The 72,089-nt window shown below is 42.1% G+C and overlaps 1 protein-coding gene across 1 annotated transcript; it reads right to left on the reverse strand.

The window, feature by feature from the left end:
- Positions 1-21,544: 21,544 nt before the first annotated feature.
- On the reverse strand, positions 21,545-49,026 carry LOC126235295 (uncharacterized). Its single transcript, XM_049944020.1, has 3 exons — positions 48,982-49,026; positions 32,193-32,574; positions 21,545-21,624 (listed from the first exon to the last, which is right to left on the reverse strand). The coding sequence occupies exons 1-3, from the start codon at positions 49,000-49,002 to the stop codon at positions 21,545-21,547; spliced, it is 483 nt and encodes a 160-aa protein (XP_049799977.1). The 5' UTR covers positions 49,003-49,026.
- Positions 49,027-72,089: the final 23,063 nt, after the last annotated feature.

Genomic DNA, 72,089 nt, shown 5'->3' on the forward strand with positions numbered 1-72,089 from the left:
TCTCAAGGGATCACCATTCGACTACTTGAGGGAAGTTTGTGGTGGAAGCCGGGGAGGGGGAGGGGGGGTAAAAATCGTAGAGGGAATAGATGAAAGCAACCGGATATAGAAGGATGTAGGTTGCAGTAGTTAGTCGTAGATAAAGAGGCTTGCACAGAATAGAAGAGCATAGAGAGCTGCATCAAACCAGTCTTCGGACTGAAGATCACAACAACAATACGTTTCATACTATTAATCTTTAGTTGCTACCTGCTGCTTCCTAGTAACAATGAGTAATGTGACACGTAACACTGTGTGAATCAACATTCTCGCTATGAATTAGTGAAATTGCATGTTTCGTAGGATCTGTGTTGGTATCCATTGGCTTCACCGTTCTGAATGAGTCAAACGACGAGCAACAATTTACAGCATATTGTTGATTAGTGTGTTTAGTGTAGTGACATTGCGAGTTATTTAATAGTGAAAGAGAAAAGACAAGCAACTTTGCTATTTTTTGTCTGCGAACAAAGGAATTGTTTGAATTCGCTATAAAATACAGGTATAGTGAATATCAATTCAGAACCTGACGAAAACGTCCAGCGATATTCAGGAACAACACAACTATATGGAAGCCAGCTTTACCAAATTACTGAGTCACAAACGGGTAGGTCTACATCTAACATTCAAAGTAATCATCAAAACCCTAAACAAAACTATAACCATCATTACATAGGTAACTTTCCTTCACGGAACTGCCGACGTGGGGATTAGGAAATATTGCAAAAACTTGGGTTCCACCCAAAAATTAAATTACAACATCAATGGTTGCCAGAGTTTCAATGGTTAGCTTATTCAGAAACAAAAGAGGGCGCCTTCGGTAAGCTTTGTGTTATTTTTGCAGCTGAATACCACTCGGGGAAAGGTACACATTTTCGACTGAGCTCGTTATAAAAAACAAAAACAAACAAAACAAATGGAAAAACGCAGAATAAGAATTAACATATCTTCAAAAAGAGAGAGTATCAAGCGCTAGCCTGCATTTCATCGCAGAATTTTATATTAGTGTTCGAAAAGAAAACAGATAATGTTAACATTCAACATTCAACATTTAAAAAAAAAGTGAAAACTGAGCAAAGCTTTTCCTGGTTTTTAATACTGTTTTGTTTTGCAGACGAAAGAGATTACCATTGAGAGGACAGATGGATTACGTATGGCTGTCATTAGATGAAAGTGGAAGTGGAATGATGGTAAATTTAGGGCACTATTAAGATTAAGAGTTGAGACAGTAGATGCAAATCCACGAAACCGTAGTGATTGTGCAGGTGCTAATGCGACGTCTCTGAGCAAAGGCATTCAGAATGTAATTATTGCCACGGCCGTTGGTTTAGTGAGCAAATAAGTTGTTGAGAAAGTTATCAAATCTAAGTTTTTCAGTAAGCTGGCAGATGATACTGTTGATATTTGTGGGACAGATGATATTTGTGGGACAGAATTTGCTGATAAAGACAAAAATGTTTTCATAATTCGTGAATATTTTCTCAGATTTGTTCCCGTATATGATCTTTGTGGACTGGCTTTGGCTGATGCTTTCAAAGAAAAAAATTCGTGATCTGAGATTAAATTTGATGTTCGTTGACTGGGTTTCTATGAGGTAGAAAATATGAAAGGTGTGTTAAGTGGAAGTGCTGTAAAATTTCTACAGTTCTATCCACAGGCAATTTACGTTCAACGTACTAACCATTCATTAAATTTAGCACTTAGTCATTCATGTATTTTTTCTCCAATCAAGAACTCTTTAGACAGCATAAAAAATCATCAAGTTCTTCAGAAATCTTCTAAGAGGAAAAAAATGCATAAGGATAAAGTATCAGAGGTGCATGCCAAAGCAAGAGGAGCAAGAATTATGAAACTCCGCGACACCCGCTGAGTAAAAAGGCTAGATGCAGTTCTCTTGTTTGTTGAATTTCCTCTTGTCATTGAATCTTTATGTAAAATACAAGAATTCCCAGATAAAGAAACTTCAGGCCAAGCATTTTCATTTTTAGCAGCAATACAGAAACCTGTATTCTTGATCTCAATGGTTGTAGCTGCCACGTTTTTATCCTGCCAGGCAGTTTAGCCAGTTTATTACACTCCAAGCAGATTGAAACGTCCCCTTTTTAACAATTATACACGAGACTGTGCTTAACCTGACACACAATATTTTTATCGCAACGCAATCTGACTTTCAATAATCTCTACAAGAGAATGGCCCTGACTAACATTAACCTGTACCTTTCACAAATCACTTACCTCACAAAAATCTTGGTTACTCCCACTACTGCAATGAGCAAGCGCCACTACTGCCAACTAAATAAAAGATTCAAACTATGGAAGGCACTAACTACTGATAGGGATAGTTAGCAAATGAAAGATATTAATAGAGAACAAACAATGTATTTACCTTGATATCATATATATATATATATATATATATATATATATATATATATATATATATATATATATATATATATATATATATATAGAACAGTTCATGACAAATTTCAAAACTCCGCCATCTCTCTCCCCACATCCACCACTGCTGGCGGCTCACCTCCAACTGCGCAACGCTACGCGCTGTTCACAGCCAGCTGCCTAACACTACAATGGCGAGTATTACAACAATGCAAAGCAGCCACAGACTGCACACAGCACAGCCAGTGATTTTCATACAGAGGTGGCGTTACCAAAAAAAACCTAAACAGCCTACTTACATAGCCCCCATGCTCCCCACAAAAAAATTTTACAAATTGGTTTGGGCAGTGGCCAATACAGATTTGAAAATTTTTTTCATAATTACAATAACAAAGAAATCAAATGCACACACTTATTGATACAATGTTGGTCAAAAGTTAAACTTTCTCACAGTCCATAAAGACAGTCCTAATCGTTCATCACAGTAAAATATCAGTGTTTTTCTCAAAGTCTGAGCAGTAAAAGAAAATGCACACGGAAGTAGTGGATTTCCATGCAGTCTTGAAGAAGTAGCGTTGTCCTTCCAACGGAAAGACAGTGCTGACTCTTGACATGCTGACAGGTAATGGGCCACAACAGAGCAAACCCACAGCAGAGTCATTCGACGTTTTGAAGAATATTGGTAGGTAGGTCATCACAGAGCAGACCCACTGTAGTCGTAGAGATTACGGTATTGGTGAGCCACCAGAGGTGCAGACCCACTGTAGTCCTTGTAGAGATGGCCAGCAGCCATCAGTTGTGACTGTGCAGGTGCACAATCACCATCGAAGAGTCTTGCGGAGAATATAGCAAGTCCATAAACCACCACTTGTCCACTCACAAAAAAATTTGTTTGAAATGTCCTTAGAACCAGCAATGCTGTTATCCAGTCCCTTGCTGAATTATTAACACACACACAAACACTAACAGTCCCTACTTCTCACATATTGTCCATATACTATGACCAACAGAAATGTGTGCAGTGAAATGTAACTTACAAGTTACTTAATTTGATGAACTGGTGTCAATTACAATTTTATAACATAAGAATACAATTACAAAGGTAGAAAATACATCATTAAAGAGCATAACAATACAGATAACATTTGTAGTACAGGCTTTACAAAAGAATCAAAATAACATATACAACAGTGTTACAGGAATTATGACATAAGTAGATACATAAAAGATCAGAATAAATTTTGATACATCAACTTTACACATGAGCATTAAAACAGAACAGAATAAATAATGTCTAAACATCTTTACAAAGAAAATAACATATTATTAATGCCAATTATATTTGAGGATAACAGTATTCCTCATCATAGTGAATGTAGCTTAGTATTAGAAGAAGAAAAAATTCTATGAAACTACACAGAGACAGGAAGAAAACAAATACACAAGGTTACACAAACACATAGCGGAAGAATACAAGGAAAGGACAGGGTTTGTTTTACTGCAGTATTTTGCAAACAAAACTTTCTTTACTTCTTGGAGATCTCCCTTCATTCATCATCATTGCCAAAAAGTCCTATCTAAACCTCCTTCCTGTATTCTATTCATATTTCTTTCAAAATAATTATTTCTCATTGTACAATACTCATTTTGGCCCAAATCTTTTTTTATATACCTTGACAATGCATTGCTTCCAATTCATCATAGTTAGTTTCTTAATTAGTCTACCCACTCATAAGCTAACTTAAATCTACTGATCTCAGATTCTAAACTAAGGGACGAGGCAATGCAGCAGCACAAAACAATTAACACAAACAGCAATGACAAAAAAATGGAAATTTGCAAAGCAACCTACAGTAAATCTAAATTAGCAAGCAATTCAACATTACAACTAATATGAGCCAATGTGCAGCAACAAGAAAAATAAATCAGTAGTAAAACTGGCTTAAAAGAATAATACAAAGTGAAATTTAGTAGCACTATGCATGGCAAACAGCAGCAGCAAAAAAAAAAAAAAAACTTATCTCTAAACATGACATAGCTCAAGCAGAAAAAACATTACACTAAAAATGGCCATGTCTAATACCTATGTCACATCTTAACACTAGAGTGATGCATCACGATAACTTACTCTACCAAAAAAATTACCAGGTAGTTGAAAAGAAAATTATGTATGCAGTTCCTGTTACTAGTCCCTTCTTATTGTTCTTTCCATTCCAAGAGCTCCTTTTTCGAAGAATGTGGATCATAAAGTAATTATTTAATAGATCTGTTGACAGAAAGTGTTCACATTCGCAAATGCATTTAATTTTATTTTATGAAACCAATGCTGCAAGACAGCTGGAAACCAGATATCAAATGAAATAAGCAATTATGCAAACCAAAGCATAAAAATATCATTCAATAGTCATGTGACATTTCATAAGTTAGTAGAAATTCTCTCAACTCTCGTAGAAAGACGCTTGTCAGAATCAGGTGTGCAGATGTAAAAATATTTCTCGTCATTTCATTAGGCATTTCTGTAAATATCATAAATTAAGAGCTCCACAGTGTCAACATATGTTTTCAATTTCGACCGTGTCGTTTTTGCGATGCTCTCTACAAAGAAACGTCAATAGCGAGGATAATGGCCTCCCTTTTTTTTACCTGTGCCGCTGAAAAGGGCTCGCAACAATGGCTTTTTCTCCAGGCGTCTGACACACCTGGCCGCTCAGCTGGGTGCCCACGATGCATTACGAGCAGGTGGTCACTGAACTTTCTTACCGAAATATTTATGACACCAGTTTCCGCTACAGTGGCAGTCTTATATAAAAAAAATTCACAGGTTGAGAATTTGGTTGCAAATGTGTTGAAACAAAATCCTATTGATATAACAGTGTCCAAAAAAATTTTCGTCGGCATTGTGATACATTCACCCATTTATACACATTTCATAACCATAAAGTACGATTTCTCGGTTTCCAACATCCTTTTTCACAAACCACAGTCCCTAAACACTATTCATTACTCCTTACCTTATTATACATATACATATTCGTCGACACTTCAATATTTCATCGTAACATACGTAGCATAATCAGATTCCTCATATAGCATCATCTCATTGATAATAAACATACCTCAACAACATAATACACATCATCGCCGTAATAATAACATCATAAAACCTCAGTCAAATCTCAAAAACGTCGTAGCTTTCTGCAATAATTTCAAACCCTAAAAAATTCTCTGCTCATGTCAAAAGTGTCATCTGCCTCAAACGTACTTTAAAATCATGATCTCATACCAAATACATCATTCAAAGCTCTCATAGTACCACAATGGCTCCGAAAAAATATGAACAGTTCACAAAGTACTGACAAAATGCAATTTCATAAGTGTGAAGTTATTCAACTGTGTAATTACGTAAACATCTGTCACTAATGTAGTAAAAAAAATGTTTCTTTCTCTGCTAAATGATCAGGTAGCTGTGTAATTTATGTGTTAGAGAAATATGGTACCGATGTGTAAAGTTGTATAAGCAAATACCATATTAGCTAGGGCTCCTTGTGCTTGCTAAACACATGGTACACAAAGTAAGCGTGTACCCCCCTGAGGATTAATGTAATTATAACCTCAGCTGTTACAGATTACAGCAATGGAATGAAATGTATCACGGAAAACCTTCTTTGCAATTCAAAAATCTTGAAAAATAAATGGCTTAAGTACAAAATTGATCACTCAAATGCGTGTCCTGTAGCGCTAAATGTGCGTCTTGTTGTAAGATAATTCTGTGGAAGTGACATAGTTATCGTCCTCTGTAAGCAAAGTTCTGCTGAAGTCAATATACTTACCTCATCATAAACGAAAGTGAAATGCTTTGCGAATAGATATCGTAGTTATTATGTTTATAGCCGTGATGAAGAAAGTACTGTGCTGTAACGTATTGTTGTGCTATGAAAAGGCTGTCTCTTTGTAGCTAGCGTCTTAGTTACTACTAAAACATGTTTTTCTTTCCAGAAGAATTCAGAAAACTGTGCAGATATAAAACAGATACACCGCAAAAGCAACATTGTAAATTGTCACTCATTAGTAGCGTCGTGATAAAAATCGTGTAGCTGTCACATAAACTAACCTCTGTGTCATCTAGTATCTCTCAGAAAGCACTTTAAATTCAGAATATATTTTCAAATAAACCAAAATGTTGCATTAAAATCTCATTAGCAGTATTGGTAAATGTTCTAAGTATGTGAGCCTTATAGTCGTTACGTAAACGTGCAACTAACAAGCAAGAATGTACACACACAATAACACTGTGTCGTCTGTTCACAATAACAATGCATTCGTAATTTCTGTTTAAAAATGTTCCCTAGGTTCTAGACTGGATATTTAACTTCAAACATTGTTGCATGTTAACAGTTTCTTAAGTCTGACAAAGCATACTAGAAATGTGAAGTGAAAAGTTTTATGGCAAAGACAAAGTTAAAAAGCAGATTATCTTTCAATAAGCAGTTTTACATGTGAAGTGTGGTGCAATCCTTTACTCTTCATAGTACGCAGACTTTCAACTGAAGAGCAATTGTCATGTTTTATACGTCGGTAAAGAATGCTGGAATTTTTCTCAAGGCTAGCGTCTTATGTTATTTTTCTCGGAGCCAGCGGGCGCACGCGGCTGCCTGCTGTGCGAGTCATTGTCTGTCTGTTTGTTGGCGCGCGCCGTTATTGGGATTAGGAGACCTAACTTCTACAAATTCACTCTGACGAGAAGGCCCTGCCCTGTTTAAATCCCGCCAGTTCTGATGTAATTCAGGTCTGTCGTTATGTATATCTCGTCTGTAGTCATGTCGGTAGTTCCTGTAGTTTCTTTCTTGTCGGTTAAGTGGTGGAGAATTTCTCCCTGAATCGTAACTGCGCGCTAGACCGTTGCGTCTAAAGTTATTCTGTCTCCCGTAATAATAATTATTTTGGTTCCCATATTGTCTGTTTCTAAGGTAATCTCTGTCACATTCATTACTACGGAAATGCGATCTTTCTCTGTAACTATTATTACTCTGCCAGTGGTTGTCATATGGGTGGTGTCTGTTTTGGTCACGATTTGCATTGTAAGAATAGCCTTGTCGTGTCCAGTTATTGTTTCTGTCGTCACGGAATTGTGACGTATGTGACCTGTAGTGATTGTTTTCCTGTTTTCGCATCCGGCGACTGTCTGTGTCAATTTCTAATTCTTGTAGGAGTCCCTGAAAAGCTTCAATGTCGTCTTTGCAACGTCCTGCTAAAATAATATGTCGTAAATGTTCAGGCAATTTGAGTAAGCAAATGCGGATGAGTTCTGAGGGGCTGTATGGGTTTGAAAGATACTGATTCTTATGCAACATGTCTTCAAAATATTTGACAAGACTGGAAAATTCAGATTGTTCAAAGTGTTTCATCATTATGATGCTATGTTTTACTCGGTCTTGTGTAGCTTGAGACCAATATGCTGAGAGGAAGGCATGATAAAAATCTCCTTCACTGTGACAATCGTGAATGACCGATCGCATTCTTACAGTTGGTTCATTCTCCAAGTAGCCACACATAAATTCTAACCTGTGCTCCAATGACCAGTTGGGAGGAAAACAATGAGAGAATTGATGGAGCCACGCTTGTGGATGAATGTCGTTGGCAGAATTCTTAAATGTTTTGAATTTACGTGTAGTAATGAACAGCTTATAGTCAAAATCATCATGTCGGCGAGTCGCATGTCGGTCATTGTTACGTCGTTTCGGCGGTTCCATCTCATAATTCGGTGTACCTTGCCAATTTCTTTCATAATTTCCGAAGTGTCCTGTGTTATTATTTTGTGGGTGTTCCGTATTTCTAAGTCCCTCTTCCCGTGTTGGAGCGCGAGTGTCCTCTGAAATATGAAATTTTTGTATTACTTGCGCCAACTGATCTTGTACTTCCCGGATTTCTCTTTTGTATTGCGTATTAATTTGATTCTGATTTTGTTTGAATTTCTTAATTTGTTCATACTCTTCTGTGTCAGTGATGGCTACAGGTCTTGTGTCATTCAGATCCTCATCTACCTTTGTAGATAAGTTAGTGAACTGATCCGAAAGTTCGGCTACTTTCTCCGATAGTGTACTTATTTCCTCAGTGTGTTTTTCTGAACCAAGTTTCAGAGTATCTACTGTGTCCTTTAAGTTTTCCTGAGTTTTTGCAAGTTGCGTAACCGAATCGGTTGATGCAACTGAGTCAATTTTAGCTTGCAAGGTGTCGTGATTTTCATGAACAATGGTTTGCAGTTCTTTTATGGCTGCTTCGTGATTCTGTAATGCATTTTCATGCCGCGAAAAAATGGGTTGAAAATGCTCAAAAATTTGTGTTTTTACGTCATTACAGACTTTTTGACATTTCGCTTCAATGTTATGTAACTCACTAGTTAAATCTCCACGTGTTTGTTCAAGTGTGGTGTCTAACTTCTGAAGCTTTTGCTGTGTTTGTCTCTGATTTTGTTCCATTGTGTCTAACTGTTGCTGTGTTTGTCTCTGGTGTTGTTCCATTGTGTCTAACTGTTGCTGTGTTTGTCTCTGGTGTTGTTCCATTGTGTCTAACTTTTGAAGATTTTGTTCCATTGTGTCTAACTTTTCAAGCTTTTGTCCCATTTGTTGCATTAATTGTAATAACAATGCACTGGTGTCTGAAACATGTTCCTCAGTGCTTTTCGGCAGTGAATTTGCACCGGCAACATTCACATTTTGATAAGCGGAAAATGTGTCTTGACTCATTTGAGAAAACGGTGAGGACGCAAAACCTGAATCTACAGTATTTGCAAAATTGTGTCCTGTCATTTCGGATTCCTGAGGCGAGCTGTTACCGACCGATCGATCGATAACGCTTCCCTCTTCACTAATTGTTTCACTGTGCACGCCATTGTTTGCCGCCCGCTCCATTTCCCTATGCACAATTACCAAATTACTACTTTGAACATCAGTTAATTCATTACTCGGTGGCGCTAACACACTGCTTTCGTTTTCACTGTCATTTCTCAGTTTACTTTGGAGCCTAGTATTACGTTTTTCACACGCCATTATTGTCACAGTATTTCACACAACAACACAGAAAAACACAATTTGAAGAGCAAAAATAGGGGAACACATTAACATAGCACTGAAAATAATATCTAGTTAATTGCAGCTGCGAAATACTTGGTGCAAATCTACAGGCGTGCCACACCTGTTTTACTGTACAACAATGAAAGACTGCAACTACAAAGGAGATTCTCTCTACAATTACGCGCTAGCAATAAACAAAATCTACACTAATTACACAAACTACAAGAAAAAATCAGAAGATTCCAGTGAGGTGTCCTAGGCTAAGGGTCGACATATGAAACGTCCCCTTTTTAACAATTATACACGAGACTGTGCTTAACCTGACACACAATATTTTTATCGCAACGCAATCTGACTTTCAATAATCTCTACAAGAGAATGGCCCTCACAAAAATCTTGGTTACTCCCACTACTGCAATGAGCAAGCGCCACTACTGCCAACTAAATAAAAGATTCAAACTATGGAAGGCACTAACTACTGATAGGGATAGTTAGCAAATGAAAGATATTAATAGAGAACAAACAATGTATTTACCTTGATATCATATATATATATATATATATATATATATATATATATATATATATATATATATAGAACAGTTCATGACAAATTTCAAAACTCCGCCATCTCTCTCCCCACATCCACCACTGCTGGCGGCTCACCTCCAACTGCGCAACGCTACGCGCTGTTCCCAGCCAGCTGCCTAACACTACAATGGCGAGTATTACAACAATGCAAAGCAGCCACAGACTGCACACAGCACAGCCAGTGATTTTCATACAGAGGTGGCGTTACCAATAAAAACCTAAACAGCCTACTTACAAGATGGACTTTGATATCTGAGAATCTGCAAAAGGAAATGGAAGATTGTCGACCTCATTTCCATTCAGTGTATAAGGAGGCAGAAAGTGTGGCTGAAATTACTAGAATTAAGCTGGAAATTCCAAAAACCCTTAGGGGAGAAGCAAGGCGGCCATCACATCAAGACAAAGAGTCCTCAAGAGTACCCTAGGCTTTCAATTTTTCTTCCTTTCGTAGACTACTTCGTCAGCCAGCTCAGGGAAAGGTTTTTAAATCATATGGGGTTACTGAAAAACATACCAACTTTGTTACAAAAATACATAGTGTGAGTATCAGATGAAAACTTACAAACTGCTGTTGATGCTACAGTAAATCAGTGGCCTAATGATGCTGATGCGTCTTCAGAGTCTTTCTGCAATGAATTGGAGATGTGGAAATGAAATTCCCTTAACTAGAAAGATCTTCACTTACTGCCCACCGATTCTATCACATCTTTAAATATGTGGAATGAAATCATTTTTCTCTGCTCTCATGAGGTGCTGAAACTTTTCTGCACATTGCAGGTAACTACAGCAACATCAGAACGTCCGTTTTCAACGTTTCAGTATTTGAAGACTTGCTTAAGGATCACAAAGGGAGTAGACACATTTAATGGACTAGTCTTGGGTATATTCATAAAAATATAGAAATAAAAGCTGATTAAGTCTAGGATGAAATGCTTGAGAAACCTCGTCGTCTACTGTAAGTGCCTCTTTGTCATTGCTTGTGTATTAAAGTCAGTAGAATGCTTGTGACTATATGACTTTCATTCTGATTAACACGTTCTACCGATCAGATAGATTATATAATGGTAAGACAGAGATTTAGGAAACAGGTTTTAAATTGTAAGACATTTCCAGGGGCAGATGTGGACTCTGACCACAATCTATTGGTTATGACCTGTAGATTAAAACTGAAGAAACTGCAAAAAGGTGGGAATTTAAGGAGATGGGACCTGGATAAACTGAAAGAACCAGAGGTTGTACAGAGTTTCAGGGAGAGCATAAGGGAACAATTGACAGGAATGGGGGAAAGAAATACAGTAGAAGAAGAATGGGTAGCTTTGAGGGATGAAGTAGTGAAGGCAGCAGAGGATCAAGTAGGTAAAAAGACGAGGGCTTGTAGAAATCCTTGGGTAACAGAAGATATATTGAATTTAATTGATGAAAGGAGAAAATATAAAAATGCAGTAAATGAAGCAGGCAAAAAGGAATACAAACGTCTCAAAAATGAGATCGACAGGAAGTGCAAAATGGCTAAGCAGGGATGGCTAGAGGACAAATGTAAGGATGTAGAGGCTTATCTCACTAGGGGTAAGATAGATACTGCCTACAGGAAAATTAAAGAGACCTTTGGAGATAAGAGAACCACTTGTATGAACATCAAGAGCTCAGATGGAAACCCAGTTCTAAGCAAAGAAGGGAAAGCAGAAAGGTGGAAGGAGTATATAGAGGGTCTATACAAGGGCGATGTACTTGAGGACAATATTATGGAAATGGAAGAGGATGTAGATGAAGATGAAATGGGAGATACGATACTGCGTGAAGAGTTTGACAGAGCACTGAAAGACCTGAGTCGAAACAAGGCCCCCGGAGTAGACAACATTCCATTGGAACTACTGACGGCCTTGGGAGAGCCAGTCCTGACAAAACTCTACCATCTGGTGAGCAAGATGTATGAAACAGGCGAAATACCCTCAGACTTCAAGAAGAATATAATAATTCCAATCCCAAAGAAAGCAGGTGTTGACAGATGTGAGAATTACCGAACAATCAGTTTAATAAGCCACAGCTGCAAAATACTAACACGAATTCTTTACAGACGAATGGAAAAACTAGTAGAAGCCGACCTCGGGGAAGATCAGTTTGGATTCCGTAGAAATACTGGAACACGTGAGGCAATACTGACCTTACGACTTATCTTAGAAGAAAGATTAAGGAAAGGCAAACCTACGTTTCTAGCATTTGTAGACTTAGAGAAAGCTTTTGACAATGTTGACTGGAATACTCTCTTTCAAATTCTAAAGGTGGCAGGGGTAAAATACAGGGAGCGAAAGGCTATTTACAATTTGTACAGAAACCAGATGGCAGTTATAAGAGTCGAGGGATATGAAAGGGAAGCAGTGGTTGGGAAGGGAGTAAGACAGGGTTGTAGCCTCTCCCCGATGTTATTCAATCTGTATATTGAGCAAGCAGTAAAGGAAACAAAAGAAAAATTCGGAGTAGGTATTAAAATCCATGGAGAAGAAATAAAAACTTTGAGGTTCGCCGATGACATTGTAATTCTGTCAGAGACAGCAAAGGACTTGGAAGAGCAGTTGAATGGAATGGATGGTGTCTTGAAGGGAGGATATAAGATGAACATCAACAAAAGCAAAACAAGGATAATGGAATGTAGTCGAATTAAGTCGGGTGATGTTGAGGGTATTAGATTAGGAAATGAGACACTTAAAGTAGTAAAGGAGTTTTGCTATTTGGGGAGCAAAATAACTGATGATGGTCGAAGTAGAGAGGATATAAAATGTAGACTGGCAATGGCAAGGAAAGCGTTTCTGAAGAAGAGAAATTTGTTAACATCGAGTATAGATTTAAGTGTCAGGAAGTCGTTTCTGAAAGTATTTGTATGGAGTGTAGCCATGTATGGAAGTGAAACATGGACGATAAATAGTTTGGACAAGAAGAGAATAGAAGCTTTCGAAATGTGGTGCTACAGAAGGATGCTGAAGATTAGATGGGTAGATCACATAACTAATGAGGAGGTACTGAACAGGATTGGGGAGAAGAGGAGTTTGTGGCACAACTTGACCAGAAGAAGGGATCGGTTGGTAGGACATGTTCTGAGGCATCAAGGGATCACCAATTTAGTATTGGAGGGCAGCGTGGAGGGTAAAAATCGTAGGGGGAGACCAAGAGATGAATACACTAAGCAGATTCAGAAGGATGTAGGTTGCAGTAGGTACTGGGAGATGAAGAAGCTTGCACAGCATAGAGTAGCATGGAGAGCTGCATCAAACCAGTCTCAGGACTGAAGACCTCAACAACAACAACAACCGATTTCTGAAATCCCTTCCCCTCCCCCCACGGGGAAAGAATCCTGCGTCCAGCCGCTGCTCTTTCATGCCTGCCACATTCCCGCCCGGCCGTCCGCTGTTAGTGATCGTATCCAGCGGTTCCCAGTGATACACAACGTGCTTTTTGCAACTTATTTTGCACAGAAATTTTCCCAATTATGGACCATGGATGCTCTCTCAGCTGTCTCTTTATTAAACATCATCTCCAAGCGACCAGGTCGTGGGCTTGGCTTACAAGTATGTAAATGCGGTTGTGATAATCGGACCGTTTCGCCATACCACACAGAATCACTGTTGCAATGGGTTGCAAAGGTTGACGACCACACTATTCATCAGGTGGTCACGATGTTTTGGTTCAAAAGTGTGTATTCAGAGCCATAAGTGGAAATTCATGTCCAAGTTGAACACCGAGTTTCTAGGGTGTACGAAAAAGTACTACACCGATTCAGCACCAAAAACAGCATTGCTCCACTAACGTGTCTAATATCGCAACATTACAATCTGCACTCTCGGAAAAAAATTAGTACACCGGGAAAGACTTCGTCGATTTTGACGGCATATCCCACCTTAGGGGATAGTAGATGTACTGAAAATAGGTTCATAGCCAGCAGATAGCGTAGTGGCATTGAAAGAGGGTTTGCAGTGCACAGTGCACAGGGCTCTATTATATCTCTTAAAACAAATAATGTAACTATTTATTTAGAGGAAACACTCTCCTAGTAAATTTGTTTGTCCTTTGATTTATCGTGATATGTTACTGATTTTTAGTGAAGTCAGTTTTTACGTTTAGCTTTCAAAAAAATACAAAAGAGATATAATAAGCAAAATAATGAGTTTCGTAGGTTGCCAATTACGTATTATATCTGGTTTTATCGAGCGCCAGGCTCCCTACAAATTACTGTAAATGCAGTAGCGTAGTATTACTCAGCTCCAGTTCACTGATCTGAAATTATTACTATCACAGATAATAGACAAGTTTTAATAAAATTATTTCACTGGATTCCTTCAATTAATCTCTCTGAATATTTTTACATAATTTCTTCCGCTCCGGCTATCACACATTGTGCTGTGAAAAAATATTTTTAAATGTACCGCGTAATGGCGGCTAATTGTTAACAGTCAGAGATCACTCACTGTTACTCGCTCCGCAGCAGCTGGAAACATGCTAAATAATTTTCATTAAATATTCTTTTCATAAGGTAAATGTGGCGTAGGTTCTTGAAATAACACACGGATATCACTTTATACTAATATATTCTTACTAGGACACAGTTTACACCATTAAATATTTTCAATTACGTTACGACAGAAACAAATGCTAGAGCAGCACAATAGCTTCCGTACCATATTCCAGCTAACACCAGAACGAACAGAACAAAACAGACTAGACAGAAGAATGAGCATTGCGTTGTGTTTTATACTCTTACAAAGATAATAATACTTATTTTAATTACTTACACATTATAATCTCATACACTAAAAATAATGTCTTTTCTGCATATATCGATCTAGATTGTAGGTTTTTACAGTTAGTGTTATTACCTTTCGCAGATAAATCGATGTTTGCAGCTCATTTTGAGTCACATGCAGTCATTTTTATTTATGTTTCACCTCGATAAGGGTGAATGTTGCAAAAGGGACACTACAGCTCGTGGGGTGGAAGCACTAAGTCCAGTTTGAGGATACACAGATATAATATTCATTTATTTATTAAAAAGATGAAACAATCCGTCACTCGTAACAGCATAGACGCACTCTGATTTCCAGCTGCAGTTTTATAAAGGAATGCTTTTAAAATGTTTCAGTCTCACTGCCATTAAAAGCTAAACTGAAGATACAGCCTTAGCGCGGCAAAACAAATACTCTCATAACAAAAGCAGCAAGTACAGTTTACATTTGGTTACCAAAGCCCGTCAAAAAATGACAGGAAACAAACTTCAGTAGCATAAAAACTTACTTCATTTATCTGGTTTTAATTTACGTGTTTAACAAGTTAGCTGAACACACTTAAATCTTCCTTCAGATTTATTGCAATCATCAAGACTTACTGGCAACATCTTAGTGAAAGAATTTACAAACAAAAAATGAATTACAGAGTTGTTGAGCTTGGTAGGCCATAAACGGCATAGGCCGTTTAGTTAGCTAGGCCACGAAACCCGACGCAACGCCATAAGCAGTACAATTATACTAACAACAGCTTTATCTAAGACCGAGGAAAGTGATATCAGCACAAGGTTCACTTTCAGAAGTGGCCAAGGCAGACGTGCTTTTCCGTTTAAAACAAGTAACTGACGTATGGACACAAGCTTTACAAACTGTCATGAACAGAATGTGCATAAACAAATTTCACTGGTTAATTTACCCACACAAATATAATTAACAACATATCTTTCAAACTCCTTTCAGACTTCTCCTTAAGTGAACAGAGAACCCCTAACTTTAGACATTATTTCAAAATTCTAATTACTAAACCTATACAAAATTATATATATATATATATATATATATATATATATATATATATATATATATATATATATATATATACATATATATATATATTCAAAAACAGCTCTGAACCCTGATTTAATATCAAAACTTTTTTCCTTTAAAAGATTAAACTCAGATACTTATGCGATAATTGCCTGCAAGGAATCGACTCAACCAACTTCATGAAAATCTCACAACCAAACCCCGTCCCATTAGCACATTATTAAAAGCCCTTAACACGGTTGGCAGATTTCTACCATGTCTTCAACGTCCACGCAGATCGTAACACAGTCAACAATTTTAAACTGTACAAGAACAACCTTCAAATAACAGCCAAGTTACTGCAGAAACAATTCAATGACTCCAGACGAGGCACCAAGCCGGCAACACATCTAGTACCAGCCAAACTGCAGTTCCCCACCCCCACGTTCCTCTCACGCTTTCTCTTCAAGCTGCAGTCAACGAGCCCCGGCGCTTCTCGCCAAACCTCAGCTGTTGGGCAGACAAACCCAAGATGAGACAAGAACATGGCAGAAATGTACAGATCAGCCGTAGCTATCAGAGCGCCATCTCTGTCTACAATTTAATGGGGAATGCTCACAGCCAGAATGTTCGTTGTGGTGCAAACGTGTGAAGGAAGCAGGCGATCGTTTCACCGAGACGCACTGGTGCTACTTACAGTCAACTGAGTGACTTTGAAAGGGTTCAAATTGTGGCCTTCCGAGTGTTGGAATGGTCTCTCCAGAGAATTGCCACACAAGTTGGACGTGCTGCATCCGTTGTGCAACCATGCAGGTATCAGTGGTCATGTGAACCCACACCCATAGACGAGGGACAAGACGTCTACACAGCACAGACGCTCGCCAGGATCGCCGTATAGTAAGGGCAGCAGTGGCAGATCGTGCAGCTACCACAGCACAGGTAAGAGAGCTTGTGAACCCAGACGTGTCAACACGAACTGTTGCGAACCGGACATTAGCAGTGGGACGTACCCACACGTCTAGCCCGTCTTCCACCCACACTACAGCACTGACGCTCACGGCTCGACTGGAGCCGTCAGAGGATCGCTTGGAAGATGGAATGGCGGGCCATCGTCCTCACCGATGAATGCAGGTTCTGCCTTCACGCCAGTGATGGTCGTTTGCGCGTACAACATAGACGTGACGAGTGCTATCTTGTAGTGTGCAAGCATCCAAGACACAATGGACCCAACCTTGACCCTGTGGTCTGTGGTGCGATAAGCTGTAACTTTCATTCATCTTTTCTATTTCTGGGCGGGGTGTTAGCCAGCGCTTGGTATGTGCAGAATGTTGTTAGAGCCGTTCTTTTGCCGCTCTTGCAACAGGAAGATGACGTGTTATTCCAAAAGGATAATGCTCGCCCACATGCTGCCTGTGAAACTAATAGCGTCGTGCAAGACGTGCAGCAACTTCCCTGGCCACCACGATCTGCGGACTTGTCTCCAATCGAGCACGTCTGGGATATGATGGGATGAGAAGTGTCTCGTGTGACTCATCAACCAACAACTCTTACCGGACACGGTGAACAGGTCGAGCAGACGCGGCTTAACGTATCCCAGGACAGTATTCGCCATCTGTGCGATCTACTGGATGTTAGAGTCAGCACCTGTGTTGCCACCTGTGGAGGCTTCGCCACGTACTAATATGAGTGTTTCAGCATGGATCGATACCTGTTACCTCAGAACCACTTGTTCTATTGGTATGTAAATGTAATCATTTCATGTACTCCATATGCACTGATGTAGCAATAAAACTTGAGTGAATAGCGTACATCTAAAAGAGTGCACTAATTTTTTTCCCGGCACTGTATATAGGTCCCCTATTGATATTTGTCAGGGAATTTAAGTCTTCCCTTATTGTAGTTTCTGTGCTTTCCCGAAGAACCTCAAAAGTAAAGCGTTTACATTTCCTTTGAGTGCAAATTATTACGCTACCGGTGGAAACTTGTTACACTTTCCCGAAATCCTTCACTAGTAGCAACACTAAGAACATGGTATGAAAAAAGGTGAGTGCATTTATTAGATATAACTGAGTTTTTTTAGTGTTTGTAACTAAATGGATACCTGTCAGTTTTGCTTTCTAATATAATTACACATTAACAGTTTTCGGATTTGTAAACAATACATTTCAGCTATCACTCGTCCTTTTGAAATTTTATTGGCAGATCTAGATTTCAGCTAGAAACTAGCCATTCCCAATGCACTATCATTTTTGATCAATGCATGTAATGCTTGTTGGTCGGGCTTCATTCACGGCGGAAGTTCGAATCCTCCCTCGGGCATGAGTGTGTGTTTAGGTTAAGTAGTGTGTAAGCTTAGGGACTGATGATCTTAGCAGTTAAGTCCCATAAGATTTCACACACATCTGAACATTTTTGAATCCCGTGCTTCAATTGCGTAATGCGCTGTCAGCCGCCATGCTGAATCCACATACGTTGTCGAACGTCCAGGGCAACACTCTGCAACAGTACCGGTAGTTCCTATTCCAAAAACGTTCGGTATTTGCATCCATGCATCGTGCGGTGTATAAAATACGGACCAAAGAGTTTGTTCCCGATGATCCCACGCCACACGTTAAGCGACGAAGGACGTTGATGGTCAACTTGCAGTAACCAGTAGAGGTTGTCTACTCTCCAGCAATGCATGTTAGGTCGGTTAACGTTACTATGGTTTGTGAATGTAAACTCATCGGAAAATAGAACCTCGACAAAAGATCGTGGGGGTTGTTTGCATTTGTTGACGTGCCCATTCACAGAACACTACCCGATTAAGCTCTACCCGGTTATGGAGTTCTGGACGCAGTGACACATGATATGGATGACACTTATGACGATAAAAAATGATCGCGCGACGTTGATGGCCAGGAGGCCCCATCCGTGGAAGTTCGGCCGCCGTTTTGCAGTCTTATTTCAGTCAATGCCACATTGGGATACTTGCATGTCAGTGATAATGAGGGGATGATGAGGACAACACAACACCCAGTCCATGGGCAAAGAAAATCTCCAAACCAGCCGAGAATCGAACCCGGGCCAGGGGCAGGGTAAGCAAACACGTTACCACTTAGTTAAGCAGGCGGAGTGTTTATGACGATGCAGTATTGTGACGTACTGACGTACCGAAATCGCGGTTAATTGCCAGGCGCCTCTCCGTGGACAGTGGTGCACGGCCGCTAGTACAGCTGTTTCATTTGCTTCTCCCGTAACAAGACTGGTTCGTTTTCTTTTGCCGGTCATTACACTGCCACAGAGGCGTTCAAAACCTTGAACGAGAGCGAGCTTTCTCTTGAAAGCGCTCGACTTACAAGGCAACAGCAGCCTCAACACTTCTCCTACATTCTCAGCAATCCATGATCATTTCAGTTTTTTCTTCTGTGTTTGCAACATTCTTCGTCCACTAGCACGCCTGTTCTCAAAATGACAGGTACGCAGGCAAAAACACTGCGTAAGTGTTGTAATCTTTGGAGCTGCTACCTGTTCTACGTCTGCACGATATATGAGCTCCGATCGTAGAGAGTACAGCCTGTATCATACGTCGTAGTTTGCTATACGGCCACGGTGGCGCGTCTAGTAGCCCCCTGTCGGAGGAATACAACGTTGCAAATGGGGTTTCCAATTAGAAGTTATGAAATATTTGCCTATCCTACCCTCGCAGCACGGAGTTGAAGCCCCACGTGCCACCTGCTATTCAAGAGCCATTGAATAGCATGTCGTAAATTAGGATTGTGGTCCCATTTTTCTTCCATCGATTACAGCGCCGTCTGTGGTGAAACAAAAGAAATGCTTCAGACGAAACGTAGGTAGATTTTTCCGTAGAAACGTAATCTGCAATAAAAAACTGGGGTTTGAAGATTTTAAAAGATGTCCCCCGCCACCCACGCCCGGGGCGGCGCTGACGTACGGTATCATTGGACGTCCCCTTCCGAGATAAACAAATTGGAGTATAACTTTTTTTTATCCGACGTGTAGTTTTCGAGGTATTTCAATATCTTCGGTTAAAATGAACACACTGCATATAGGATGAACATTAATAAAACCGACAAATTGCAAGGTTTGATTTCTGACATGAAATGGAAGTAAATAGGTCCTATGAAGTTGTGTCCGGAAATGCATCTTTGCCAAGCAGATGACGGTGACGAATGACAGTTCCTTTCACCACGTGCCGTGTGTTCCTCGTGTGTTGCAGACTATGTGATTGACGCAGCGTACTGTAAGCAGCAGAATGGTCGAGTAGTGATGTCGGGAACAAGCCAAGATGGTGTCTGTGTACAGTCAACGGTCGAGAGGCAGCCCGGCTATAACAAAACAAGTACCCTCACATACACCAACCGCGTCACATAACGTCTCAAGCCCTTTTTTGAGCGTCTCGGTGATCAAGTGTCCTTTCATACAAAAGAACGTGCAGGGAGGCAGCAGACTGTGCGCACACCATGTTTGGAGGAGAGGGTTCTATAGGATACTGAGATGAACCCTAGCACAAGCTCCAGGCAAGTGGCCTGTCAACATGGTGTAAGCCAAAGAGCGGCAATCCATGATTCGACGTGTGAACACGTGCATTGCATCCCATGGAGGCCACTTTGAGCGCATGTTGTAACGTGAATGCGATGCAGCTCTGGACTCTGTTCCAGGACGATTTGTTGTTGTTGCACGCACACCTCAATTCCGGACAAAAGTTCATAGGATCTTTTTCCTCCATTTCCACTCGGGAATCCGTCCCTGAAATTTGCCGTTTTTAATAATATGTGTGTGTGCGTGCGTGTGTGTGTGTGTGTGTGTGTGTGTGTGTGTGTGTGTGTGTGTGCATGGTTTCACGCGCGTGCGCTTTCATGTTCGTGTGTGTGTGCGTGGTCTCTCCTAAGAGCTTCAGAGGCATTTTCTCTGGTGTTTCGGCCAATATTTGATATTAAGTTATTGCATTGTGTAGCTGGAGTAATCCCAAACTAGGACTGTTCACCACGTCTTTGATGCTACGCCCAGTGTCGGCGAAAAACTTAATTTTACGCTTCTATTCGATAGAGCTGTCCCAGATTAGTCTAGTGCGATATTTGTTTTAACGATATATACTAACAAGGACAGTAAAACCGGAAGGTCCACCCGGCCTTCCGGGCTGGGAAGGAGCGCCTGGTCCCTGGCACGAATCCGCCAGCGCACTTGTGTCGAGGTCCTGTGAGCGGGCCACTCTGTGGATGGTTTTTAGTCGGTTTCCCATCTACCTCGGCGAATGCGGACTGGTTCCCCTTATTCCGCCTCAGCTACACTATGTCGGCGATTGCTGCGCCAACAAGTTCTCCACGTACGTGTACATGACCATTATTCTACCACGCAAACATAGGGGCTACACTTGTCTGGTGTGAGACGTTCCCTGGTGGAAGGAAGGGGGGAGGGGGGGTATGGGGGGATGGAGGGGGGGGGGGGGAATCCACCGGAGGCCGAACCGCACAATAACCCTGAAAGAGTGGTTCGATGTGGGGTGGCGGAGGGGTGGACTGCGGTAATCGTCGTGGGGTTGTGGACCACTGCGGCTGCGGCGCGGACGGAGCCTCTCCGTCGTTTCTAGGTCCCCGGTTAACATACAATACAATACAATACAAAACCGGAAGTCTCGCCATTACTCGAGAGTCATAAGCACTGCTGCTGGCCCGCGCTGACTCTTATCGCTAAGCACACAGCACTACTGAGTCGCTGCTGAATTGCTGTTCCTGTTAATAGATATCGATAAAACGAATATCGGGCTACACTGATTTGGGGTCGCACTATAGAATGGGAACGTAAAATTCCCATTTAAAAATAATTTTGTTTGTATTGGTAAACAAACCGACTTCTTCTGTTGATACTGGACGTCGTATGAAAGACGTGACGAGCAGTAATTGTGTGGACTGATTGCAGATACACAAAGTAAAAATAAAACTACAAGTACTTTCCAAAACATTAGAGGAAATGCGCCAGGAGAGTCACCCGTAATATAGGGGCTTGCGAAAGTGTTCTGTAAACTGAGAGTGGTAGAAGAGGGATTAAGACAATAGTAGCTAATAATTATTTCAAAGTAACTTGTTGCAGGAATTTACGTTAGAAACATGAAGCCAGAAGACGTGTAACTGATTAAAGACATGCTACGTACAGAAATACAATAAATGAAGGACAGATTTGATAGGCAAGATAATAATTTAAAACAACTAGCGACTGATACTGTGGGCGTAATAAGAGAAATAAAGGTTGATGCTGAACTTTAGAACTTAATGTTGCAGGGTATATTTAAGACTCGACAGGCAAAGAAAATGCTAATTATGAACGTGTACAGGTATAACAGGCCCACCTCGAGATTCATATCCGAGAGTCTCAACAGGAGGACGATTTACTAAATCAAGCACAAATAAAATTGCTAAGGAGTTAAAGGACTTAAAACTACACGTAAAGAAAAGCATTGGTAAATATTACTGATGGCTTAAAGAAAGAAGTGTGTGGCAATATTGTAAGGTGGCTATAAATTCGCACCTTACAAACAATCATCCACATACTTTGCCGTGATCTACAAACACAATTAGGTATGATGGGATAGGTTGTACATCGTATATATGGATATACATAGGAGACTGACATTGTCACGTACGCCTTGTAAATAGCTGTTAACGCTTATTGCATGAAAGGTGACGGAGTGTTTTTCCTATCGGAACGGCATGATGAATGATTGCCTATACTAGTAGTGGTTGGAACGCCAGTGGAGATGAAACAGCAGGCAGAACTCAAGCTCTGGGTGGAAGGCCCGCACAGGTGTTGGTCCTGCTTAAACACAGGAAGTAGCTAGACAGACGTCGTGACACCTGAGCGCGAAGACACAATACAGGGGCGACCGGCCGCTATCGGCCGCTATTGTAGTAGGGCCGGAAGGATAACCGGATAATACTTCCGAACTTTGCAAATCTTGGACGAAAGTGAGAGGAACGAAGAAGCGGCACCTCGGAAACCACGCAGGCTGGATTATTTCCAAGTATTTGTACTCAGAAGCGTATCATTGTATAAGTATAGGTATTTCCTCGCAAACTTTCCGCGCTGGACGACAAAACACTAAAATATGGTTGGTCGGCGTTCGGAAGAATCTGTAGAGAGGGAGAATGTTCCGTGGTTTCGGGAATATGATTCTTTATCGGAATTACGAGGGTGGGGAGCCGAGCGTTGCTCTGAGACTATTGGTGGAGAGACGAGGCCTTCCGTTGTGATCGCCTTTGTGTGACGGTCGCTAGATATCAGCTTTGTTGGTACAGATGGACTTGCTGTCTTTGCTCTCGGGAGTGTTTATAGTTAGAACAGTTAGGCACTGTACTGTTGCGAACCTATACGATCCTGGACTTCACCTCCGGGTTGAAAGTCGTCGTTGAGTACGCAGCGTTCAGTAATTGAGAGCACTTCCTCTGCCTATACTTACGTTGAGACGTTATCTGAACTCCGTCCTTCTGGCTGGGAGTTCGCATTTCTCTTCTGTAGAACACAGAGAGGAGACAGTATTAGATTATATAAGTCAGAGGACCGCCTTTTGCCGTCCTAGTGTTTGTAAGAGTTTATTTGTGGCTGGAGTTCTTCCATCCTCGCAGACGAGTACGAGAACCATCACTTCGACGCACCGGACGCAGTACATACGGTGATATCGCAAATTGCTTCGGCTTATTAGGGCTATAAAAATTAAACAGCTGTCATCACGTTAGCTTATTTCCACTGAGGTTTCACACCTCCGTAGATCACCTTTGAAAGTAGTGTCTTCTAGTGTTTGGTACGTAGATGATGACCGTGATTTCGCTTTATTGATATTAGACAGCGCAGTCATAATAAGGGGCAGAGTTGGGCAATTTATTAGTAATTTTACTTAGGAAATGTAAACTTAGTAATATAAAGGTTTTTTTTTTAATCTACAATAAATATACAAGCAAGAACAGCGTTTATCTTTTAGCAGGATTAGTTGCCTTCATCATTCATTTTTGTTTAGGTTGTAATTTATAGAATTAAGAGATCCTAAGATCTGCTTCAGGGGGTAGTCAGACAGGGCCAAATCTTCATTTTAGCGTTTATTATTTTCCGTTGCGCACATTCATTTTACACCCGCCTGGAGTAGCATTCTTGGAATATTAAAATGGCTAGAAATCAATTTCTGTGTTCTAATGGGTGTACAATAATATATGGAGATCGTAAGCCTGATTTTCAAAAAAAAAAAAAAATTAATTGAATGAAAACTTAGATGAAAGTTTAAGCTCTTAATGCAGCGTATGTAAATTAATTTTGGAAATGTTGTTAAGAGGGGATAAACTAAGGTGTGTGATGGTCTTCAGACGTATTTTCACAGATAGCTGAACCTGAACGAGTGCTCGGTTTAACTGAATAGTTAAGCTAGAATATGTAGTACCTAAGCTATTATGTCTTTTTTTATTCGCCATAAAAGATACGGTTCTTCGTCTGGATCCCAGTGATGCACAAGGTCCGCTTAGCTACGTAAATCTACTGAATAAATTAGTAACAAACGAATTATTTAACGAAAATGTAGAAACGAGTGACTTGATCTTTATTTATTGCTCACATCCACGCGGAAGGAGTGACTTTTTATTTGAAGAACACCAAGAATCACTACGTATTCGGTGTGCGTCACCATAGCCATTGAAGTAAATGGTAAAGTTATAGGATTACGTAATGCAGATTTTATAAGAAAGTATCGAGTAGTGTCTTTGAATAAATCGATAGCACAATTTGCTTTTTCTGTCCTTAAAGCTAACAGCATAAGCAGATATGATGATCTCATAGAGAAATAATTTAAATCTTATAATTTTGTAAATCTTTTCTAGTTGCTTGTTTTATTGATAATGGACGTTTTTATTTTTTAAATCTTTTACTGGTTTATTTGAAAGAAAAGTGGATATTTGAGAGCTGACAGTATTACAGGAATTGATTAAAAGGAAGGTCAGTTGTGGACTGACAGTCATTCGATGAAGACTGATAGCATGTTTGTACAGCTAGCAGAACCTAGAAACGTGAAAGGTTCAAATCTTGGTTGGACTACGTGGGATCCATTATACTACTTCCTACACTTGCCAATATTGAAAATAATCCTCAATTTCTTAATGTGAAGAATATTGAATCATAAGCCTAAAAATTAAAGACTGTCACAGAAATATTAAGAGACTTGTGAATATGTCACATGGGGCTGAAAGTTGTTAAGTGACTTGCAATGTAAACTCAGCTACGATGAGGAAACCAATAACCTAGCACAATAATAGTTGTTACTATCTCAAATATAGGATCACAATGACAACTTCGACAACTGCTAGTTGTTAATGAATAGTAAATTTCAAGCAGTTACTAAACTGGAAGGGTTCCAGCCAGTGGTGGCTAAAATGTTAAGGGGGGAGAGCCCTGCAATGTGCACTGATTGCCTACACGGGGAGAGTAAGACAGTGTTTGTTGATTCTTATTCACAACGGTACCTGGGCTATCAGATGGGTGTGAACTCCTTCTAGTTAGTCGAATGGGCCAATACATCATGGGGGTCGCTCGCATCCCCTTTGTTTTGGAACATGTATTAATGAAGTGGCCTGCGTGGTTCCTTTAGGGTCATACAAACGCATTTTTCCTGGTAATTCACTTTAAGTGTAATTTAGCGTCAACTGACTTATTGTGAACAAAAGGGCATGACTTCTGAAATGTGAATCATGTAATAATTGAGGGGAAAAAATTAACCAGATATTATAAAGGACACAATACACAGTTTTAGTTCATATCCAACAGATAGTTTTCGGTTAGCATTTGTTATCTAAAAACATGCAGTAATATTTCCTCGAGGTAACAAGGCAGGTTGTGGCCGAACGAAACACAAGCTTACTGTTACCAGTCACTGTTTATGTATCTCCACGACGCGTTTCGAAGGTTTAAACCTCTATCATCAGGTGGATTTACATCTGTTAGTATGATATATGTGTGTTTTGTGTTACGATTTTGGGAGAACTTGTGGCACTGTCTCCAGCGGTCACAGGTTCCTTTCACTATATTAACATATCACATGTAAACTGTCATATTATATAAACAAAGATGCTATCTGTCGTCAGGAATGCAAATGTCATTGAGAATAAATATTATTGTTAATGCTTACTAAGAGCCGGATTTTGTTGATGCTCCTGTCCTCGTAAGTAAAAAGTTCTTCCATTTTATCCGTTGACTATTTGTACATGGCAAGTAAAACCCGTTGCTCACTAATTTTAAAATATTTAAGTTGAGAAATATTTAAGTTTTTCGTTTGGCAGTAAAAATCAAGTATATTTCCCACTTGACATGAGAATCGAAGTAGTTTTTTTGTTGGTTGCAAGTACAACTAAACTTTAAAACATTGTTATGAACAAAACAATTGGGTCGGCATAATTTGATATTCGGAATAACATAAAAAAACATTGGTAAAGAGCACTGGGACTAGTAAACATTGTGAATGTAAATGCATACTGTTTATACAAATGTGTAATAACGATCAACGATGTTATCATTGTTAAGGTTTGCACAGTGGAATGTACGACTATTGTTAATAAATGATGTTGTTGTGTCAATGTGCGGAAACATGATACTGTGGAAATATCAGTACAGTTAAAAACCGAGTGCAACTCACACTACACAAAGGTATTCAGCACATGATGTTCACCTTTTTATCAACGAAGTAGTTTATACTTTTAAACCCAGAAAAAATATTTAAAAATATTTACAAATACCAAGCCGAATGAGAACCTATACGCGCACAGAAATTGTGAGACCAGGTTACAGATAATGTATTTCCATAAGGAAAGGTAGCGTCACTTAGTTAAAACAAATTATATACACTATGTGATCAAAAGTATCCGGACACCCGGCTGAAAATGACTTGCAAGTCCGTGGCGCCCTCCATCAGTAATGCTGGAATTCAATATGGTGTTGGCCCACCCTTAACCTTGATGACAGCTTCCACTCTCGCAGGCAAACGTTCAGTCAGGTGCTGCAAGGTTTCTTGGGGAATGGCAGCCCATTCTTCACGGAGTGCTGCACCGAGGAGAGGTATCGATGTCGGTCGATGAGGCCTGGCACGAAGTCGGCTTTGCAAACATCCCAAAGGTGTTCTTTAGGATTCAAGTCAGGACTCTGCGTAGGTTAGTCCATTACAGGGATGTGATAGTGAAGTGGAAACGTGAAGGGACACGTACAGCACAAAAGCATACAGGCCGACCTCACCTGTTGACTGACAGAGACCGCCGACAGTTGAAGAGGGTCGTAATGTGTAATAGGTAGACATCTATCCCAGATCATCACACAGGAATTCCAAACTGTGTAACCACTCCTCCAGAGACCGAGCATTTTGAACAGGTGCTCGATCGTGTTGAAAGATGCAGTCGTCATCCCCGAATTGCTCTTCAGCAGTGGGACGCAAGAAGGTGCTTAAAACATCAATGTAGGCTTGTGCTGTGATAGTTCCACGCCAAACAAGGGGTGCAAGCCTCCTCCATGAAAAACACGACCGCATCATAACACCACAGCCTCAGAATTTTACTGTTGGCACTACACACGCTGGCAGATGACGTTCACCGGGCATTCGCCATACCCACACACTGCTATCGCACCGCTACATTGTTTACCGTGATTCGTCACTCCATACAACGTCTTTCCAGTGTTCAGTCGTCCATGTTTACGCTGCTTACGCCAAGCGAGGCGTCGTTTGGCGTTTAACGGCGTGATATGTGGCTTATGGGCAGCCGCTCGACCATGAAATCCAAGTTTTCTCACCTCCCGCCTAACTGCCATAGTACTTGCAGTGGATCCTCATACAGTTTGGAATTCCTGTGTGACGGTCTGGATAGATGTCTGCCTATTACACATTGTGACCCTCTTAAACTGTCGGCGGTCTCTGTCAGTCAACAGAAGAGGTCGGTATGTACGATTTTGTCCTGTATGTGTCCCATCACGTTTCCACTTCACTGTCACATCGGTAACAGTGGACCTAGGGATGTTTAGGAGTGTGGAAATCTCGTGTACAGACGTATGACACAAGTGACACCCAATGACCTGACCACGTTCGAAGTCCGTGAGTTCCGCGGAGCGCCGCATTCTGCTCTCTCACGATGTCTAATGGCTACTGAGGTCGCTGATATGGAGTACCTGCCAGATGGTGGCAACACAATGCATCTAATATGAAAAACGTATGTTTTTTGGGGTGTCCGGATACTTTTAATAACATAGTGTAGTTGTGACAGAAATGTTACAGATACACAAATCTACAGACATATCTAATATGATAGTGGAATTACGGAGTGTTATATTGCAGTCACAGGCCTACTCCAACATGCTATTAATATTAATTGCTGAGTTCCATTACGACATAATGAGAGTCTTGTCTACGTGTTACGCTAGACAAAATATTTTATTTTACTATACAGAGCAGTCTGCAACCTGTGTCTTCTTTTTATGAGTTCCCAGAGAACGGATAGGGGTGAAGTACAGTAGGTTTTGGACGAATATTTTCTCCTCTGCTCAGAGAGGGATACTGGCTGCTCGACAGAAAGTAAGCTGCACGGTGCCACACAGGGACACATTCAATACGAAGAAATGGAAACATAAGTATTTAAACCGACAAACTCTGGGAGATTGTAGGGGACATCAAAGCAAATATTTTTCCTTAATGTCATTTTTTCCTATGAGGAATATTTAAACCGGTAGAGGAATATTTCTCTGGCGGCAAATTAATTAAACCAACAAACACTTTTCAATTTTTTTATGATCAGGAGACAACACATTAACACAACCCAATTTTAACTGCAGTAGATTTTCAAAAATGCCTGCATTGACACGTAAACAAAGGTTACACCGTCGGATCATGTTCTGTCTGACACGGGCAAAAACCCCAGGAGTATCCTGAATTGTTCCTGCTGCTGCTACTATCCGGGCAATCAGATCCTCTTCTGATGCAACAGGAGTTGCGTAAACAAGGTTGCGCATCTCTCCCCACACAAAAAAGTCCAGAGGACATATCTGGTGATCGAGCACGCCATGGTACAGGACCACCTCTGCCAATCCACGTTTCTGGGAACCGTCGGTCCAGGAGTCGACGCACTCGACAACTGAAATGTGCCGGCGCCCCTTCATGTTGGAACCACATGCGTTGTCTTGTAGAGAGCTGGACGTCTTCCAGCAATTCTGGCAATGCTCTAGCGAGAAAATTGTAATAGTGTCTGCCATTTAATGGCCTAGTTAGCAGATACGGCCCAATTAAACAGTCCCCAGCAACAGCGACCCACACATTAACGAAGAACGGCACTTGATGAGCGCTAGTAATTGTGGCATGTGGGTTATCCTCACTCCAAACATGTGAATTGTGTATGTTGAAGACTCCGAACGTTGCTTCATCGGTAAACAACACAGAGGATGGAAATGTAGGATGCATTTCACACTGTTCCAGGTACCACTGCGAAAACTGTGCTCTGGGTGGATAATCAACTGATTCCAGGTTGTGGACACGCTGTAAGTGAAATGGACGTAACAACTGCTCTCGAAGGACTGTTCTTTCATTCGTCTGATTCGTCCTCATGTTACGTGCAATTTCACGGGTGCAGACTGAAGGATCCTGCTCCACATGGTGCAAGACAGCTTCCTCAAATTGCAGCGTTCTTACCGTGCGACGGCGTCCCTGTCCAGGTAATCTGCTAAATGACCCGGTCTCACGCAGACGTTGGTACACAGCAGCAGAGGTCGTTTGATGCGGGATACGGCGATTAGGATATTGTTGTTGATAAACCCGCTGTGCAACTCGTCCGTTGTGGTGTGTTACGTAGTACGCACCAACCATATCAGTGTACTCACTCCAGGGGTATCGCTCCTTTAGTACACAGAGACAATGCACTACTACATTGGTGGACGGCAGTTGCCTACAACTGAAGAGCGTAATACGCCCTCTAACAACTGAAGATCATAATAAAGCCTCTAACAATTGAAGAGCGTAATACGGCCTCCACCGGTTTAAATACTCCTCATAGGAAAAAATGACATTAGGGAAAAATATTTGTTTTGATGTCCCCTACAACCTCCCAGAGTTTTTCGGTTTAAATACTTTTCACACTGTATAAGGAGCAGTCGAATTAAAATTGAACACCAGTCACAACAGGACCATGGAATGCTTCAATTCAAAACTATTCACCACACATTATAAGACATTTATCTCGCTGGGAGACAAATCACACGGTGTAAGATCCGGGTTGTACGGTGTATGTTGCAGTGTTTACCAACCAATTTTCCTCGAGCGTGGAGCCACAATCAATATGCGGCGCTATGAAGACAGCCTGCAGGAACTGCGACGACCCACGAAGTCAAAAAGATCAGGAATGCTGTGGGACAGACTTATCCTGTTGCACGGCAGCGCCCGCTCCCAATCTGCCAATCACACGAGGGCTACACGACATCGATTTGATTGGCAAACACGGCAACATCCTCCGTACAGCCCAGATCTTTCACCGCACGATTTTCGCATCTCTGAGGACCTGGAAAAGGACGTGTGTCGAGGTCGATTTCAGTCGGACGAGGAAATGGAAGACTGGGTAGGGTTGTGGATCCGTCAGAGGTCAAGTGCGTTTTCCGGAACAGGGATTGATCGTCTCGTCTTCCTGTGGCGTAAATGTTTTAACGCGTGTGCTGATTACTTTTGAATAGAACTATTCCATGGTTCCGTTGCGACGGGTATTCGGATTACATTCGACTGCGCTTCATAAATGGAGAAAACCATGATGGTACGTTACCCGAAAGACTGTTGCGTTTAGAGGGCTGTATACATTCAGGATTGAGTCGATATATTCTGAGCAACAGTATTTGTGTCAACATAAACACGATATTAGTCTACGGAATCTATCATCACAGTTACTCGAACAATGTTACATGTTACCTATAGTGAATAAACTCTACTACCATCTTGTTATGGAAGCAGTGTTGCATAGACTCCTAAATTCCTTTATTCGTTGCTCTTTCCATTACTCCATTCGAGGAAAAATTACTTTCAGCGTAAGGAATGTAAAAACGATTTAAAGAGACAGAACTCTTAATATTTTACAAAATTATGTTTCGAATTGAAAATTGGGTGAATGCTCATTTGCCTACGTCTACCATAAGCAGTAAAATCTCTATACCACGTAGTGAGCCTGTGTAGATTCCTCCCTGACAGAGTTTGAAATTATTACGAATGGTTTACTTAGTAGGTAAAACAGGGATTAATCACGTTACGTTGTCAATAACTACTGGCAATGTGGCAGTATTTGACGAGTGTTATAGACCAAACGTGTTGATTGATGTTTAATTGTTCTACACGCATGTGATGGCACGAGTTTCTGAGATTACTGCGCACAGATGATTCAAAAATCAAAAAATAACGTTGCTCAGTCATTCAGAAATGGACCTTAATATTTTGTAAAAAATAAAAAAATAGAAAAGCATTACGATCTAGCTTATGCCTGGATTATTTCCTCGTAGCGTGTGCGGTTCTGATAACGCTGGATATTGAAACAAGTTGGAAGTATCCTCATCTACTTCGAGAAAAGCAAGGTCCTGGCCGACTACTCATCATTTGTATTACGCACCCAACATAAGGGAAGGCAGACATGTTTCATATTAGGTAAGGACCGTCGCCCTTTAAATACGTTGGCAATATTTCACCAGAAAATTTCTCTCCTGCGACTTATAGTCAGCCCACTCAGGTGTCATAATTAATGTTAAATCTTGTGAAATGTATAATCCTAGTGTAACACAAATATAACGGCTGATGGACTCAGCTGACAAAAGTAAATCCTACACGGACGTAGTAAGTAGTTATATCGATACTGCTAGCGAAGCGTTTTGAGCATTTAACGTAAGGAAGTACATGGCCCTTTTCTATTCTCTTTCTAAACCAACATTTAATCGATTTGGGCGTATACCAATGTAGTGCTTGACCGCCGTCTAGTAAAGACTCGGTTGACCACAAAGGCAACGATCTTGCTTTCCTCGTTGAGTCTTGAGTTTAATGTTCGACATATCAAGATACTCAGCGTCCAGTAACACAGACATATCATTGGACATTAAACAAATATGATTTCGTTACCCAAATCAAAAACGTGTGAGATTAGAGCTGATTTTATTAAGATGAATGAAATAAATAAGTGACATTATCAGTTAGGGACAGCAAATTATGAGCTAGTCTATCGTCCGTATCCGCTTCCACCACCTCCCCCACCGCCTCCATGGCTGCCGCCGCCGCCACCGCCGCCGCCTCCGCCACCGCCGGCTCCCCCCGGGTACTGTCCGGCGCCGCCTGCTCCACCTCCCGGGTAAGAGCCCGGGTAGTGGCCTCCCGTGCTACCACCCGGGTAGTAACCGCCTCCTGGACGGTTCCCTCCACCCCCAGGATAGTAGCCTCCTCCCGGATAGCCACCTCCTGGGTAGCCCCCACCTTGGTGGTGACCACCAGGGTAGCCGCCGCCTCCAGGTCGGTGCCCTCCACCTCCAGGATAGTAGGGACCGCTGGAATAGAAGTCACCCCCAGCATAGCCACCGCCACCTGGATATGACCCGCCGTAGTGGTGGTGGTGGTGACGGTCACCGCCCCCACTGACTGCCGCACTCCACGCTGCGCCGCACAGCAGGCCCAGTACCTGCAACAAGACGGGGCGTTTCTACAGCTCACAAAGAGTCTTCACACTCTCTGGTCACAATTTAAGAAAATTTACTCTAAATAAAAAATTATCTGAATGTGACGTAAATCGGTAGCCGTGAAGTAGGTGTACACACAAACAACGACTACAATTTCATAAAAATTGGACGATTTCTTCAAGAGAAAGAGCTTCACAAATTCAGCAAGTCGATAGCGCGTTGGTTTACTTCTGGCCCTTGTTGTTGTTGTTGTTGTCTTCAGTCCTGAGACTGGTTTTATGCAGCTCTCCATGCTACTCTATCCTGTGCAAGCTTCTTCATCTCCCAGTGCCTACTGCAACCTACATCCCTCTGAATCTGCTTAGTATATTCATCTCTTGGTCTCCCTCTACGATTTTTACCCTCCACGCTGCCCTTCAATACTAAATTGGTGATCCCTTGATGCCTCAGAACATGTCCTACCAACCGATCCCTTTCTCTACTCAAATTGTGCCACAAACTCTTCTTCTCCCCAATTCTATTCAATACCTCCTCATTAGTTATGTGATCTACCCATCTAATCTTAAGCATTCTTCTGTAGCACCACATTTCGAAAGCTTCTATTCTCTTCGTGTCCAAACTATTTATCGTCCATGATTCACTTCCATACATGGCTACACTCCATACAAATACTTTCAGAAACGACTACCTGACACTTAAATCTGTACTCGATGTTAACAAATTTCTCTTCTTTAGAAACGCTTTCCTTGCCATTGCCAGTCTACATTTTGCATCCTCTCTACTTCGACCATCATCAGTTATTTTGCTCCCCAAATAGCAAAACTCATTTACAACTTTAAGTGTCTCATTTTCTAATCTAATTCCCCGAGCATCACCCGACTTAATTCGACTACATTCAATTATCCTCGTTTTGCTTTTGTTGATGTTCATCTTATATCCTCCTTTCAAGACACTATCCATTCCGTTCAACTGCTCTTCCAAGTCCTTTGCTGTCTCTGACAGAATTACAATGTCATCGGCGAACCTCAAAGTTTTTATTTCTTCTCCATGGATTTTAATACCTACTCCGAATTCTTCTTTTGTTTTCTTCACTGCTTGCTCAATATACAGATTGAATAACATCGGGGAGAGGCTACAACCCTGTCTCACTCCCTTCGCAGCTACTGCTTCCCTTTCATGTCCCTCGATTCTTATAACTGCCATCTGGTTTCCGGTTTGTCATCAGTCTACTGACTGGTTTGATGCGGCCCGCCACGAATTCCTTTCCTGTGCTAACCTCTTCATCTCAGAGTAGCACTTGCAACCTACGTCCTCAATTATTTGCTTGACGTATTCCAATCTCTGTCTTCCCCTAAAGTCTTTGCCCTCTACAGCTCCCTCTAGTACCATGGAAGTCATTCCCTCATGTCTTAGCAGATGTCCTATCATCCTGTCCCTTCTCCTTTTCAGTGTTTTCCACATATTCCCTTCCTCTCCGATTCTGCGTAGAACCTCCTTATTCCTTACCTTATCAGTCCACCTAATTTTCAACATTCGTCTATAGCACCACATCTCAAATGCTTCGATTCTCTTCTATTCCGGTTTTCCCACAGTCCATGTTTCACTACCATACAATGCTGTACTCCAGACGTACATCCTCAGAAATTTCTTCCTCAAATTAAGGCCGGTATTCGATATTAGTAGACTTCTCTTGGCCACAAATGCCTTTTTTGCCATAGCGAGTCTGCTTTTGATGTCCTCCTTGCTCCGTCCGTCATTGGTTATTTTACTGCCTAGGTAGCAGAATTCCTTAACTTCATTGACTTCGTGACCATCAATCCTGATGTTAAGTTTCTCGCTGTTCTCATTTCTACTACTTCTCATTACCTTCGTCTTTCTCCGATTTACTCTCAAACCATACTGTGTACTCATTAGACTGTTCATTCCGTTCAGCAGATCATTTAATTCTTCTTCACTTTCACTCAGGATAGCTATGTCATCAGCGAACCGTATCATTGATATCCTTTCACCTTGTATTTTAATTCCACTCCTGAACCTTTCTTTTATTTCCAACATTGCTTCCTCGATGTACAGATTGAAGAGTAGGGGCGAAAGGCTACAGCCTTGTCTTACACCCTTCTTAATACGAGCACTTCGTTCTTGATCGTCCACTCTTATTATTCCCTCTTGGTTGTTGTACATATTGTATATGACCCGTCTCTCCCTATAGCTTACCCCTACTTTTTTCAGAATCTCGAACAGCTTGCACCATTTTATATTGTCGAACGCTTTTTCCAGGTAGACAAATCCTATGAAAGTGTCTTGATTTTTCTTTAGCCTTGCTTCCATTATTAGCCGTAACGTCAGAATTGCCTCCCTCGTCCCTTTACTTTTCCTAAAGCCAAACTGTTCGTCACCTAGCGCATTCTCAATTTTCTTTTCCATTCTTCTGTATATTATTCTCGTAAGCAGCTTCGATGCATGAGCTGTTAAGCTGAATGTGCGATAATTCTCGCACTTGTCAGCTCTTGCCGTCTTCGGAATTGTGTGGAAGATGCTTGTCCGAAAGTCAGATGGTATGTCGCCAGACTCAAATATTCTACACACCAACGTGAATAGTCATTTAGTTGCCACTTCCCCCAATGATTTTAAAAATTCTGATGGAATGTTATGTATCCCTTCTACCTTATTTGACCGTAAGTCCTCCAAAGCTATTTTAAATTACGATTCTAATACTGGACCCCCTATCTCTTCTAAATCGACTGCTGTTTCTTCTTCTATCACATCAGACAAATCTTCACCCTCATAGAGGCTTTCAATGTATTCTTTCCACTTATCTTCTCTCTCCTCTGCATTTAATAGTGGAATTCCCGTTGCACTCTTAATGTTACCACCTTTGCTTTTAATGTCACCAAAGGTTGTTTTGACTTTTCTGTATGCTGAGTCTGTCTTTTCGACAATCATACCTTTTTCGATGTCTTCACATTTTTCCTGCAGCCATTTCGTCTTAGCTCCCCTGCACTTCCTATTTATTTCATTCCTCAGCGACTTGTATTTCTGTATTACTGATTTTCCCGGAACATGTTTGTACTTCCTCCTTTCATCAATCAACTGAAGTATTTCTTCTGTTATCCATGGTTTCTTCGCAGCTATCTTCTTTGTACCTATGTTTCCCATCCCAACTTCTGTGATGGCCCTTTTTAGAGATGTCCATTCCTCTTCAACTGTACTGCGCTATTCCTTATTTCTGTATCTATAGCGTTAGAGAACTTCAAACGTATCTCGTCATTCCTTAGTACTTCCGTATTCCACTTCTTTGCGTATTGATTCTTCCTGACTAATGTCTTGAACTTCAGCCTACTCTTCATCACTACTATATTGTGATCTGAGTCTATATCTGCTCCTGGGTACGCCTTACAATCCAGTATTTGATTTCGGAATCTCTGTCTGACCATGATGTAATCTAACTGAAATCTTCCCGTATCTCCCGGCCTTTTCCAAGTATACCTCCTCCTCTTGTGATTCTTGAACAGGGTATTCGCTATTACTAGCTGAAACTTGTTACAGAACTCAATTAGTCTTTCTCCTCTTTCATTCCTTGTCCCAAGCCCATATTCTCCTGTAACCTTTTCTTCTACTCCTTCCCCTACAACTGCACTCCAGTCGCCCATGACTATTAGATTTTCGTCCCCCTTTACATACTGCATTACCCTTTCAATATCCTCATACACTTTCTCTATCTGTTCATCTCCAGCTTGCGACGTCGGCATGTATACCTGATCTATCGTTGTCGGTGTTGGTCTGCTGTCGATTATGATTAGAACAACCCGGTCACTGAACTGTTCACAGTAACACACCCTCTGCCCTACCTTCTTATTCATAACGAATCCTACACCTGTTATGCCATTTTCTGCTGCTGTTGATATTACCCGATACTCATCTGACCAGAAATCCTTGTCTTCTTTCCACTTCACTTCACTGACCACTACTATATCTAGATTGAGCCTTTGCATTTCCCTTTTCAGATTTTCTAGTTTCCCTACCACGTTCAAACTTCTTACATTCCACGCCCCGACTCGTAGAACGTTATCCTTCCGTTGATTATTCAATCTTTTTCTCATGGTAACCTCCCCCTTGGCAGTCCCCTCCCGGAATCTTTTGCCAATGGAGAGATCAAAATTTAGGCAGTGGCGGGGATCGAACCCGGGACCGAAGACGTTTATGATTATGACTCAAATTGTAAACAGCCTTTCGCTCAGAACTTCACAAATTGAGCAAGTCTATAACGCGTTGGTTCACTTCTGGCCCTTATTAAAATGGTTACTCGGCTTTGTAGCGATTTCTGGAGTTGTTGGATATTCTCCTGAGGGATGTCTTGATAAATTCTGTCCAATAGGCGCGTTAGATCGTAAAAATTGTGAGATGGTTGGAGGGCCGTGCCCATAATGCTGCCAAAGTTCTCAACTTGGAGAAATCCGACCACCTTGCTACCAAGGTGGAGATTGGCAAGCACGAAGACAACCTGTAGAAACTCTTGCTGTTTGCAGGCAGGCATTATCCATCATCTTGCTGAAATGTAAGGCCAGGATGGGTTTCCACGAAGGGCAACAAAACGGGGCGTAGAATATCGTCGACGAACCGCTGTGCTATAAGGGTGGCGCGGACGACCACCGAAATGGTATTGCTATGAAAAGAATGGCACTCTAGACCATCACTCCTGGTTGTCGGGTCTTATGGCAGGCGACAGTCAGGTTGGAGCCCCACCGCGTTCCGTGCAGTCTTCACTGGTCATCGGGGCTCAGATCAAAGCAGAACTCATCACTGCAGACAGTTCTACTCCACTCAATGAGATCCCAGGCCGAAAACGTGTCTAGAGACGCTCCAACCAGTTGGATAGACACCAGTTGGATACCAAGCTGACTGCAGCCCAGCTTATTGTCCGACATCCAGGAGTGATCAGGAGTGACAGTGTGCGGTGCCATTATGGGCAGGGTCGCCCAGTCAGCTCGAGATTTTGACTTCTAACGCGCAAACTGGACATAATTTGGCACGGTATCCCCAGGGAGACATCCAACAACCCTATCAATCAATGTCAAGCCGAATAACTGCTTTCAGAACGGCCAGAGGTGGCCCAGGGTGTTATCGACTAGCTCAATTTGTAAAGCTCTTTTTCTTCAGTAAATCATCCATTTTTCTCGAATGGAAACTACAAATCGATCCATAAATAAAGAGTACACAAAAATTAAAAATCGGGTTGTCTGTCTATGGTTAGCATTAAAAACACTCCAGTCACACTATTATGACCACGTCGGAAGTGCGACGTCTAAAAAGCGAATCTCGTAAAGTATATTAGGTGGTCTTTCCGGGCGGGAAGAAGCACCTGATCCCCGGCACGAAACCGCCCGTCGGATTTGTGTCGAGGTCCGGTGAATCGGCCAGTCTGTGTATAGTTTTTAGGCGGTTTTCCATCTGCCTTGGCGAATGCGATCTGGTTCCCCTTATTCCGCCTCAGTTACAGTATGTCGGCGATTGCTGCGCAAACAAGGTCTCCACGTACGCATACACCAGCATTACTCTACCACACATACATAGGGGTTACACTCGTCTGGTGTGAGACGTTCCCTGGGGGGTCCACCGGGGGCCGAACCGCACAATAACCCTGGGTTCGGTGTAGAGCGGCAGAGGGGTGAAGTGGACTGCGGTAGTCGTCGTGGGGTTGTGGACCACTGCGGCTACGGCGGGGACGGAGCCTCTCCGTCGTTCCTAGGTCCCCGGCTAACATACAATACAATACAATACAATATTAGATGGTCTACGCACTCAAAGTAGGCGTAAAGGGTGTCTCATATCTCCTGTAGTAGAAATTTTTCTTGAAACAACACTTTAAAGGTTCCTCGAGTACAACAAACTATCGGCGACACGATGAATATTCAGCCGGACACTGAAGAAAATTAGATCCATTTAAATTTAAAAATTTTAAGATTCACAAAATAGCCTCAGTGGAATAGAGTTCTCGAAACTTGAGGGTTATGTTTGTTGTTTTATGGTGCGATATGCCGATTCGGTGACGAACAAATAATCTCGCTGCCAATGACAAATACAGTAACGCTTCAACGTAAGAAAGAAATTTTTGTGAAGTAATCACTATGCCTAAGACATTGTTTATGCTGCAGTTGAAGCAAAAATTACCTTACAGTTCTGTTTATAATTTTAAAAAGATGTGATGTAACTAGCGTTCTTAGACACACTTACAGTAAAAATCTCTGAATAAACAAGTGCAACTAACCACATTTTTTTGAATGAATGCTTTATCTCACAGTAAGTAGTGTAAGGCTCTGGCCGTCGTCAGACGGCATCGTGAATTTTTCGCACAAATTTCACATTTATGTACTACAATACAACGGAGAACTTCAGGATTTTCCTGTTTAAAAAAGGTTTTACATTATATACAGGGTCTGCATCGTTGATACGGAGCAGGCTAAACGTGAGCTCGACTAACGACAAGATGGCAGAAACATGTGTCTACAGCCGACGCCAAAGCAGATAGTGACTTAATTCGTTATAAAAAAAAATTAAAAAAAGAAAACAAGATGCTGCAGTGATGGCATACTCCTACATCTATGATGTATATATTTTTCTTAGTCTACATCGTAAAAGATAGTGGTAATGTACAATGAAAGTTTTTTCCGCATTTCGAAGTTTTATATATAAAACTAACTGGGAAAACTTTGGCAGCATGCACATTCCCTCTATCAGTACGGCATTATGGAACATGGTTGAAATTTTGCACGAGCATTCAGTTTCTTGACTCTGTTTTGTACCAAATGTAACTACATATTTTAATCTACTGCGAAAGGGAATATGCAAAACGCCATCGCTGGCCTATTAGTTAAACACAAAATTTCAAAAAAATTAAAATAAGGCTTTCACACATAAAAATTTCGTATTATACTGACCACATTTTTCTCACAATTAAATGTATAGTTTCCGTCACGATCACGGCCAAGAAAAAGTATCTATGAAACAATATACGAGCCACATACATCATCGTGTACATCATAGCTGTAAACATATACCATTACGGCATCATGTCGTTCTTTGGCGCAGCCTGGTTGCATCTTTTTTCCCGTAGTGATGTTTACAAAAGCAGCCTCGGTTTCCTCAAGACACCATGGGTTAAACAATCAGATTTTCACTGTTGCAGTTAAAGGGAACAATATATTATACTTCCAATTACGAATAAATAAAGTATTACTTTTTAAAGTATAAAAGATCTTTTTATTTATATTATAATTAATATTTTTATTTAGAAATTATTACGAAAGTCTTCAAATGTTAATTATTAATTTGCTGCAGCGGTGGACTTCAGCCTGTCGTTCCTATTCGAGGTGAGCATCGACTCTGGCGACTGTGGAAGACGCATTGGGAAGGCAACAGCACAGCGTCGAAACAAACAACTGAATATCCAGAATGCTGTCTGCTGCACAAGTTCAGCACAACCTGCTGTGTATGGTGCTCGCAAGCAGACAAGTGGTGTCTGGACGCTAGTTAGCCGGCCGGTGTGGCCGTGCGGTTAAAGGCGCTTCAGTCTGGAACCGCGTGACCGCTACGGTCGCAGGTTCGAATCCTGTCTCGGGCATGGATGTGTGTGATGTCCTTAGGTTAGTTACGTTTAATTAGTTCTAAGTTCTAGGCGACTGATGACCTGAGAAGTTAAGTCGCATAGTGCTCAGAGCCATTTGAACCATTTTTTTTACGCAAGTTAGCTGTGGTTCGTGGATGGAAGAAAGAGGAGGCTGGTCAGCTACACCGAAACTGGACTGATACTGTATGGTGACACGTAGCATGCACCGCTGAGCCATGTTTATGGATAATAGGACAACACATCGATGTCGGCTTGTCCGGAAACATCCACCAACAAACACACTGTTTTTAGTTTCATTGTGTAAGAAATGTTTTTGTGGATTTCCCTAGAACCATGAAATCATGTAGAAGGCAGTTTTCACCTCGTCGTTCTCTCAGTCCACAACTATTGACCTTCATTTATTTATTTTTTTCTCCACAAACACGCGGATTTTTCCTCTAATAGGAAGAAGGTCCACAAGAGTGGATCTACTGTTTCTTAGTTTTAACACTAGAACGCAACATCTTGCAAAGAACGATTCTTGCGTTAGTTTGGAGTTGGTCGTATGCTAAAAATGGCTGCTTCTACAAACCTGAAAGATTTACAGACAATTATTATACCTAAATATCAGATTTTATCTAAAGTCCGTTTATTATTCTCGGTGGTGAGAATTAGTTCACATTTGCGAAAATGTAGTTTATTACTATGAAATTTAGACACTTTCCGAGCGTCCTCGTAAATGGACCTCAGATCATAATGCAGATACGAGAAAAAGAAGTTAGATGCTTCACAATAAATGATAGCGAAACTCTATAATGAAAACTTGGTAGATATTGATCTTCGTGCTAAGTTTTTACCATATTAGAGATGTTATATTCGCGCAGGAAAAATACCGGTATGGATTTTTAATCAATTTGTAGACCATGTGGTTGTCATTTGTGGTGTGATGTAGCACAGAAGGCGTTCAATCTATCAAATAACTAAGCAAAACAACTGCCTGTAATTGACTACAAAATACATGTTGTCAAAGTTATAATTAATTATAAATATGTCACGCCAATTGCTAGGAGAAAATGACATTCTTCTACAGTGAATTTCTCTGGCAGTGAAGATGTAGCTGACATAGAAAATCTGAATAAACGGCCAAGATGAGTTCTTTCACAACCATTTGTAGACGTTAGGTTTGACGATGCTGGGCACATACCAAAATTTTTGGCGCAAAGAATGTTTCAAAATGAGGGAAAAAATCGTTCTGCATTCAAATCATGCTTGTGAATTGGCTTGTTGGAAAATATGTAAAGAAAGATTTCCTGTGTATTTTTTTAATCTCAGGAGTGAAGAGGTTAATTAACTTGAAGACGAATTTATGATTCGATATAATGTTAGTTGAAAGATTGCTATTTTCAAGTGTGTGTAATCTTAAAGGAACATAACGCACCATAAGATTTGGGTAGAATTGTCCGAAAACAGCTGGCAGGTCACGATTAAGACTTGAGAGCACTCCTATAAATATCTTCAGTTGTTTCTCCAGTTTATGATTTGTGGGACCCTCACAGTTGTGGCGTCCCCCGCGCATACTGGTCATCTACCGGCTGCATCATCGCAAGCAGCTTGTGTGGCTGCTGTGTGCGTGGCGGGCTGTTGTTGTACTGAATGCTGGATGTACCGGCACACCACTACAGTCTGTTCCGGAAATTCTGGAGATGACTCAATCCTTATCTAGGAATTTTTCTATTATTATCAACGAAAAATGTAATTTTTAATTCTCTACTGGCTAATTGACAAGCATGGCCTATGTAAACGGTACAGACTGTCACATATTGTCCTATCAGCAGCAAAGCTCTACAAGTAAATCATAAATGTTCGTTTCTGATGATATATCGCCTCGGGAACGTACAGACAAGAAGTAAAAACAAATGAAAAGGACAGACTAAACAAAAAAAAATCATTCTCCACGATTGGACAACTATCTTGGAAGTGACTCATTACTGTCCACTCCACGACAGACATGAAAACACTACTGCGGTGTAATGTTTCGCAAAACTTTTAGGGTCATGCAGCCTTTAAGGAATCACGTATTCCCGGAGAACTATTTCTACCAGCCACACTCACAGTGATGACTGCGAATTCTGAGCTCACTAGCGGAATTTGAGCAGAGATGTGTGTCTGGTGTCTGTTGACAAGGATGAGACATGCGTCCACAGCTCACATTAAAACAGAAAACTTCATAAATCGACTCTTCTAGTACATACAGTTTTGTCTCGCGTGGGATCTGTGGATTCGAACAAACAAACACACACACAACACATTTGACAAAGGCAAGAAAGGAACAGATATTCAAATAAGTCTTATTTCTGTTTACAACGCACACACACATAGGCATAGACACACACACACACACACACACACACACACACACACAACACATTTCACAAAGACAACAAAGGAGCCGGTGCTCAAATAATTCTTATTTGTATTTACAACGTAGCATACATTATCACTGGTTTTTCGTAACTCTGAGCAGATTATGACTTGATATTGTTGACAGAACAACGGCAAGGTTGTTCGTGCTGATCGTTCTCAGAGAGCAGTTACAGGATGTGAATTCTAACGATGCAGACCCAAATCGCTTTTCACAGCATTGCAGCACTCGTGGCCAAAAATAAAGCATCTGCTTACATAAATTTTGCATAAGATACTGCCTGTTTGGAGGCTACATAATAAAGTAAAACTGCAGATAAAATCCAACCGACTGTCAGCGGTAACTGAATAAGTGGCCTTCCTCGTTCTAAGCTATCTTCTTACGGGATTAAGAAGACGACTGATGTATAAAGTTATTTCCGTTACTGACATTCTTTCCGCGACAATATTTCCCATGGGCACCTTCCACAAATGGTACAGTTTCCCTGCATAACATACAGCAAGTGTTTCGCGAGCCACACATTTGGTTCCCTCGTCCGCCTCCATAGCCTAAGGGTCGGCGCCACGCATGGCCGGACCCGAGGTATTCTCCGTTCGAGGACTAGTTGTTGTGCTGTATTTATGCTCATATCGTCATAATCGACATTACTACTGAAATGGCTGAATAGACACGACCTGAAGGCTAATAAATAAAAAAAAAAGATTTCTTATATGGGAAGCGAGCCTAATGCAGCGTAAACAATCTATCAAGTCCAGAGACGTTTTCTCTGATAGTAGACTATTGTGTGTATTGTGTGTACTAAACCGGGACCTAGAAACGACGAAGAGGCTTCGTCCCACCGTAGCCCTCAGGGGCCCACAACCCCACAACATGTCACAGCACTCCACCCACCCTACCGGCACCCCACACCGAAACCAGGGTTATTGTGCGGTTCGGCCCCCAGTGAACGTCTCATACCAGACGAGTATAACCCTAAATGTTTGCGTGGTAGAGTAATTATGGTGTACGCGTACGTGGAGACAGTGTTTGCGGAGCAATCGCCGACATAATGCAACTGAGGCGGAATAAGATGAACCAGCCCGCATTCGCGGAGGTAGATGGAAAACCACCTTGAAACCCATACACAGGATGGCCGGCACACCGGACTTCGACACTGATTCGCCGAACGGATTCGTGCCGGGGGCCGGCACGCCTTTTGCTTGGGAAGCAGCGCTTTATACCGCATGGCTAGCCAGGCGGGCTACTGGACTATACTCTCCTACATTTTTCTTCGAAGCACACTGACGAACACCGTTTTGATTTGTTTCTTATGATACACTCCGTAGTGATTTATTAAACCTGGGGATACACGAAAATAATTGTGCAACTATTATACTAAGTGAAATATTACATATATTTAAAATTATGGCTTCATGATAGAAATCTACTTATGGCATGTATCGGTTAGAAAAATGCACTGATAATGATGATATCTGTCGAAATTGTGGTGTCACCGCCAGACACCACACTTGCTAGGTGGTAGCTTAAATCGGCCGCGGTCCATTAGTACATGTCGGACCCGCGTGTCGCCACTGTGTGATCGCAGACCGAGCGCCACCACACGGCAGGTCTAGAGAGACGTACGAGCACTCGCCCAGTTGTACGACGACGTTGCTAGCGACTACACTGACGAAGCCTTTCTCTCATTTGCCGAGAGACAGTTAGAATAGCCTTCAGCTAAGTTAATGGCTACGACCTAGCAAGGCGTCATTTGTACCATTGCATGTATCTCAAGATAGTCTCACTTGTATCATCAAGAATGCTGTATACCAAAGGACGATATAAAAGTTGAGTGTTCTAGTAGCTACGTTCTTTTCCTTATCACATTCATTACGAATCCTGTTCCAGACTTAAAGCCAGACGGCGTGAGTTGACGCGTGCCCTTTCGGCTACTTCACTGTGGACTGGCTGCCTTAACAGTCCACTACAGAAATAAATTTGCAACAAAATAAATAAATTATGTTTCCGCGACTGGTTGCTACATTCTTCATAATTTTATATTCCACGGTCGCCGCAAAGAAATGGAACCTTATGGAGCCCAACATTCAACATTAAATATATTTTCCACTTTGTGGTTTATTCAGTAGACGACTCTGAGAGCTACGATTGCAAGCTTTAGGCAGGCTTGCATATCTAATAATGTCACCGGCAGTACTCACTGACTGAATTCTGTGCGAAATTTTAAGAATCTTACTGTGATGTACAAATATCCTCCGAAGTTGTTCATATATGTAGGGAAAGACACATACGATTTCTAAGTTTACGTTAGTATAAGCGAACTTTCTGAAGAGTTTACAGCAGTTTCAAGCAATATTATTTTCGATTTACTTCGTTTATTTCAAGGAAAAACGTGGAAATACACAGTGAACGCTGTCGCACGCCCCAACTACGAACTGCAAATACTTTTATCTATCAATTGATTTACGCTTGTTCCTTTTTTATAGTGGATGTTCTCATCGCTTCTGAACCGTTAGTTACCTGTGTTTTTGAACACCAAAGATACCGTAGAACCTCATACAAAAAGTTTTTCCTTGATTTTTTCTACAATAACGTCACTCTCTAAGGGTGCTCGTATCCAAAAATGAGAATTTTTCTTGTATGCCGTGAGTATCATTGAAGTAACAGATAAAAATCATCTTCTCTAACTTTAGTACTCAAACAATTATTCATCATCTTGTTCATTTGTCCTACACGAACTCACTCCATTTGATAGAGGTTGAGATCAGTTCTAAATATTTTCATTACATTTCAGTCAAGGTACAACGTAATGTAATAAAAATAATAATTTCATGTGGCGTAACTTTTAATTGGGCGTCTTTCTGGCGACTCGCATGTCGCTGACAGACCACAGTTATCCTGTCGAGGAAAAGTATTCACAACGTTAAAAGGTGAATGTTAGGTTGAAGGCAGACTGAATATTCTGTTATCCGACCGAGATTCGGCTACGTGACATTTCGGTTTCCTGCTGCGTGCATTACCACTCGATTCCCCCCTCCCAGGCCCTACACTACATAATTTAAGGTAAAATTGGTATGGTAGACTTCCCTAAGACGAGCTGTGTCCAAAATTGAAATATTTCTCACAGCATTCTTTGTCTACTCCATGTGAAAAATAGTAAGCTCTCCTTTCCAAAGATAAAATTAGCCTAAGTTTTTAGTTTTCTTTGATTTTATTTGCCTGGAAAATTTTCTCTCTTCAGCATCTAAGATCCTACTATTTTTTAAAGCCTCCCCCTAATCTTAACAGTACGAATGCTACGGAAAAACAATTTATCCGCCTTTCGTGCTGTCCAACTGCTGCGCGGAGCATCGTCCTCACCATACTTGTGGCAGTTTTTGTCAGATCGGCTTGTGTTATCACATCCATTAAGTCCCCAACAGCGTTTACACCGTATCTACGTAAGGCTGTACAGGGGTATAGGAAATTTTTGAAGTTAAATTAAAAAATCTTGTAATTACAATTTCGCTGTCAGTACTTACGTACCATGTATTGTGGCCTACGTGCCAAACTGGAGCATAGCGTTAGCAGGGGATGTTTGTTCCCATAAATGCGCTGTCTCAACGCACCGTGTCTGAATGGCCAATCGGCAGCGTGGAAGGAAAATCACTTGCTGGCTGCGAGACGCGACCCCGGATCGACGGATGGCATAGGGACGCTCTCTCTGGCTGTGGCTCTCAGCGAGGCATCGCGTTTTTTCTCCCCTCCACTCCTGATGTTTCTCGGATTTTGTTTCACTAGCAAACGACACCTGCCATGACCATCCTAACTGGCTGATGATCTGTTCCATAGTCCCAAGGTGCGCCTAATTTTACACCGTCTTATTGGATATACTGTATAATGGCTTTTAAACTACCTGTTTCATTTCAGTAATTCCCTTTGGATGCCATCATACCTGATATCCCTTAAGTCTATCCCCCCTGCAACTGTACACTGGTCTCCTCATAGGAAACTTTTTCATGAAGAAACAGATTTTGTCACTGGTAGAAAATTTCACATGGAGCTTTCTGATCACGGCTGTCCGACCATAATTTACTAATGATGAAGAGTAAATTGCAGTTTAAGGGAATCGTCCAGAAGAACCATGTGTGAAATGAATGTGGATACTGAAGTACTAAGAAATGGTGAGACACGTTTGAAGTTTGCTAAAGATGTGGTTACTGCGATAAGGAGCATCACAGCACGTAGTTTAGTTGAAGAAGAGTGGACATCTCTAAACAGAGCAATCAGATGTTGCAACACATATTGCAGGCAACATATATGTACAAGAAAAGTAAATAGGCAGAAAAGTAGGGTACAGGGAAAAATACTTTAATTGATCCACGGAAGAAGGAAGCACCAGAATGTTCAAGGAAATATAAGTCACTTAGGAATGAAGTCAGTAGGTAGCGCAAAGAAGCCAAGGTGAAATGTAAGAGTGCGAAGAAATCGAAAAAAGCGGCCGTTTGAAGCACTGGTTCAGCATACAGATAAGTCAAAATAAGGTGAAATGAAAAGCAATGGTGTCAACATTAAGAGAGCAGTGGGAATTCCACTGTTAAACGCAGATGAGAGAGCGGTAGGTGGAAACAGTTCAGTGAAGGTCTCTGAGACAGGGAGAACATGTGTGATAGCACGATAGAAGAAACTGGAGTCAATATGGAAGACATAGGGGATCTAGTATTAGGATATTAGTCAGAATTTGAAACATCTCGTTGGGGGAAGTAGTAACAAAACGACTATTCAAGTTGGTGTGTATAGTCTGTGAAACCAGCGACGGACCATCAGACTTTCGGAAAAACATTATCCACACAATTTCGAAGATGGCAAGAGCAGATAAATGCGATTACTGTCTTACAGTCATGTTAACAACGCATATAGGCAAGTTGTTGACAGGAATAATGCACAGAAGAATGGAAAAGAAAACTGAGGAACAGTTGACGGTCAGTTTTTCTGTAGGAAAGGTAAAGTCACCACAGACGCACTTATGACGTTGTACTTGATAACAGAAGCAAGACTGATACAAAATCAAGACACACCGAAGGGATTTGTTGACCTATAAAAACAGTTCGACAGTGTAAAATGGTACAAGATGTTTGAAATATTGAGAAAACTGGGAGTAAGCCGTAGGGAACCACGGGTAATGTACAATATGTGCAAGAACGAAGAGGGGACAGTAAGACTGGAAGAATAAGGATGAACTGCCCAGAATAAAAAGGATGTAAGACAGGGATGTAATCTTTCAGTCCTACTACTCAGTCTATACACAGAATAGACAATGATGGAAATATAGAAAGGTTCAAGAGTCAGTTTAAAATTCAAGTTGAAAGAGGATCAATGAAAAGATTCGGTGATGACATTGCTATCCTCAGTGAAAATGAAGCAGAATTCAGAATCTGTTGAACGGAATGAACAGTCTAATGAGTATAGAATATGAACTGAGAGTAAACCGAAGAAAGACGAAATTGATGAAAGCAGCAGGAATGTTAATAGTGAGAAGCTTAACATCAAAATTGGTGATAACAAAGCAAACATGATATAAAAAGCAGACTAACACGGGCAAAGAGGGCGCTCCTAACAAGAAGAATACTATTATTATCAAACAGAACCTTAATTTGAGGAAGAAATTTCTGAGAATATACTTTCAGAGCACAGCATTGTATGATAATGTATCATTGACTGTGAGAAACCCGGAACGGAAGAGAATCGAAGTGTTTGAGATTTGGTGCTACAGGATAATGTTGAAAATTAGGTGGTCTGTTAAGGTAAGAAAAGAGGACGTTCTCCACAGAATCGGAAAAGAAAGGAACATATGGAAAAGATTAACAAGAATAAGAGGCAGGATGACAGAGCATGTGTTAAGACAGGAGGGAATTACTTCCAAGGTACTAGAGAGAATGTTGGAAGTAAAATCTGTAGAGGAAGACAGAGATTAGAATACATATAACAAATAACTGACAAAAAACGCTGAAACTAACAAAGCTCTTTCCTCAATAGTTTTACGGGGCACGGACGTCTTATTGAAAAAAATTGTCCCAGTATTGACCAGGGAGAGAAAGTTGAACGATGACGACCGGGCAGTGCTGTGGAACTCACTTCTCCCTAATTCATCTTCGGTCTCTTGCCCAGTACGCTGCTTTACTTTGTTGAAGCAAATACATTGCAACCGAAAACATTGCTACCGCAACATTACAGTGACACAACGACGTCTGTTAAAAAGCTGGATGCATGTATTGCAACAGAAAAAGTAATCGACGTGATGAATACCCACGCTGAGGGAACGGAGAGCTACGACACAACCACCGTAAGAGTTGCTGGAGGATGCTAGCGGGAGGCTTACAGAGCGAGAGGAGGCAGCGAGCGACTCACCACTAGCACGCCGGCCTGCATCTCGAAGCTATTCCGTGTCGCTGTGGGAATGCTATGCTGACTGAGCGAGGGCTGCCTGGAGCGGCTCTTATACCAGCAGGATTGCCCACGTCTCTCGTCTTCCCCCTGACCTCGATCGCTGGGACCTCCCACCGGTTGTCGGAAACACAGCCAGCCCACTCCTCGTGCTAGGTCGTGGCCTAGCGGCGGCCACCGCGGGCATTCACGAGTGCTTACGAGAACGTTAATCAAATCGCGCGCGAAATAAAGTGGCTGCGTCAACGAGACAGATTTTAAGGTGACGTTCAGCCTGCACATCGAAGAAGCAATACGACGGAAGTGAAAATTATGCCGTAACCCTAAATATCTCCAAGGGAATGTCGGAATGATTTCTTCCTAAAGTTGAGTAACCAAGCAATTGTAATTAACGAACTGTGTACCATCTTAAGAAAAACTCCACTGGGGCAGTGAACTAGGGGTAGTCATAAAGCTAACCCCGCACCGCAGTTCCGCAGCTAGCCGCTATAGGGACCGGAATAAAATGGTACGCCCCACTGACGAGGTATCATAGGCTAATTAGTTTTCTGAGTTTGAAGAGTAACACAGTTGTAGCAGTCCATACTAAGTTGACGGAATTGTACGGCAGCAGTGCAGTCATTTATCAGTTGTCGGGCGGCTCAGGCGCCACCAGTGTCTTCAGACAACTCTGAATAACGAAGAACGGAATATCAGACCATATCTTTGTGAAGAACCGAGGAAGTGAAGGTCTTAATACTCGGACACCATTGTATCACGGAGGCGATAGTGGAAAAAGAGAAAATCGATCACGGGACAGTTTTCGACGTCATGCACGTCACTTTGAACACGACGAATGGAGCCACCTGCTAGGCTCCGAGACTGCTTACATCCGTTCAGAAAGCCCTCCGAACTTAGACAACAGCGGAAATGGTGCAACTGTGCCAAGCCAGTCCAGATGACTTTAATCGCCTAATTACCACGGACGAGCGCTGCGTGTATCAATTTGTTCCTGAGACAAATGGACAAAGCGAGCAGTGGGAACATGTGGATACACCGGCCAACCATCATCGGACAAGGAGATTTTGAGCTTTTTGTGGAACTCGCAAGGAACAAAGCGTCAAAGGATCGTCTTACCGCCGGCCGCTGTGGCCGAGCGGTTCTAGGCGCTTCAGTCGGGAACCGCGCTGCTGCTACGGTCGCAGGTTCGAATCCCGCCTCGGGAATGGATGTGTGTGATGTCCTTAGGTTAGTTAGATTTAACTAGTTCTTAGTCTAGGGGACTGATGACCTCAGATCGTGAGTCCCATAGTGCTTACAGCCATTTGAACCATTTGATCGTCTTACCGAAATCTCCAGACGAAGTCCGTCGAGACGAAGCGTAGAGGGAAGCTGTCCAAAGGTGTGGATTTGCTCTGCGACAGCACCCCAGCCCATTCTGCACAGGTCACTCACACATGTTGCTTCTTTGGGCTATCAAATACTACCCCATTCACTTTACTCTCCTGACATAGCACCTCGTGACTTCTTCCTCTTTCCTCTGGCGAAGAAACCATTGCGCTCTACAAAACCTACAGTTCGGTAATTTTCGTGCAGTACATAAATGATGTTGTAAATGGTATGATTACTAGTAGTATTCGTTGCTTTGTCAGAGATAGAAACATAATTGAATGTACGAGAAAGAAACTGAGAGCCAACGACTTCTCTTTGTTGTTTGTTTGTTTCGCACATAATTAGCACTGCACATCGTTCAGTGTTGGCCCACTGAGTGTTTTATGTCCTTACAAAATATAAATTGCATTTTGTAAGTAATAAAAATAGGTTGATAGCGTAACTTCTCCACTTTTAGGTAACCAAAGCAAGTACTTTGTATGTAAGTACAGTTTACATACGCAAACATATAAAAATCTATTCAATTATTGTTGTTATTTTGAACTCAATAGAACGTTCTTCATCATGATCAAAGAGAACAGTTTTCTATTATTATTGACGTCAAAGTTTTCTGTTATTATTGATAAGAGTAAAAGTTGCTGATGAATAACAGAAATATGTTTTGTATAAACTCGGCGAAATACTGAAGCGACGTTTGATATGTTTTCGTTTTGCAGTTTTTTAAATTTTACCTTTTTACAGGAAACTGCGTTTTCTAGCACTATGTGGTAAACGTGCAGTGTTTTTTTATATTTTTAACACGAAAAGTCACTGTTTAAAGTTAGAAATGAACAATTTTCTAAGAAAACAGAATTAAAAATTGACCATTTTAAACATTGATATAAATACTGTTTATTTTTAAGTAATAGACAGGAGGATAATTTTGTAGAACAAAAGTGTTCCAACCATTGGAATACACTTACTCAGTTTCTAGAAGGTTCACTTCTTTTGATTTCTTGCGTAATCTAGTAATCCACTGATCGCGTACTCAGCCAAAGCTGTCGAAATGAGTTAACGTCCGATAGGCATGCAACACACTTAAGGTAGAGATAATGCGGTTACAGTCTCAACAGACCAATGCTACCGTAGTCTACGCTTACTTGTGATAGTCCATGGCAGCCTGCGATTGTTTTACAGCTCTAGGCAGGCATTTTTCGAACGATGACGAGATGATTTACTGGACTGTTTCCTGAACAGCCAAAATACAGACTCCAAAACCTAGGTCTCCGCCAAGCCATCCGTCGTTAGGAAAAATATGTCACACTGACAAATGAATATATAGAGGACTAATACCATCACCATGTTATGTTGTTTCAGTACGATAATTAAAAATTCACGACTTACTGTTATGGTGTTGCTCATATGGCAAAGATATACAAAAAAAATCCTCCTCTTGCTTTCCCCTGCTGACTAGCCTTTGTTATGCGTTAACAGATTAGTTGAAATGGCTCTGAGCACTGTGGGACATCTGAGATCATCAGTCCCCTAGAACTTAGATCTACTTAAACCTAATTACCTAAGGACATCACACACATCCGTGCCCGAGGCAGGATTCGAACCTATGACCGTAGCGGTCGCGCGGTTCCAGACTGAAGCGCCTAGAATCGCTCGGCCACACCGGCCGGCCGTTAGCAGATTAAATTGTCTGTGCAAATAATGATTTATTAATTGTCTTGAGTAATTATTGCTAGCTGTTCTAGAGTTTAAAAAACCAATATCTCGTAAGGCGTGCCGGCTGTGTACTTAATAGGACGTTTTCATTGAGTCCTTGCATCCTTCTTACACTCGTTGTTAAGTAATGTGGTGATGAAATGTCTGTAGGTTCTGATCAGTAAAAGGTCTTATAATTTCTATTTCAATTCTTGAGTAGCCCAGAATGAGCAATTGCGTGTGTAGATTGGAAATTATAAGGAATATTTGGTCACGTACGTTTAGGTATGACCCACAGCCACTTTTCCCACAAACATCTTACTTTTCTTAGAAATGCTTATTTAACTGTGCGCAACTAACCACATATACATCCAGTTTGCTGATGGAGACAGTGAAATATTGTAGTATGTTACCGGATTTTTGAAGTTCCTTTCTATCAAATTCCTTAAAATATTACTCACTTTCCATCTGTCCTAGTTTTCTGCATTGTAATAAATAATATTAGAGACGTAAGAGCCACTAACAAGCTGTCCAGAATCATTCTGTGATTTATCAGTCAGCTACAGTAAAGAATTTGTGGCACCAAGGAAGCCCTTGACACAACCATGACGTTTGTTCGCACTCTAACGTTCTCTGTCAGCATATATTGCCACTTTCGTTCCTGAACCGAATGAAATGGTGGAGTGGTAAGATACAGGATTCGTATTACGGTGGACTGCAACTCAGATCTTCAACCAACCATCCAGATTTGGTTCAAAAATGGTTCAAATGGCTCTGAGCATTATGCGACTTAACTTCTGAGGTCATCAGTCGCCTAGAACTTAGAACTAATTAAACCTAACTAACCTAAGGGCATCACACACATCTATGCCCGAGGCAGGATTCGTACCTGCGACAGTAGTGGTCGCTCGGTTCCAAACTGTAGCGCCTAGAACCGCACGGCCACTCCGGCCGGCCATCCAGATTTGGGTTTTCATTGTTTTCCCTAAATCACTTACTGCAGATTCCTGGATGTTTCGATTGTAAGAGTACATCCGATTTCCTTTCGTCCTTCCCCAACCGGTGAGGCGGTAAATCTCATTCCTCCTTTCTTTCTGCCTCTTTCGGCCTGTCGGCCGAGCCGACTCGTCGCAGCATGGACTGTAGACTACACACAGAATGCGATGAGGAGCTCTATTGATTCATAACTGCTCAACCGGCACTCAAAATGTACGAGAAGAGGTCCCATCTGGGCCCAGGGCGCTTACAAACCGCACGGTAACTCCAGACATGAACTCAGTAGGATTGATTAGGTTTGACGGGGCGAAGGGTAGAGCGTGGTGCGAAAGAAGAGATATAAGCACTGTCATCAGCGAAGAGAATTTCTCAAGGCAGTCTGACAGAAGTCTAGACCGATGGAGCTGTACATTCTTTTTCTGAACTTACTGGTCTCTTTCTGAGAAGGAATGTTTGTGAACGAGACACGGGCTTCCCTGTTATTGGCAGATTAGAGACGATGGTAGACACAACAGGGATCCCATTTCATCTGAAGGAAACCTATACCAAATTGCAGTACCTTCACCGTATGCTTGAATGACCTGTTAGCGAGCAAAATACGCCTCGACATACTCGTACCCCACCATTGGCCTGTACCAACGTGTACCAAGCTCATCAGTCCACGCCATCGTCTTCAATTTTTGGAGAGTCCGTTTCCTATGTTCCTGGGCCGGTGCTAACCTCTGTGCCTTCTGATGTTCAGTGGGTAGAAGTACGCTGCGGAACGTTGGTTTCTACACCACATAATGAGGAGGCGCTTCTCAGCTCTCAGGCTGTTGTTGCGCAGCAATGAACTAGTGGGTCATTTCCTACGCTGCGACATGTCTTTCATACTTCGCGATATTGTGTGGCAGTCTGTCATCATCAGTTGACTCTAGCGGCAGACGTTTCCTCTGGAAGGTGCCTACATATTTGGGTTCGTAACACGTGTATATCCCAGTTCCTGCACCATATTGGTGATGGATTTCCCTATGTGTTCCAAACAAAAGAATTAACTACTGTCAGATAGCCCCAAATCTCTAATCTTGCCCTTCCTGCGCTCCATCCTGACGCCAAGTATAAGACGTGTGACATGCCAGTTACGTGATGCGCTGAAATGTTCATCTTCCGTTGGCAATTGTCTCACGAGTATATAATTATTTATCATATGACTGCAGAAAATAATAGACAACTATTTTCAGCAAGTGTATAAATTTCCACATAAATGCACATAATCTCAGGTTCACAGTGGCTTCATAGCTCTAAGTCCAGGTCTGAAATCCAATCAGAAGATTCTGCAGCCAAACTGTGAAGGTCTGCTGTTGTCCCTAGGAATGCTCTCAGGGAACATTCAAGCGTTTTATGATGTATACTTTGGTTCTTTTCGGCGCAGTCACATTGAGGAAAGGACTTCCATCCCAATTGGTGCAGCAGTGCCCTACATCTGCTCCGGACACTTATCATCCGATTCAGTATTTACGAGTGTCATCAGGGTAGATGACAACCTGCTGATCGCTCCCAGGGAGTTTTAATTAACTGCTGACGCACCAAGGAACTTTTCTCCTGCCATTGATTGTTCCAGACATCTTGCCTGTCGAAATGACTGCTATGCAGACAGAGTACTGTGCGCCATGGTGGTTTTCTAGGTCTCAGTCGCTAAGATTCTGATAATGAAAATTCTGAATCAGTTGGAAATTCTGGGTTATTTTGTATGCTTGTCCACACGTTGAGCAATGACTGCGATCTGTCGTGTTTTTGTGCGTGTTTGCGGGGCGAATAGACCCTGTGATGACGTTGGCAAAACGGTTCAAATGCCTCTGAGCACATGGGACTTAACTGCTTTGGTCATCAGTTCCCTAGAACTCAGAACTACTTAAACCTAACTACCCTAAGGACATCACACACATCCATGCCAGAGGCAGGATTCGAACCTGCGACCGTAGCGGACGCGCGGTTCCAGACTGTAGCGCCTAGAACCGCTCGGACACTCCGGTCGGCTGTGATGAGGTACACTGAGTGACTGAACTGTCTGTCAATTATTTCAGTGCGAGCACTGTTTTGCCTAGTGGAACAGCAGCATACTGCTATTGCTATTGAGTAAGAAAGATCTACATTCCGCGATCTGTGGACTGATGTAGTCGCACCCCGAGCAATTTCTGTAATTGTTCCAAGATTTGATTTTAGCTACCACATTTCGGAGGTGAATTTCGTGTGTCAATGACCTCTGTAAGACGAATCCTAGGTATTTTAAAGCGTTGTAGTATTGGAGAGTACATAGAGAACTATAGATACTACTTCTTTGACTACTTTTGCATTCGAGTGGGAGCAAAAGGTTTTCGTAAAATACCGAATGAAAAAATTTCTGTCTGCGGAATTCACATGATTGTAGGCTTATAATTCTTTCTTCCCACCTCTCCTCCCTCTCGCTTTCATAATTTATCACTAATAACTACAGACTAAGAATGATCCACACCGCTGAAGTTCAAAGAGTCGTATAGTCGTTACACCGAACATAATATTTTTTATGTGGATGTGTGTCTTTGTGTCTGTGTTTCTCGGTACAGCTCCCACCGAAATAAGACGGTTACGTGTTCTGGCGTACGGCCAGTTAACTCAGCTGCCGGGTACAATTCTTTAAGAATAGTTTGCGGTTCCACCAACATTTTCTTATTATGCTAATGTGATGTACTGTGTAGTTAAGGTGAAGAAGCACTCCGTCGACAGTTTTTTGAAAGATATATATTGCAGTTAACAAATAATGAAATTATTTTATTAGGCACAGTTAAAGCGAGCAACAAATATACTGTCCTCGCAGTTATTCCCGTTTGCTTCAAAAAAAAAAGGTAAACAAAATAAAAAATTTGTTGTCCTCTTTCATCCACATTAGACACTGAAATTCATGCTCTCCTTCACCATAACTGCGCGGCTATGATGGAGCGAGGTTTACTCTCATAACTTTCTCACAACAGTACGAAGTTCTTACTGTAGTACCTTGTAGGCTACTATCTTCAGTTGATTGGTGAATGATATTCCTTGTTCCCTTTTACTGATGTATGTTGAATTTTGTTAAAGGCTTTCTGAAAACTACTGAGAACTAGCAGTCAGTTGGTTTGATTTCAGTTTTCGACTGGAGATTTTGATTGGTAGCCTTGGTCCCTAGAGGTTATTTGGCATGTGCGTTAGACATCAGGTGGATCAATAACATTTACATAGCTCTGTGCCTAGGGTTCGGCGTTTCCCACACAACCCTCTCGTAAGTTGCTCAGCTAGCACAGCGATTAACATCACAGTCAGAAGACGGCAATGTGAACCGCCAAAGTGGAATTCAAACTCCATGTTGTCAGTGTTCTTTCAGTTCCGGCCCTAGCCTGCTTCTTTGAGGTACTTCTTATATTGAAAATAGATCTATCGCCCGTCCTCGACCGACTTCAGCTGTCAGCTTGTGCTTCGCTCCTCGTTTGCATAACGACCGCTGGCGGTGTAGCTAGCCACTGCGTGGGAAGCCCTGGTCAGCCGGCTGCATAGACGGATGCGTGTTTTGGCCGGGTTTTCGTTTAGGCCAAGGTCGCCGTGTCTTTCCCGAACAGTAAACATCGTGACATCAATGTGGTCACGGCCAGAGGGATGACAAATTGATAAGAAATTCGTTCGTGTTTGTCGAATGCTCCAGACAGCAACATTTCATTAAGATTCGTGGTACTGGCTGAGCACCACGGCTGCTGGGATAACAGATGCTGACTGTCTTCTCGGTAATAGAAAGCAATCAACCTAGGTGGAGACGTGGCAGAAACTCCTTGTCGGGCCTCACGATTTACATTTTCCATAGTTTCCCGAAAGGGAAGGTGAATGCCGCGATTGTTCCTAAACAAGATGACGCCCGAGTCTTTCCTCTAGCTATTTACAATTCCACCAGTGCTCTGACGGTTTCGATGTTTGTATGACGTTAAACTCTAACCAGCTTTCTTCTCTTTCCTGAGAACAGTGCAACCATAACAGCGCTACGAGAGCTTGCCTTCCGTACATATTATAGTTCTGCCATTGTTATTGTTGTCTCAATAGTGCTGTGTATTTTGTGCCATTCAAAAGACAGAAGACAAACGAATCGTCAAATAAGAAAAGCTGTTCATGTAAAGAACATTCAGACTTCTTTGCCTGACAAAGAAAAACTTTTTTGTTTTATCCGTGTGATTTACAAATTGACCCAAGCGGGTAATGGATTGAATTCTAGTAACAAGCGATAGCTAAGATTTTACCTTTTTAAGAAATACTTGTTGTGGCCGTCTCAGTCGCAAATTGTGCCAAATGATTACGTTTTGATCAATTAATGATCATCTTCAGATCTTATTAATCACGAGTTATTACAAGTAAAAAAATTTGGTAAATGAACTCAGTCATAAATTCTAAAATAAGAGAAACAGCATACTTGTAACAGTACTCAGTCGTATCCAACCCGTTACTAATCTCACTTTCAGTATTTTGGATGCCACTAAATACTGTTACAAGTCTGATATAGAGCCGTTCTTTTTATTTGACAACTTATGACTTTTGGAAAAAGAAAACTGACTTTCCAACTTCTGATTAATCAGATCTGAATATCATCATTAAGGTGATCGAAACTAGTTATTATTTGTGACAATTTGGAACTTTTTCTTTTTTTTTTTTGTCATCAGTCTACTGACTGGTTTGATGCAGCCCGCCACGAATTCCTTTCCTGTGCTAACCTCTTCATCTCACAGTAGCACTTGCAACCTACGTCCTCAATTATTTGCTTGACGTATTCCAATCTCTGTCTTCCTCTAAAGTTTTTGCCCTCTACAGCTCCCTCTAGTACCATGGAAGTCATTCCCTCGTGTCTTAGCAGATGTCCTATCATCCTGTCCCTTCTCCTTATCAGTGTTTTCCACATATTCCTTTCCTCTCCGATTCTGCGTAGAACCTCCTCATTCCTTACCTTATCAGTCCACCTAAATTTCAACATTCGTCTATAGCACCACATCTCAAATGCTTCGATTCTCTTCTATTCCGGTTTTCCCACAGTCCATGTTTCACTACCATACAATGCTGTACTCCAGACGTACATCCTCAGAAATTTCTTCCTCAAATTAAGGCCGGTATTCGATATTAGTAGACTTCTCTTGGCCACAAATGCCTTTTTTGCCATAGCGAGTCTGCTTTTGATGTCCTCCTTGCTCCGTCCGTCATTGGTTATTTTACTGCCTAGGTAGCAGAATTCCTTAACTTCATTGACTTCGTGACCATCAATCCTGATGTTAAGTTTCTCGCTGTTCTCATTTCTACTACTTCTCATTACCTTCGTCTTTCTGCGATTTACTCTCAAACCATACTGTCTACTCATTAGACTGTTCATTCCATTCAGCAGATCATTTAATTCTTCTTCACTTTCACTCAGGATAGCTATGTCATCAGCGAACCGTATCATTGATATCCTTTCACCTTGTATTTTAATTCCACTCCTGAACCTTTCTTTTATTTCCATCATTGCTTCCTCGATGTACAGATTGAAGAGTAGGGGCGAAAGGCTACGGCCTTGTCTTACACCCTTCTTAATACGAGCACTTCGTTCTTGATCGTCCACTCTTATTATTCCCTCTTGGTTGTTTTACATATTGTATATGACCCGTCTCTCCCTATAGCTTACCCCTACTTTTTTCAGAATCTCGAACAGCTTGCACCATTTTATATTGTCGAACGCTTTTTCCAGGTCGACAAATCCTATGAAAGTGTCTTGATTTTACTTTAGCCTTGCTTCCATTACTAGCCGTAACGTCAGAATTGCCTCTCTCGTCCCTTTACTTTTCCTAAAGCCAAACTGTTCGTCACCTAGCGCATTCTCAATTTTCTTTTCCATTCTTCTGTATATTATTCTTGTAAGCAGCTTCGATGCATGAGCTGTTAAGCTGATTGTGCGATAATTCTCGCACTTGTCAGCTCTTGCCGTCTTCGGAATTGTGTAGAAGATGCTTGTCCGAAAGTCAGATGGTATGTCGCCAGGCTCACATATTCTACACACCAACGTGAATAGTCGTTTTGTTGCCACATCCCCCAATGATTTTAGAAATTCTGATGGAATGTTATCTATCCCTTCTGCCTTATTTGACCGTAAGTCCTCCAAAGCTCTTTTAAATTCCGATTCTAATACTGGATCCCCTGTCTCTTCTAAATCGACCCCTGTTTCTTCTTCTATCACAGCAGACAAATCTTCACCCTCATAGAGGCTTTCAATGTATTCTTTCCACTTATCTTCTCTCTCCTCTGCATTTAATAGTGGAATTCCCGTTGCACTCTTAATGTTTCCACCTTTGCTTTTAATGTCACCAAAGGTTGTTTTGACTTTTCTGTATGCTGAGTCTGTCTTTTCGACAATCATATCTTTTTCGATGTCTTCACATTTTTCCTGCAGCCATTTCGTCTTAGCTCCCCTGCACTTCCTATTTATTTCATTCCTCAGCGACTTGTATTTCTGTATTCCTGATTTTCCCGGAACATGTTTGTACTTCCTCCTTTCATCAATCAACTGAAGTATTTCTTCTGTTACCCATGGTTTCTTCGCAGCTACCTTCTTTGTACCTATGTTTCCCATCCCAACTTCTGTGATGGCCCTTTTTAGAGATGTCCATTCCTCTTCAACTGTACTGCGCCATTCCTTATTTCTGTATCTATAGCGTTAGAGAACTTCAAACGTATCTCGTCATTCCTTAGTACTTCCGTATTCCACTTCTTTGCGTATTGATTCTTCCTGACTAATGTCTTGAACTTCAGCCTACTCTTCATCACTACTATATTGTGATCTGAGTCTATATCTGCTCCTGCGTACACCTTACAGTCCAGTATCTGATTTCGGAATCTCTGTCTGACCATGATGTAATCTAATTGAAATCTTCCCGTATCTCCCGGCCTTTTCCAAGTATACCTCCTCCTCTTGTGATTCTTGAACAGGGTATTCGCTGTTACTAGCTGAAACTTGTTACAGAACTCAATTAGTCTTTCTCCTCTTTCATTCATTGTCCCAAGCCCATATTCTCCTGTAACCTTTTCTTCTACTCCTTCCCCTACAACTGCATTCCAGTCACCCATGACTATTAGATTTTCGTCCCCCTTTACATACTGCATTACCCTTTCAATATCCTCATACACTTTCTCTATCTGTTCATCTTCAGCTTGCGACGTCGGCATGTATACCTGAACTATCGTTGTCGGTATTGGTCTGCTGTCGATTATGATTAGAACAACCCGGTCACTGAACTGTTCACAGTAACACACCCTCTGCCCTACCTTCCTATTCATAACGAATCCTACACCTGTTAGGCCACTTTCTGCTGCTGTTGATATTACCCGATACTCATCTGACCAGAAATCCTTGTCTTCCTTCCACTTCACTTCACTGACCCCTACTATATCTAGTTGAGCCTTTGCATTTCCCTTTTCAGATTTTCTAGTTTCCCTACCACGTTCAAGCTTCTGACATTCCACGCCCCGACTCGTAGAACGTTATCTTTTCGCTGATTATTCAATCTTTTTCTCATGGTAACCTCCCCCTTGGCAGTCCCCTCCCGGAGATCCGAATGGGGGACTATTCCGGAATCTTTTGCCAATGGAGAGATCATCATGACACTTCTTCAATTACAGGCCACATGTGCTGAGGATACACGTTACGTGGCTTTAATGCAGTGGTTTCCATTGCCTTCTGCATCCTCATGTCGATGATCATTGCTGATTCTGCCGCCTTTAGGGGCAATTTCCCACCCCTAGGACAAGAGAGTGCCCTGAACCTCTATCCGCTCCTCCGCCCTCTTTGACAAGTCCGTTGGCAGAACGAGGCTGACTTCTTATGCCGGAAGTCTTCGGCCACCAATGTTGATTATTTATCAAAATTTAGGCAGTGGCGGGGATCGAACCCGCGACCGAAGACATTATGATTATGAATCAAAGACGGTACTCCTAGACCACAGGGTCCATAACTACGATTGTTAAAACACATTTTAATGCAGGGCTATTACACATGATTCATTCGTTTTCAGAGCTCTACATTTTGCAAAGTATTACATGTAGAAATATGACTGATGCATGAATAGAACCATAAATCCACCGAGTTTGAATTTTGCACTCCACAACTATTACGTTAGTGCGCCGGCCGGAGTGGCTGAGCGGTTATAGGCGCTACAGTCCGGAACCGCGCGACTGCTACGGTCGCAGGTTCGAATCCTGCCTCGGGCATGGGTTTGTGTGATGTCCCTAGGTTAATTAGGTTTAACTGGTTCTAAGTTCTAGGGGACTGATGACCTCTGATGTTAAGTCCCATAGTGCTCACAGCCATTTGAATAATTTATTACGTTAGTGTGTCTCTGGTCACACGGCACACGCCCAAGCGGCAGTCAGATTCGTTCCGTATCTTATGTAGCAACATCCTGTCAACGGACATCACAGCAGTGTTTAAGCGCTCTCTGAACTATTCCAGTATTCTTGGCGGTGGTAGTATGTAAAAACGGTCCTTAATGGACTTCCAAAGAAAAAAGTCCCAAAAAGTCCCAAGGCTTTCAGGTGACTTGGGAGGCCAAGAGAACAGAGCCACATCATCTATATCACTGCACCCAGTCCAGCGACGCGGAAATTCGTCGTTTAGGTAGAGACGATCATTGATGCTCCAATGAGGGGTGGTGCCCCTCTTGTGCGGAGATAAAATTCTCGGGATCAGCAGTCAGTTGTGGAAACAACCACAACTGCAACATATGAAGGTAAGAGGTATCTGTCGCTGTCTTCTCCCAGAAGAAAAGCAGCCCATACAACTTCTTAATCAAATTGCACAGAAAACGTTAACCTACTGCGATTCTCGTTCATGTGTCACAATTTAATGAGGATGTTCAATGTCCTACACTCTCACACTGTGGTGATTAATCTGTCCAGATAAGTGGAAGATTCCTTCGTCGCTGAATGTCATCTTGGATATGAAAAAGGTTCATACTCAAGTTTGTTGCCATTTTGTCAATGGACTGCATTCGCAATGGCAATTGTTGGGCACAGTGCTGAAATCGGTGAGCTTACGGTTCTATTCATACATCACTCGTATTTGTACATGTAATACTTTGGATAATACAGGCTTTGAAAAGAAGGAATCATTTTGCTGGACCTGTATACAGTTGTTGCGTCTCTCGTGGTAATATGTCATCAATTACTTTGCCTTTTCCTTGTCTAGTAATAACACTGAAAAAACTGAGTAATTTCAGATGCTGCATCACCATCATCATCATTATCATCATCACCACCAGCCACTGGACATGGACTGCTGGATGAAGTGCTTGTCTATTTGAGCCGGATCGCTGGTAGCTATCAGCGATCGGCTACCTTATTTTTCCTATTTACGAGTAGTGATCTTTGTCAGAGTGGTTAGTGAGCGCAGGGGGAGAGTCTTTAGAAGGGTGTCCAGTAGAGAGTCGCGCCTTGGCTGTTTGTGCGAACGGTCATGCAGTGAATTCTGCATTGGCTTGGCACGTGATAGCGTGTAGGTTGCACGGTGTGTGCTTTTAGCGGGAAGTAGTGGCCTGTATGAGAAATTAAACACGCCCGGCCTTGCTGGAGAGGAAAGAGTACGCCGTACGCCGCTGCTTGTGGAGGTTTCAGAATGGAGTGTTGGCACGGTGTAAAGTGCTAGTTGCAACCCGTAAGGAATTATGGAAAGACGGGCTCGGTGTTTATGTGAGACGCACAGGCGGGATTCGTTACAGGGTACCCCTTCCGGTTTTGCTTGATCAGCATTGAAATCAGCAGCCTGCTGCTACGACGAGCATAATTATTATTTGCTTCTGCAGACTACTACGAAAGTGAGTGCCACCTCTTCAAAATTCTTCCGCTATAGCCAGTCGTTCTAGTCAGTCGTTACGCAATTTGAATTGCTTGATTGTATGGCTCAAATGGCTCTGAGCACTATGGGACTCAACTTCTGAGGTCATTAGTCCCCTAGAACTTAGGACTAGTTAAACCTAACTAACCTAAGGACATCACACACATCCATGCCCGAGGCAGGATTCGAACCTGCGACCGTAGCGGTCTCGCGGTTCCAGACTGCAGCGCCTAGAACCGCCCGGCCACTTCGGCCGGCGCCTGATTGTACTTATTGATCTGATATCTGTGTCGGCTCTATCTGCCCCTCCCAAAATTAAGATATTTTATGCTCTGTTTCTTTAACAATTTCACGTAAAGAGTGTTTGCTGTGTACGATTTATCTGGAATGTTGGAATCTCACGTGTGTTTAATTAGCGGCAGGGACCGCGAACTTGTGTTTCAGTAATAAAGTTGTTTCCTTGCGGCTCCTTCTTATTAACATGGGGCCAGCATAATTGAAGTTAGGTTCTCATTTCTGTTATTATTGTATTTAATTGTCAGTACCGGCTGTTAATTGAATGTTTTAGTCTGTTGTGGACTTGTGGACACTCCCACTCTAAACTGGTGGTTTGCGAGCCGGCTGTAGTGTACCGGCCAGGTCATGTATGAGCGAAATGTGAAGCAGCTAGCACTAATTTAGATTTGAGAACCAAATCCTCAGATATTTGACTGCCGACTGTAATTATTATCTGTGGAAATTTTAAAGTCTACCTATTACTGTGATTCCTTTGTTAAACATTTTGCTTATGTTTAAAGTGTCTTGTTAATTACTCAGTCAAATACCTTGTTGTCAAATAGTGTGTGTTTAAGATAGCCCTTCAGGCTTGTTTCAAAATTAACTTTCCAAGTACTAGTTAATTATTGAGTTTTTAATTGCATTTCCTTAATTAGTCCTTCTGGCATCATCGGTTGTATTTGCTATTTCTTAAGATCAACCCTTGAGGCGTTATTGGTTGTGCTAGTGGCAATTTCCTTAAATCAGCCCTTCAGGCTTTATTGGCTGTTGTTTCTTGTTCCTTACAATCAGCCCTTCTGGCGTTTTACTTTGGGAATTTGTTGTATTTTCGTCTTAATTTGTTTTTCACACTATCCCTTCAGGCTGTGTGTGAAAAATTTTATCTTGCTAGGTCTTTACCAGTGTTTTTAAAAAAACATAAATTATTAAAGATCGCTATCTTATACTGTCAAGGCTAATTTAATGGTAAATAAAATCTGTTACCTACCCATCAATTATGTGCAAATGAACGAAAACCGGCCCAGTACTTCCTTTGGTTATTCGGTAGCGTGGCACCGGTTGGATACCCAGCCGCATCTATCACTATACTTTGCCATGCACTATGGCTTTCAGCAGTAAGCAGATTTCCTTAACGTCATCATTTACGCTCCATCTCTTGGTCGTCGTCATCTCTTGGAATTCAGGACAGAAATTCCTTGGTCCCTCTACCGTTCATTTGCCTGGATACATGGCCTGCCCATCGCCATATAATTACATAAGATAATAATAAATGTTTCTTTAAAAAATGTAGTATCCCCAAACTGCATCGTTCCGTTGCCCGCTGAGGAGTTCATAGTGCTTGGACGGACTTTGCATGAGTCCATGTCTCACTGCTGTAGGTCAATTCAGGTGGGATGTACAGCGATAGAAAGCTTTCGTTTCCAAACACATAGGAAGCTTAGTTTTGGAAACCCTTTAGTTTAGCAATAGCACTCACAGCCATTTCTATTATTCTGTTCATTTCTGCTCCTGTTCATGCTTACGTGGTCGTCGACTGACGTAAATACAAAGACTGATTAACTGGTTTCACTATTTATTTAGTAATATGTAAAGTTTCGTTACAGTGTCTTGGTTACACACTGTTTTAGTCTTATCGTAATTGAATTTCAGGTCTGCTGTCAAAGTTGTTGTACTGAGTCCTTTAGTAAGAGGTATTACTAACTAATCTGAGTACAAAAATGCAAGTTTCAGCTGTAGACTTTATTATCAAATATACATATCAGTTGTGACTGGAAACAGGCGAAGCTACAGGCCTAGCAGTTTCCCACGAAACTCCGTAACATTGCATTTTTCTCCGCAACCCCACCTCTCTCTCTCTCTCTCTCTCTCTTCTACCCCCCCTCTATATACAGGGTGTTACAAAAAGGTACTGCCAAACTTTCAGGAAACATTGCTCACACACAAAGAAAGAAAATATGTTATGTGGGCATGTGTCCGGAAACGCTTACTTTCCATGTTAGAGCTCATTTTATTACTTATCTTCAAATCACATTAATCATGGAATGGAAACACACAACAACAGAACGTACCAACGTGACTTCAAACACTTTGTTACAGGAAATGTTCAAAATGTCCTCCGTTAGCGAGGATACATGCATCCACCCTCCGTCGCATGGAATCCCTGATGCGCTGATGCAGCCCTGGAGAATGGCGTACTGTATCACAGCCGTCCACAATACGAACACGAAGAGTGTCTACATTTGGTACCGGGGTTGCGTAGACAAGAGCTTTCAAATGCCCCCATAAATGAAAGTCAAGAGGGTTGAGGTCAGGAGAGCGTGGAGGCCATGGAATTGGTCCGCCTCTACCAATCCATCGGTCACCGAATCTGTTGTTGAGAAGCGTACGAACACTTCGACTGAAATGTGCAGGAGCTCCATCCTGCATGAACCACATGTTGTGTCGTACTTATAAAGGCACATGTTCTAGCAGCACAGGTAGAGTATCCCGTATGAAATCATGATAACGTGCTCCATTGACCGTAGGTGGAAGAACATGGGGCCCAATCAAGACATCACCAACAATGCCTGCCCAAACGTTCACAGAAAATCCGTGTTGATGACGTGATTGCACAATTGCGTGCGGATTCTCGTCAGCCCACCCATGTTGACTGTGAAAATTTACAATTTGATCACGTTGGAATGAAGCCTCATCCGTAAAGAGAACATTTGCACTGAAATGAGGATTGACACGCTGTTGGATGAACCATTCGCAGAAGTGTACTCGTGGAGGCCAATCAGTTGCTGATAGTGCCTGCACACGCTCTACATGGTACGGAAACAACTGGTTCTCCAGTAGCACTCTCCATACAGTGACGTGGTCAACGTTACCTTGTACAGCAGCAACTTCTCTGACGCTGACATTAGGGTTATCGTGAACTGCACGAAGAATTGCATCGTCCATTGCAGGTGTCCTCGTCGTTCTAGGTCTTCCCCAGTCGCGAGTCATAGGCTGGAATGTTCCGTGCTCCCTAAGACTCCGATCAATTGCTTCGAACGTCTTCCTGTCGGGACACCTTCGTTCTGGAAATCTGTTTCGATACAAACGTACCGCGCCACGGCTATTGCCCCGTGCTAATCCATACATCATATGGGCATCTGCCAACTCCGCATTTGTAAACATTGCACTGCCTGCAAAACCACGTTCGTGAAGAACACGGACCTGTTGATGCTACGTACTGATGTGCTTGATGCTAGTACTGTAGAGCAATGAGTCGCATGTCAACACAAGCACCGAAGTCAACATTGCCTTCATTCAATTGGGCCAACTGGCGGTGAATCGAGAAAGTACAGTACATACTGACGAAACTAAAATGAGCTCTAACATGGAATGTTTCCTGAATGTTTGGCCGTACCTTTTTGTAACGCCCTGTATACAAGGTGAGTCGCGTAAGACGTAACACCCCCATTATTCCGGGGGCGATTGTACGTATCGACAAGCGGTGTTCGGCGAATCAGAGCCGACTATGGGGCACATACTTTGGTACATGCACAATAATCACAAAGTTTAAATTGACCGAGATAGTGAGGCAAGTGCATGTTTTTTAAATGGGACTCTATACTTTTTACCATCATTCGAACGCTCTGGAATAGACGCGTATAGTGATGTAACGCATGTTGTTGTTGTGATTCAAACTTCGCTTAAAAGACGCTGGGAAATATTGTACGATTGAAGGTCGAGGCGGTCGGAAGCGCACCCATCTGCAGGTGGTCGCTCATGTCGGCACCAATAATGTGTGTCGCTATGGATTGGAGGAAATCCTCTCTGGCTTCCGGCGGCTATCTGATTTGGTGAAGACTGCCAGTCTCGCTAGCGGGATGAAAGCAGAGCTCACCATCTGCAGCATCGTCGACAGGACTGACTGCGGACCTTTGGTACTGAGCCGAGTGGAGGGTCTGAATCAGAGGCTGAGACGGTTCTGCGACCGTGTGGGCTGCAGATTCCTCGACTTGCGCCATAGGGTGGTGGGGTTTCGGGTTCCGCTGGATAGGTCAGGAGTCCACTACACGCAGCAAGCGGCTACACAGGTAGCAGGGGTTGTGTGGCGTGGACTGGGCGGTTTTTTTAGGTTAGATGGCCTCGGGCAAGTACAGAAAGGGCGACAGCCTGAAAGGGCGCGGGGAAAAGTCAGGACATGCGGGGACCAAGCAGCAATCGGTATTGTAATTGTAAACTGTCGAAGCTGCATTGGTAAAGTACCGGAATTTCAAGCGCTGATAGAAAGCACCGAAGCTGAAATCGTATTTCTGCCGAAATTTTTACAAAGGCACAGACGGTGTTTAGAAAGGATAGATTGCATGCAACCGGTGGTGGCGTATTTGTCGCTGTTAGTAGTAGTTTATCCTGTAGTGAAGTAGAAGTGGATAGTTCCTGTGAATTATTATGGGTGGAGGTTACACTCAACAACCGAGCTAGGTTAATAATTGGCTCCTTTTACCGACCACCCGACTCAGCAGCATTAGTGGCAGAACAACTGAGAGAAAATTTGGAATACATTTCACATAAATTTTCTAAGCATGTTATAGTCTTAGGTGGAGATTTCAATTTACCAGATATAGACTGGGACACTCAGATGTTTAGGACGGGTGGTAGGGACAGAGCATCGAGTGACATTATACTGAGTGCACTATCCGAAAATTACCTCGAGCAATTAAACAGAGAACCGAATCGTGGAGATAACATCTTGGACCTACTGATAACAAACAGACCCGAACTTTTCGACTCTGTAAGTGCAGAACAAGGAATCAGTGATCATAAGGCCGTTGCATCATACCTGAATATGGAAGTTAATAGGAATATAAAAAAAGGGAGGAAGGTTTATCTGTTTAGCAAGAGTAATAGAAGGCAGATTTCAGACTACCTAACAGATCAAAACGAAAATTTCTGTTCCGACACTGACAATGTTGAGTGTTTATGGAAAAAGTTCAAGGCAATCGTAAAATGCGTTTTAGACAGGTACGTGACGAGTAAAATTGTGAGGGACGGGAAAAACCCACCGTGGTTCAACAACAAAGTTAGGAAACTACTGCGAAAGCAAAGAGAGCTTCACTCCAAGTTTAAACGCAGCCAAAATCTCTCAGACAGAGAAAAGCTAAACGATGTCAAAGTTAGCGTAAGGAGGGCTATGCGTGAAGCGTTCAGTGAATTCGAAAGTAAAATTCTGTGTACCGACTTGACAGAAAATCCTAGGAAGTTCTGGTCTAACGTTAAATCAGTAAGTGGCTCCAAACAGCATATCCAGACACTCCGGGATGATGATGGCATTGAAACAGAGGATGACACGCGTAAAGCTGAAATACTAAACACCTTTTTCCAAAGCTGTTTCACAGAGGAAGACCGCACTGCAGTTCCCTCTCTAAATCCTCGCCCAAACGAAAAAATGGCTGACATCTAAATAAGTGTCCAAGGAACAGAAAAGCAACTGCAATCACTCAACAGAGGGAAGTCCACTGGACCTGACGGGATACCAATTCGATTCTACACAGAGTACGCGAAAGAACTTGCCCCCCTTCTAACAGCCGTGTACCGCAAGTCTCTAGAGGAACAGAAGGTTCCAAATGATTGGAAAAGAGGACGGGTAGTTCCAGTTTTCAAGAAGAGTCGTCGAGCAGATGCACAAAACTATAGGCCTATTTCTCTGACGTCGATCTGTTGTAGAATTTTAGAACATGTTTTTTGCTCGAGTATCATGTCGTTTTTGGAAACCCAGAATCTACTCTGTAGGAATCAACATGGATTCCGGAAACAGCGATCGTGTGAGACCCAACTCGCTTTATTTGTTCATGAGACCCAGAAAATATTAGATACAGGTTCCCAGGTAGATGCTATTTTCCTTGATTCCGGAGGGCGTTGATACAGTTCCGCACTGTCGCCTGATAAACAAAGTGAGAGCCTACGGAATATCAGACCAGCTGTGAGGCCGGATTGAAGAGTTTTTAGCAAACAGAACACAGCATGTTGTTATCGATGGGGAGACGTCTACAGATGTTAAAGTAACCTCTGGCCTGCCACAGGGGAGTGTTATGGGACCATTGCTTTTCACAATATATGTAAATGACCTAGTAGATAGTGTCGGAAGTCCCATGCGGCTTTTCGCGGATGATGCTGTAGTATACAGAGAAGTTGCAGCATTAGAAAATTGTAGCGAAATGCAGGACGATCTGCAGCGGATAGGCACTTGGTGCAGGGAGTGGCAACTGACCCTTAACATAGACAAATGTAATGTATTGCGAATACATAGAAAGAGGATCCTTTATTGTATGATTATATGATAGCGGAACAAACACTGGTAGCAGTTACTTCTGCAAAATATCTGGGAGTATGCGTGCGGAACGATTTGAAATGGAATGATCATATAAAATTAATTGTTGGTAAGGCGGGTACCAGGTTGAGATTCATTGGGGGAGTCCTTAGAAAATGTAGTCCATCAACAAAGTAGGTGGCTTACAAAACACTCGTTCGACCTATACTTGAGTATTGCTCATCAGTGTGGGATCCGTACCAGATCGGGTCCGGGCGAGGTGGCGCAGTGGTTAGACACTGGACTCGCATTCGGGAGGACGACGGTTCAATCCCGCGTCCGGCCATCCTGATTTAGGTTTTCCGTGATTTCCCTAAATCACTCCCGGCAAATGCCGGGATGGTTCCTCTGAAAGGGCACGGCCGACTTCCTTCCCCATCCTTTCCTAATCCGATGATACCGATGACTACGCTGTCTGGTCTCCTTCCCCAAAACCAACCAACCAACCAGATCGAGTTGACGGAGAAGATAGAGAAGATCCAAAGAAGAGCAGCGCGTTTCGTCACAGGGTTATTTGGTAACCGTGATAGCGTTACGGAGATGTTTAGCAAACTCAAGTGGCAGACTCTGCAAGAGAGGCGCTCTGCATCGCGGTGTAGCTTGCTGTCCAGGTTTCGGGAGGGTGCGTTTCTGGATGAGGTATCGAATATATTGCTTCCCCCTAATTATATCTCCCGAGGAGATCACGAATGTAAAAGTAAAGAGATTCGAGCGGGCACGGAGGCTTTCAGACAGTCGTTCTTCCCGCGAACCATACGCGACTGGAACAGAAAAGGGAGGTAATGACAGTGGCACGTAAAGTGCCCTCCGCCACACACCGTTGGGTGGCTTGCGGAGTATAAATGTAGATGTAGATGTAGATGAAGCGGCTGCAGACTGTAAACACGTCTCGCGCGACCCGCGGGGCGAGTTGCTGTGCTCTATGCAGCATGCACGGCCTACGCTACATAGGTAAATCCTCATCCGCCCTGTTTTAAGCAAAGTTTTAATCACAATAGCAACATGAGTTACATCACTATACGCATATTTTCCAGAGCGTTCGAATGATGGTAAGAAAGTATAGCGTCCGATTTAAAAAACATATACTTGCCTCATTACCTCGGACAATATAAACGTTGTGATTATTGTGCATGTACCAACGTATGTGCCCCATAGTCCGCTATGATTCGCCGAAAACCGCATGCCGATACGCGCAATCGCCCCCAGAATAAAGAGGGTGTTACGTCTTACGCGACTCACCCTGTATATCTCACTCTCCGTGCGCGCGGGTGTGTGTCTATGTGTGTGTGTGTGTTTCGGAAACTGAATTACTGTCATACATCCTTCACTTCCGTTTTCATTTTCCCTGGCTTAGTAACTACTCTAAGAGGAGCCTTTACATATCTGTAACTTAATATTTTTAGGGAAAAAATCTGGATGTGTTTCGAATATGTTAACACTCCCGTGACCAGTCATGACATTGGATTCCTCATTGCTGTTGTTGATGTGAACATTTAAAAGATACATCGTCCAGTCACATTCATGCGACCACCTGTGAATAGGCTGAATAACTGTCTTGCTGCGTGATCGCTGCGAGATGCATAGGAAGAGAGTCAGTGAGGTTCTGGGAAGAACCGACTGGGCTATGTAGACATGTCAACACCAGTGCAGTGGCCAGATGTGATACATTTGTCGGCCGGCCGGAGTGGCTGAGCGGTTCTAGGCGCTTTAGTGTGGAGCTGCGTGACGGCTACTGTGGCAGGTTCGAATCCTGCCTCGGGCATGGATGTGTGCGATGTCCTTAGGTTAGTTAGGTTTAAGTAGTTCTACGTTCTAGAGGACTGATGACCTTAGATGTTAAGTTCCATAGTGCTCAGAGCCATTTGAACCATTTTTTTGATACATTTGTGTGTTGAGAATACGTGAATGGCGTGAAAAGCCCGTCGAGGTGGTCCCACAGATTGTCGACCGGGGTTAAGTCGGGGGAGTTCGGTGGCCAGGAGAGTACGGTAAACTCATCCTGGTGCTCTTCTAGCCATACATCTACACTGCGAGCTGCGTGACACGTTGCAATGGCCTGCTGCTAGATGCTATCGTGCTGAAGAAAGACAAACCTCATGCCCTTTTGTACATCAGATAAATCGCTCAGTTTCCACAATACGATAATGACTGCACTGTCCTCGGCGTCCCCCAGATATATCCTCCACTGCTAGTGCTGCCAACTGACGTATGTGAGTGGTTATTGCACATTGACGTCGAACATAGGTGGTGGTCACGTTAATGTGAATGGGTCGTGTAATTGCCACCGTGGGTTCATAGCCGCTGTTACGAAGATAAAGACATTGTTTACAAAGATTTATATTCACTTTGCAAATAGCTGAACTTCCATGTACTAATGTCATCCAAGAAGGAAGTTTCCTGCTGTAATCAAGAAACAAAAAACATAGCTCATGGTCTGGCGGATAGCGCTCCTGCCTCTACATAGCGGGTTCCGGGTACGATTCCTGGCCGTACAGCAGATTTCAGTCGCTTGGGAACTGGGTGCTT

This window comes from Schistocerca nitens, chromosome 2 (genome assembly GCF_023898315.1).
Source record: "Schistocerca nitens isolate TAMUIC-IGC-003100 chromosome 2, iqSchNite1.1, whole genome shotgun sequence".
NCBI lineage: Eukaryota > Metazoa > Arthropoda > Insecta > Orthoptera > Acrididae > Schistocerca > Schistocerca nitens.

Excerpts from the sequence above, each read along its gene's own strand:
- LOC126235295 (XM_049944020.1), bottom strand. The coding sequence starts at position 49,002 with ATGCAGGCCGGCGTGCTAGTG. Across the intron at positions 32,575-48,981 it reads TGCAGGCCGGCGTGCTAGTG|GTACTGGGCCTGCTGTGCGG; the intron begins GTGAGTCGCTCG and ends GTCTTGTTGCAG. Across the intron at positions 21,625-32,192 it reads GGGAGCCGGCGGTGGCGGAG|GAACAGCAATTCAGCAGCGA; the intron begins GCGGCGGCGGTG and ends ATCTATTAACAG.